General features: G+C 41.7%; 2 protein-coding genes across 2 annotated transcripts; both read left to right on the forward strand.

The window, feature by feature from the left end:
- Positions 1-149: 149 nt before the first annotated feature.
- LOC139643960 (protein phosphatase 1 regulatory subunit 15B-like) lies at positions 150-9,009 on the forward strand. Its single transcript, XM_071519284.1, has 2 exons — positions 150-2,969; positions 6,526-9,009. The coding sequence occupies exons 1-2, from the start codon at positions 936-938 to the stop codon at positions 6,736-6,738; spliced, it is 2,247 nt and encodes a 748-aa protein (XP_071375385.1). The 5' UTR covers positions 150-935; the 3' UTR covers positions 6,739-9,009.
- Positions 9,010-16,470: 7,461 nt separating this feature from the next.
- LOC139643959 (STE20-like serine/threonine-protein kinase) lies at positions 16,471-33,921 on the forward strand. Its single transcript, XM_071519283.1, has 17 exons — positions 16,471-16,720; positions 17,626-17,790; positions 19,297-19,345; positions 19,834-19,983; positions 21,793-21,865; positions 22,139-22,333; positions 22,698-22,866; positions 23,040-25,421; positions 25,733-25,863; positions 26,433-26,556; positions 26,935-27,084; positions 27,733-27,832; positions 28,089-28,213; positions 28,818-29,003; positions 29,988-30,113; positions 33,028-33,141; positions 33,218-33,921. Exons 1-17 carry the CDS (start codon positions 16,562-16,564, stop codon positions 33,350-33,352), a joined length of 4,533 nt encoding a protein of 1,510 aa, XP_071375384.1. The 5' UTR covers positions 16,471-16,561; the 3' UTR covers positions 33,353-33,921.
- The last annotated feature ends 18,579 nt before the right edge of the window (positions 33,922-52,500 follow it).

A 52,500-nucleotide genomic window follows, 5' to 3' on the forward strand; every position in this document is an offset into this window, starting at 1 on the left:
CACTTTCATTATGTAACAAGCCTATGTGCGCCATATGGTTTACACGCTTCCTTCGCAGCAGTAACACAATCGACTCTCCCTGGCGTGTCATTTACACAACCGTCAACTCTTCTGCGACGGTCCCTAAACTTTCTGATGAAATCCTCAACTGAAGCGCAACCCCATACGAGGAAACGACACGACTGAGAAAATTCGCTTTGAGAGGGAAAGCAAGACAATCTTAACACTTGGAAGTCAGTTTCAGTAACATAACGAGGGCAACGTTAACGACAGCTGTTTTCGGATCTATCGCTGTTTTGTTGAATCTATTATCGCTCTCGTGTTCAGTTACTTATGCTAAGCTAACCTACTAGCGTCACCGGCTACCATTGGAAGTGAAGGGAACCTCCAGCCGCCACCGGCGTTTTCACCGACATAAAAGAAACAAAATGGCTTGTCTTTCATCGTCTGGCCTGGATTTTTCCTTACACGACGATTCAAGAGTGCTTTCCCTGTCTTTCCATACCACTGCTGTTCCTGTTTTTACGAGGCTCACTACAAGAAAGAAGTGTAACCACCACCACCCTCAGCAAAATGTCCCCGCTCTGAACGCCGCGACAGGCGCCTTTAACATGGACAATGATAGTCACTGGATTCCCTCTAGCAGAGCTAACTGGTATGTCTGCTGCTCAGTTTAAAAACATGGATAACTGAAATAAACAGACATTCCCATGTGAAAATGGACAGTGCTTGGAACTGCTCCTAGAATTAACCTAGACTGTACTCTTTGCAGCCTTGTTCTGCAATTTGACAGCTGTCAAATTAGCACTAGCTAGCTTGCTAACCGCAAATTGCATAGCACTAACGATTGAGTAAGCTATGTTGGTCACTTAAATTCATATATAAATATATATATTATTTTTTTCGCATTGTTTGTTTTGGACGAAGTGTGCAAAATGTTCAGGAATATGAGTGGCGAGGGACATTTTTCCGGAGGGCAAAGCCCATCCTCTCCGACCGGTCATGGAGTGGCCGCTCCCGGACTTGACAACCAGGAAAACTCGTGGATTAGCCTGCTCTCCGTGGTGTCGAGGCCTGCACTGTCATTCCTCCAAAAATACCTACCGGGGCGACCTCGGAACTCTGCCTTGTCTGATAATGTAGCCGGCTGGGTTAGTAGAGATTTAAAGCATAATTTTGTTGACGAAGAACGCGCATTTTTAGGGCAGCTGGACGACATGCTGCCTCTAACGCAGCATCCAGCGCCTCGTCTGGCCTACCTGGGGTGCCAGCATGACGGAGCCGCCGGCCTCATGGAGCCGAGGAGTGGGAGCACTTTGCATTGGCTGACCACAGACTCCCTCCGCGAAATAGGGATTCAAGACGCGGATGAAGTGGACGTGACCATTAGTCAACAAACCCAGATTGGGTATTTCTCGACCGCCAGGAGCTTTTTCAGTCACGTTTTAGTGAGTCCGGCGTCAACTCAGGAAATGAAACACGCCGGAGCAGGGAAGGACTGGCCGACGGAGGCGGCGAGTTCCCCGGTGAAGAGTGTCGGTAGGACCTGGTGGGGCGGCTTTTGGGCGAGCGAGGAAAGCTCTCAGAGCCTGTCATCAAATTTATCTTGGGGTAAAGAGGGGACGGTGACAGGCCAGCATTGTCCGCAGCAACCGGCGGCTGGTACAAAAGCCACCGTTGCCAAAACAACCGAGCTGTTTGTACAGAGCAGCAGCAGGGAATCGATGCCAGGAGAAAACGCTGGACAGTCCGGCCACAAAGAGGAGCCTGCTGACAATGGAGGCCTTCAAACAGCCCAACCAGAGTCTCTCCAGCGATCAGATGGATCCACACCAGACCACCAGCCCGTCATCAGCATCAGTAGCCATCTAATTAGTTCAGGAGCTGCCACCGCCTGCAGTGAGGTGGCGCTTCTGACCCCAGACCAGGACAATGGTTACTCGAGTCTGGAAGAGGAACACTCTCATATCTGCCACCTTTTCATGGTGAAAGCCCACTGTGAAGGGGAGCCACAGCAGGTAGCTGAATCGAAGGGAGGCCGTGCCACCATGAAGGCAGAAACGGAGGGCGAGCTTTCTGAGGAGGGGGACTCTACGCCAGTTAAAGGTATGGAGGTAGAGGAGAGACAGGAAGTGATGGAGGGCTCTGACGTCAGTAGTTCAGAGGATGAGGGAGAAGAAGAAACACCCACTCAGGAGGGTCCATCTGTGGCCGCTACAGTGGTCACCACTCCCCAGTGCCAGAATAAGGCCATCGCCTACATCATGGGCAGCCCCTGCAGCGACGAAGATGACGACGATAGCCAGTCAGACGGAGAGTCCAGTGAGGATGACGATGGCTTTGACAGCGAGGGCTCCTCAGAGCTGTCCGACTCGGGTGATGAAGATGACGACGACAGTGAAGGCTCTGACTCGGACAACGAGGCCGATTCTGAGACAGAACGCCTGTGGAGCTCCCTGTGCCAAAGCCGGGACCCGTACAACCCCCGAAACTTCACCGCACGCCTCCACACGTCTACCGCCCCGAGGACCATCCCGGCAGCAGCCTCAGCCTCCCCCCAGTCCACCCCGGCCTCCTCCCCCGACCAGGCCCCGTCGCCCCTCTCCTGCTCCCCGGCCTCCCCGCCACAGAGCTATGACACCTGGGACGACTCGACCTCAGCCAGCGAGGTGGACGAAGCGGAGAGCCTTCGCCTGTGGACGTCTTTCAGTTCCTCCTCGGATCCCTACAGCCCCTTCAACTTCCAGGCCCCCCTCAGGACTCGAGCGCCCGCCGAGGCGGGGCCCGGGGCCAGGGCTAGGGGCCGGGGCAAGAAAACCTCCCCCCGCCATACCGCAGCCGTATCACCGCCCCAATATAGGAAGGAGGAGGCGGAGGAGAGGCTGGACAGTGGCTTCTCTGAACCCTTGGCCAGCACTGTGGCATCCTCTACCACCTCCACCACCCTGGGCTGTGTCACAGTGAAAAAGGTCAATATGCTCTTTGTTTTCCTTTCTTTCTTTTTTCTCTGTCCCTCTTCTCTCATACATTAGATTGTCTTTCTCCCTCTAATCAGCAGTCACCGTGTGTGTGGTTAATTTTGACGACTTGTGCCAGGCAATGTTGGGTAGTAACATGTTACAGTAATAGTATTGGTTTTCGCAATATCAAGTGGCGTACAGTTGTCTATCATAAAGTCAAAAAAATCAACATTCAGTGTAAAAGGTCTTAAAAATGTCAGTTTATTTAATTTGGGAACTTGGTCTTATATTTAACTCTAACTGGCATCAGACAGGCTCTTAAAAATTCTTATAAAACAGTTAGTTCCGGTCAAGTAATTTGATTGGACAGGAGGCATTCCATGAGACAGGGAAGTTTTACTATATGTATCAATCCGCTTTCTAAAGCTGTTCTAATATAAACAGTTTGTGTTGCTTGGCAACACTTGGTAGTGAAATCCTGAGGGAACTGCTTTTGTTGGCGGAGACGAACAAAAGGCAACAATCATAATCTTTTGTCTCAAATTACCATTACATGATAAATAGCTTTTATAGAATTGTTGTATAAAAGCAATATTCATGATCTTGATAAAAGCTGTTTATCAAGTAATGGTAATGTATTCAATTGTAATGTACTGGTAATATGCAATATGAAAACGTGATAATTGTAATATCATTTATAAACAGAGCTTCAAGTTTTCTCTGAGCATGAAAAACCTTCACAGGCTGTGTGCTGCACAGATATAATGATATAATGGCTACAGAGTTCTATTCATTTAAAACACAATTGGCAATTTTGAAAGTCTAACTGAAAAAAGTAATACAATGAGTGGTGTAATGAATTACTGCTCCCAGGGCATGTTAGAGTTATTTGAATAGCTTATGACTTAGAGGCCAACACTTGGTAGACTAGTCAAACCAGGTCATGATGGCTCCTACTGAAACTTTGATGCAAACCATCTTAGACTGAGAGGTTGTGCTTCCTTGTTACTTTATTTAGAACATCTTATTTTACTACTGGTTGACACAGGCAGGAAAGGCTCCAAATGACTAGTGATATGACTCAGATACACCGTACAGGGCCTCCTGTGCTCTCTTCTAAAGGTCAGTCCCCTTTGGGCTGATGAACTATGCACTTTCACGCAGACCAACACACACACATACTGAGCCAGCAGCTTGTTTGGGGACATTTGTCATTGTAGTCTTCTGTATGCTAAACTATAACACTAGACTGGAACTGGAACTGCTGGTCAACAGCAATTTTTGTTGCACTTTATATAAAGGTAGATCTATCAAAATAGATCTGCTGTATCCAAGTCACATGCTAGCACTTAAATTGTAAAAAAAAACATGTGATTTCATTTGTGGCTGCCATTTCTTGGAATCCATGAGTTCCTTTTTACCACAGTTATATCACCAAGAAGCTGTCAATAAGTAGCTAACTGAGGAGGCAGTGACTCATTTCTCCTATGTTCAGATATAATTAAGGGATACATCTCATTAATTATTAGTAACATTTGTGGTCGTCTAGAAATGCGTCCTCTGATCAGTGTTTCCAGTTTAGAAATTCCATCTCGACTATGGGGGAGTTATTTTTTGTTTGCAGGAAGAAGTGATGTAAATCCAGTGCAACACATCCCTCCCTCCTGGCCCGGGATGGTCTGGTGGAGGCTTCCTATTGAGGCTCTTAAGGAGAGCGGAGTGCTTTTTAAAGGCTGCATTTATACACTTCATGTCATACCAGATGGCATCATCCACAGCCAAGACCCTAATTCATTAGCATTGAAACAGCCACACTAGAAAAAATACTCTCTTGTCGTATTCGATTGTGTAGACTTCACAGTCTCCCTTGGTGGCTTTATAATGTACTCATGTCTGTTTACTGTTAGAAGATTGATGGTTCCTACCCAGGTCTGGAAATGTGTGGGGAAAAATGGTTATTTCTAGGTCTGGATAAATTTGTAAATTGCACCAAAAAAAAGTGTGGAAAAGTATGAAAAAATATTGTACTGTCCCAATATACATGCGACTACATATTTTCGGTAGTTTTAGATCCATGTCACCTCACATATTCTGATATTTGTTGCTGTGAAGAATAATCTGTATCTGTAGAGTGATATGGGATAGTTGGTAGGGGCAAGATGACTTTCTGCATAAATCATATTGAACACCAAAATCCTGCCAACCTTCAACTGTGCCCTTCTCTGTTCGGCCATAAACTGTGACCTGGCGTTTTACCTAGCAACTGCAGTAATAGAAGTGGGTTGAGATGAGGGAGGGAGGCGGAGAGAGAGGAGAAAATCTAATATCTGATGGCCTCTTTCTCCTAACAGTGTTGGGATTTTAATACCGCAGTCATTTTAGAATAATAAAGTTCTGATTGTATACTCTAGAATGATGATAGTCTGAGCAGCTTAAGTTGCCTTAAGCTCGGAGTCTGTGTAGAGATGTGACTTTCATATAGGGCTAATAATTACTGCTTTGATGCTGTGCTCCACTTTTGCTACATTTCTCTCTAAGGGGACTTGCTTATTAAGAACTTGGATGTTCTCTCATCCTGGTTATTTCATGGTTTCTCCAATTAATTCTAATTCTGCTTCTGTGGTATCAGTAGTCTTTTATAAAAGCAAAGTTTGCATAGAGAGTAAATGGAACTGACATACAATGTAAGAGAGCACAGCAACGATTACAGTCACATTGGTATTATAATAACAGCTGCCATTTAGTGGACGCCATTATCCAAAGTGTATACACTTTTCACACGGGTGGCCACAGTGGGACTCAAACCCTTAACCCTGGCTGTGTTAGTGCAGGATTAAACTCCTCTGGCTCAGCTGGCCTGATCCTTCTGCACTGATCTAGCCTCTTTAACTTTAACTAGCTTCTTTCATTACCCCACAGTGATAATTAACATTTCATCAGGCTAATCTCAGAAAATGTGTTGCCGCTGGATAGTATATGGGAGGTGCAGCTTTTTCTGATCAGACTAAACTATTTACTATTTAAGTTTGTAAAACTGAAAGTGAAACATCAGCCTACAAATCAACAGGATTCCATAGTTGTTGTCACATTATTCAGATAAATACAGGACAGGGTTTATACAACTTGCTGAACAGACTTTGTTTTCATTGCATCAGCTTAAATACACACAATTGTCCCTAAACATTTAATTTCCCGGTGTCCTTTTTCTTATACTGCTCTTTTATCATTTTAACTTTAACTTTAACTTTCATTTGCTTTGTACAGTCAGAAATAATCTGTTTTTGCCTGCTCTTTGTTAATTTATTTTGATTAAATTCAAGTCCATGTAGCATTATTCAATATATCTTAGAGTTGACTTTCTGAAACACGCAAATACCCTGATACAGGACTTCTGAGCCTTTTTCACTTCTACTACCCAAACTTTGTAAATGCAAATTCTTTGTAAACCCTGTTGAAGACCCGTTTTGGCTCTCAACTTCTAGCGCAGGTCTGGACAAGCACGGCCGCCGCTAAATGATCCAACGGACACTCTTTAACTCGAGACCTTTCCCCCTCCCCTGTCCAGGTTCGTTTCTGCGAGGAGGTGGAGGAGTTCTTCGCCAGTTGTGGCGAGGAGGAGGAGGACCGGCGCGGTCCCTGGGAGGAGCTGGCCAGGGATCGATGCCGCTTCCTCCGCCGGTGCCAGGAGGTGGAGCAGAGCATCGCCTACTGCCTGCAGCCCCGGCACCGCAGCCTGGTTTACCAGAGTCGGACCGTGTGGTACAGTCAGGAAGCTTGAGGACAAAAAACGATGACCGATCTGACAGCCGCACGGTTCGGCGCATCACATACTCACAAGATGCAAGCCTACACTTATGAATTCAAACAGTGACATCTCGTCAGAAATTTTGTTTATCGTAGCTTATTGCACACATTCATATAGATATATATACACACACCAGGTTGGAGGAGTCTGATAGACTGCTTGAGAGATGCTGAACTCTGTTACAACTCCAACTGGTCTTCTCTTTAGTTTTAATTGTCTTCTTTTTGAGATGTGGTGCAGGGCATGGACCGGCTCCCTGTCTGTCTGTTTTTGGAGCTTTCTGTTTTGGAATTAATGGATTAATTTAACGTGATTCAGGGCAACTGCATAATTGCATAAACATCTAATTAAAAATATTGACTTGTAAGGTATTATTGGTCATTTGAAGGGCTTAACTTGTGGTTACACTGTGACGAAGAACCCCTGTTCAGTTGAGAATAAGTCACAATCATCAAGTTGAGAACTGTGTTGGGGCTAAAGCCAAGGGAGTCCTTTCTATTTTGGAAATCATTTTCTTTCTTCCTTCCATTTATTGTACTTCTGGTGTTCCTCCTTCTGTCACAAGACAGCCAAACACACAAGCACTTCAAGTGTCAGTTGGCCTTTTGGCTGTTTTTCAGTTTCATCAGGTTTAAATCCAGGTGTTTCTAACCTTGCTATGATTCATTATCTCAGTTTAGCTGTCTCCTCACAGCATCACCAGCAGAATGTCAAACTACAGTTTGACCTGTTCAGCTCCTTGACAACTCTGTGGGGAGTCTCTTTTGGGAAGTAAAACCAATCAACTGAAGATCCTTTTTTTTTTTTTTTTTTAAAGAACTTTGAACCCGTGTTGAGGATTCAGGTGTTTTGGAAAACTGATAACACCAGGCTTAGTATTTGGAGTCAAGTTCGGCAGCCAAAACCTCTGTTATATCAGATTTTACCTTCAATGCCAAAGAATGCTCATCTTTTATACAGCTAGTTGAGTGCTTGAACCTAACTAAGTTGAGAGGGAGAGGGGCAGTATCTTTTGTTCAAACTCTAAATCTACCAAACCTTGTTCATAAAGAGCAAGTGTAGAAATTGGGTCGATTCGCATGGATTCAGGTTCCTCTAACTACACAAATACTTGCATAATCACTGATAATCAATAATGACTCTTAAGTATTTTAGGTCTGGTTAATATATTCAATAATGAAAACTGTGGTATTAAAAAAAAAAGAATGCCCTTTCTATACATAGAGCATCCACACCTAACCATAAGGTATTTTTAGTCCAATCCCAACCAGGCCTCTGGCTCACAGTGCTATTTCCAAGGCTGAAGTAAAGGATTATGGATAAGGGTCTTAAGGGAAAGTATTTGCATGACCCTGACTAAGTCCTTTTCCTCCTGTTTCCTGAACCCAGTGGCCATGAGTATCAGTATCTAATTGGGTGTGAAGTTGGCACTTGGTCTTTTTAATACACATCAAGAGAAAGAAATGGGGAAATGAGGTTTTAGATGAATGGGAGATGTCCCAGTTGTCTAACAGAAATTGAGACTTTGGGCTAAGAAAGGCTCTAAGGATCGCAATGTCTGTCGTTGGGTCTGTCGCTCTGTTCATCTAGCTCTCCCAGCTCTCAGTCAGGAGACCCATGTTCGATTCCCAGCAGGGACGCTTCCACAAAATGAAATGTTGCGGGGCTGTTGGACTCTTAGTCTTGTTTAAATGGAAGTCCTTCACGCCTGCACAGTGCTGTGTAACTGGACTCTTCTCTCCTTCACGTGACTCGAGGGTCAACTTCAGTGGGACTATAAGAGAAACAAAGGGGACACAGGACTTTGTGAGCCCAGTCTCAGAATAAAAGATATCCAAGATGCACTTGGATCTAAGGAGGAACAAAAAAGGACGTACCTTGGTGTTATCTTAGTCAGTACAATTTAACAAAATCCATTTTATTTTTGTAATACATTGTTTGGCGGGTTAGTTGTTCTGCGCAACCGTTTCCTCACAACAAAATTTAATGACTATTCTGTTGAAATAAAATCAATATTTAATGACGACTGATGTTTTTTTGCCCTTCATTTTGGCAGAATGTTTTTTCATGAAACCCACTAAGCTGATACATCATCTGAGGCCAGGATGACCAAAGCCCTATCCAGTCCAGTGGTTCTCAACGTGGGGTCCGTGGACCACCAGGGGTCCTTGACGGGGTTCCAGGAGGTCCCCAGCCAAATTGATGAATGGTTAAACTTCAGCCTTATTTCATTTACAAGAAGTTAACACAATTAGAGAATGTAGTAGAGTTGCTATTTTGATCATAGTTTCACTGTTATCTCTCTACCTACAATACAGATAGTCATGGGATTCTGGACAAAATCATATCTAACAATAAAAATATTCACAGATTTGGGTCCAAAAGACAAAATCTCATCAAATGGGAGTCCGTGGCCCCAATGTGGACTAAATTACGGGGTCTGTGATATGAAAAAGGTTGAGAATCACTGATTTAGTCCCTCTAATCAAGACAGGGATTGGACTGAGACTCACTATTTCACTACTTTATTTGATATACTTTATATTGTCCAAATTCATAAATGCTTTAGGTCAAGTTCACTACAGTTTGCCTTTAATCTTTAAGAGGAAAGCCCATGGTTAGTAATCAGAAGTTGTTGCTTCAGACCCAGATAACCAACAACTCTACACACCACGTGCATTAATGTCTTTCCTTGAACATTAAATTCATATTCAACCCACATTAAGTCTTGAAAAGAACCCCAGGAAGTACTCAGTGGCCGCTCTGTTGGATGAATGCAGGAATTTACACTGCAGCACACTACAACATTGATTATCCATATCCTTTCTAAAGGGTAGAATGGCTATAGAGGAGATTTAAGGTAGCAATTACATAAAGTCACATGCATTTCAAGAGCTTGTTGTCATCAAAATAAAAGTTAGATGCTATTTCCCTCCTTGTAACACCTTGAGGCATATCTAATCAAATCAGCACTCTTGAATTGTCAGTTGCTTGGTACTCCTCAAGATGGCTGCCGCAGAATGTTTGATAATGTTGTTATGGATTTCAGCATGAGACCCAGGCAACATCTTCAACCAGCTCCTGTGGTCTTTGATTGTAATGAAATCCTACAGACTCTCTGCCCTCCATGACACATACTTGCCTATTCCTGACTTAGCTGAACATCCTGATGGCAGCCATGCTGAATAGTCCAACTTTCTGTGACTCATGCACTGTCCACGATGCTCATGTCCATGACTACAACATCAAATGGCAGCACAATCCGTCCGGCCGGCTGGTCCGGTGGTGAAATCTGCATTAGGCCCAAGTCTATCTCCTAGGAGAGCAGACATCCCTTTTGACCCCAAAGAATTTCAGTTTGCCTTCCCCAAAAACATTTAACCCCTGAGAAGCCTCTGTCAGATGTGTCTACAATTCCATTTGATTATTATCTTTGGGTCTCTTTGTCATTTTGAGATATTGCATCATAAATTCAAAATGGCGGAGGGGAGAGGAGATGCACCAAGTACCTCAGGAATATCTGTTAAATCCTTTTATTCTCAGAAAACCAGACAGGTAAAAAAAATATTTTTCAACTAAATAAGATGTTAGAAATACTTTTATCCAGATTTTAATAATGTTTTTTTTCTGTGACTGAAAATACACCTGTCCACTGGACACCATGCATCAACAGTATTAAAAGTGATTCAGTGGAACTCAATATAGGTCCGAAAAAACATGTTTTTAAAAAAATTCTGATTTTGATATTGAGTTCCATTGAATCAATTTATACCGTTGATGCATGGTGTCCACTGCGGTGGGAAGATACCTAACTCCTTCACAATAAAATATATTGGAGAAAATAAAGTTATTGGCATGATGTTTCACTTGTTTAAAAGTAAAAACACACATTAAAAAAAAATATTACTTTGTGATTGAATAATTCATGCATGAAAGTTTTTCTCCTTCTCTTCTGGATGAGAAGCCAGTTTTCAGAAACCAACTTCAACCTTGTCGTTCCTTTCTCAACACAGAGAAAAGTTCTCGTTACGACAACAAAAGATCTCGTCATTACACGGAAATCTGGAGCATTGTTTTTTTTCAAGATGAATGCATTAACACTGTGGCCTCACAGCAAGAAGGGTGAGGGTTCGATTCCCAGCTCCAGCCCTTTCTGTGTGGAGTTTGCATGTTGACGTGGGTTTCCTCCAGGCACTCCCACATTCCAAAGACCTTGGAGACTCTAAATTGCCCATACATCTGAATGTGTGTTTATCTGTGCTTCAGTAAAAGTATTTGCACTAACTTAAGGTTTTGATGTTTCTTTCGCTATCAGAGGTGGACAGAGAAATATTTTATTCATGTCAGAGTCTAGAAAATCAGTCAAGTGAAGGTAAAGGTCACTAGTCTGTCTCCAGTGAATCTGATTCAGCCACTAGGTGGCAGCAAATAACCATCACTGTTTCTGCAAACTCTTTACCATCGTTCACATTGGAGATACACACACACACACGCACACACACAAGCATAGATACACACCTGTGAACTTAGTGGCATAGTGGCAAACGCATGGAATTTTCAAAGAACAAAATTCTTAACAAAATTTGATACTCCTTAATTACACACAGCATGAAAAATACAAATAACTGTGTCAAATGAGGTAGTACATCATACAGAAGAGTTATCCTAGCATCAGAACATTGGAATTGTTCCTTGCTAAATTTTAGTCCTTGCTGCATTTTGATATAAAATGGTCAATATCAAATCATAACCAAAACATAATTCTTATTGCAAATTCATCAAAACAGAGTATGCAGTGGAGTGTCAGACTTTAAGACACAAAAAATCATAAAAAAAGACACAAAAAGGAGTGTGTCCAAACCACAAAATTGATGCAAAATGAGATGAAACACTTGTGTGTGATTGTACCTTAGCATTGACTTACTGTATATTTTATTCCCTGCTGGTGGAAATAACAAGATGTCCCAGTCAACTTGCTGTGTTAAACAAGGCTTCAGCATTTTCCTCCCATTTATTCCTTCTAAAATCTATAGTGATGTCTGAAATCCTGTCTTCATGTAGTTTGAACATCTGACCTACTAAAACTTGCGTAGTCTATACATAACTGTATTATTTGGAATATGAATGTTGATGGACTTGATGGACAAGATGGACTTGCCTTAACAAAGTGGTTGTAAATGTTATACATCACTTAAAGTCTGCTTAAAACACACAGATTGGAAAATGTCACCCATTTGAAAGCTTTAAATGGAATTACATGGTTCTATGTCTGAGGAATGATCAGGATTCTTGATGGTTTTTTTGCAGGAGGGAGACCATCAGCCTTCACCCCCCATCCCAAATGAACCTTGATTCTGCCTAGCTACATTTTCTGGGTACCCAGATTGTAACTACTTAGAAAAAATGTATTTTGAAGAGGATCCATTGAGACTTAAGGGACAAGGACACAGGGAAAAAGTGACACTAGACTACTGTGGAAAATCCCCTCCCACTTCAACCTTCCTCTACCTGCCTCACTGCTTCCTGGATGGGCGGAGTCTCAGAATCAATATAGGCAGCCAGCTCATCTGTGGCAAACGTTTGAGAACAAAGAAGCCGGCTGACCTCATGTGGATGCCTCATCCCTCCAACAGTTTGATCTGTGTATATGATATCGAGGGCTTGGAGCCAAAGGGGCGTAAGTGCGGTCTCAATGAGATCTTTTCAGTGCCAAAATGACACAACTGAAATCATGACCCATTGGTTTTATTTAAACAACAACTGAAAGCTGTAACAGTAAAAGTAGGGTTTTGTTTGATGCCAAAAGGGGCGTAACTGCACTTACGCCCTTTTGACACCAAGCAAAACCCCACTTTTGACACTGAACAAGCATTGTGGGTAGAGGATTCTAACAGCACTTAGGTCAGCTCAAAATGCATGCTGACATAAGTAATGCTAGCATGGCAGCATGATCTCATCATTTTTAGTATCCTATTCATATCCTAATTAATATTCTAGGTCAATATTAGATGAATGTAAATATGTTAATATTCCCAAAAAATACTTAGGCTTATAGATTCAAAATGTTATTTTATAATGTTAGGAGTGTGAACTGGTCAAGATGAGCTCTGATAGTCAGACTGCTGGTAGCTGAAGTTCTCCCTCAGTGTTATGAGGAGTTTTACAGGTCTGTGAATGAGTCCCAGGACACCAATAAGTGATGTGTCCTGGGACACATACAAACATGTATTATACTAGCAAAAGAAAAAAAAAGCAGTAGTTTAGAATCAAAAGTAGTTTCTTATGTCTATAGAGGTTTATTAAAAAGGTTTATTAAAAGTTTTTAACAGAAAAAACGTATCAATCAATTTGATATGTTCCATGTAGTCTACAATTTTAAAGGCCTTCGTGAAAGTTGCTGAGCATTACTTCAAGATAAAGATATTCATTCTGATCTTGTTTTATATTTCAGTGTTGATTGAAGTGTAATTGCTAGATTTGTATTAAAATGAATGTGCTTTACAATTGTTTACTTACATACACCCATATTCTGCATGGCTGTATTGGGACAATGTTTGTGCCAAAAAGGCGTATTTCACTCTTTTGCCATTTTTAAAAAAGTTAACAAATATAATTCAACTTAAACTGTAGCAGTATTGTTTTTATAGTAATGCTCAATCTGATAACACAAAAAGTTAAAATATTGTGCTTAGTATGTGGTAATGGCAGCTGATCCAAGTTTGATCAAAATTTGTTTTGGCTCTCCTGTAAAATCTACTATAACGCACTTACGCCCCTTTGGCTCCAAGCCCTCGATATGTAAGTTTCCTTTGGTTTGAAATGCATTTATAGCAGCTTTAGTAGTTTATGATTTATTTGCTGTACTGATACCAGTAGTGGTAAAGTTATTTCTTCATTCCTAGGTTTACATAGTAATTGTGTTTGAAGTTAAATTACCTTTGTTGGATTGTTAATTATTGAAATTAGGAATTATGATGTCTAGATTAATATCCTTTATCCGTTTTTCTTCTGTTATCAGATAAACCAGTCTAAGCTATCCCATAATAAAAGACTGGACTGGAACTCCTGCCTTTGCTCATCTGTCCTAACAGACAAGCCATTGAGTTGTTGATATTCCTGGAACCAGACTATCCTTAGGAGATCAGTATTCCTTCAAGCTAAATGTTCTTATCTAACTACTGTTTTTCCATAATCCAGTCACCCCATTTATCTGATTAAATGGTAACACATTGTGCAAAAGACGCCCATTCATATGGTCTGGCTTAGCTGAGATTGTAGGAAAAACCCCATTCACTGGCAAACTCTCATTACATAGACTATCCCAGCCGAGATTGGCCAGGGAATCCCATCCACTGGCCAACACAACAAGCCAAGTGCTAAATCATTAAGGCACTAACCCAGGTCGCTGAAAATCAACCCAGACCAAAACGGATCTGGCCCAAATCCACATCACATGCTGTAACTAGGCCAGCACTGAGCCACATCCTGCTGGACCGGACTTGGGCCAAATCTGGACCAGAACTGGCCAGAGTGGCTTATTTTCTTCATTGTGTGTGTGTGTGTGTGTGTGTGTGTGTGTTGGGGGGGATACAAACGCTGGCTCAGGTAAGGAAAAACCAAGTAGGGGGGTGAGGGAGGCAGGATATGAACCACATCAGATCAACATAATATAGATATGTTTGACTTGGGGACAAATCACATTGGGTCTATGCAATATAGATATGCTTGACCTAAACAATTTAATTACATCCAATAAACATGGTAAGATACAGTTGGATGAATCTAATTGTTTTACGTGGAAATATTCTGACAAATATTTTATAAGAAAATTAAAAAAACCTGTGTAAATACTTTGTTGAACATTAACAGATGATATCTAAATGCTCGACATATTATTTGTTCACATTAATTACGAATAATGATGACTTCACATTCTCCTTAGGAAGTTACATGTACACTACATTAGGTAATGTTTTACAAATTGTGTATTAGCAAAACTATTCTTGACTTATGAATCAAAAACAAAGATTTAACTAATGTCATTACTAATGATGTAATAATTTGTCACATAATAATAATAATACATTATTAAGACAAATCATTGATAATAATGGATTGATCATTAACTCCACATTAACTCATCATTAATTAATTGTTTATTAAGGGCTTATAAACATTCAGAGTAGAGTTTAGAGTAGGCTGTGGGCTCATTACAGGCAAGAAAAATCATATCTTGCCATTGTGAGTTATTTCCACAATGAAAAGAATATCTACATCTGTAAACTACAACGATCCCTACTGCAGGGAATTAGTAGAGCTGGTGAGGTGGGGATACTGATACTTAATATCTCAAGAACTAATTAGCTGGTTGTTGATTTTAGGAAGAAAGTAGGCCACCATCTTCCTCTCTCCATCAATGGTCAAGTTGTAGAGAGGGTCTCCTCCTTCCGGTTCCTTGGGACCACTATCCACGAATCCCTATCATGGGATCTTAACACCAGTCTCATAATCAGTAAAGCCCACCAGCGACTCTACTTCCTGCGGCAGCTGAAGAAGTTCGGGGTCGGTCAGAAAGCCATGACTCACTTCTATAGATCTGTAATTGAGAGTGTGCTCACTTTTTTCATTCTTGTCCGGTATGGCCACACAACCACTCAGGACAAGACTAAGCTTGAAAAGGTGATAGGCAGAGCATCTAAAATTTCCTCACTTGCATCCAGAATAATCAGGAAGGCTAAAAATATCACCACAGATCCCTCTCATCCGGCATATTAGGTCTTTAATCTCCTCCCATCAGGTAGAAGATACAGGAGCATGAAGTGTAGAACATCTCGCTTCAGGGATAGCACCTACCTCCAAGCCATCAGGCATCTGAACTTGCACTGATTATCTCTAAATGCACTTAACCTAACACTTTAACACGGTATGCACTTTACTACATGCTGGATAACATGCTGTTTTCTGACTGTGCCGTAAATGTAAAATTCTGTGTGTTTTATACTGTTGTTTTTACTGTGTGTATATTGTGTGCTGCTATTGCATTGTTGTTGTAGGAGAGTGAACCAAGACAAATTCCTATCAACTATGTTGACATGGCAATAAATTATTGAATCTTGAATCTTGAACGATGCAATATGTTATCGACTAATTCTATTCATATATACTGAACACTTCTGTTTTTGCTCCCATCTTTCATGAGTTGAAATAAAAGATCTAAGACTTTTTCTATGCACACAAAAATTTCTCTCAAATTTTGTTCACAAATTTGCACATTTTCGAGTGGCCTTTTATTGTGACCAGCCCAAGGCACACCTGTGCAATAATCATGCTGTTTAATCAGCATCTTGATATGCCACACCTGTCAGGTGGATGGATTATCTTGGCAAAGGAGAAGTGCTCACTAACACGGATTTAAACAAATTTGTGCACAGAATTTTAGAGAAATAAGCCTTTTGTGTGCATAGAAAAAGTCATGAAATAAGCAAAAACAAAAGTGTCGCGTTTATATTTTTGTTCAGTATAGAACCTGTTGAGTGACAATGTCATCCTGATTGTAGTTGTTCTGTGTAGGATGTGGTAACAGCAGCAGTTTCCTGTGTTAGTCGTCAGAGAGGTCAAACGCCTCCTTCAGCACCTCTGTCTCCTCCCACCATGCCACTGTGCTGCTGCTGTGGGACTCTTCACGTCTTAAATCCTTCACCCGCTGCCTGGTGGGTGTCAGAGAGAGAGCCGCCGGTATTTCCTGAGGTTTCAAAAAAAAAAAGTCCCGCCAGACCCCGCCGGTCGGGAGAGCCGGATGGCGGACATGGCCTCCCTCCTGATGCGCATCTTCCACCGAGGAGCGGAGAAGAAGAAGCCGAAGCACTATGAGAACCTCCGGAGGGACGTGGACCCGCAGGAGAGCTGGGAGGCCAAGGGAGAGCTGGGAGACGGGGCCTTTGGGAAAGTCTACAAGGTGGGTGGATATGGCAATACAGTTCTGCTTAGACACTGAGCTGAATACTCACTGTCTGTCCTCATAGATAGTCATAATATACAATAACACTCTTCTCATAGGCAGGACTGGTACCATATAGTCTGCACTTTTTTCACTCCTCCCTCTGAACTTCATGACTGTTGACCTTAAAAATGATCTTGAAACCAACACTCGACTCCCTTAAAACACACAATACACCCAAAGCTCAAAATAGAACTACAAAAATTTTAAGGAAGACAAGGTTTTTAATATACATCTGATGAATTGGAGGCTTCATGACGCTAAAATTTAAATTAAATCCAGCTGTGTTATTATCAAACTTTGACACCCGTATGTGGTTTTTGTGATTTCCTGTCAAACCAAAAGGTAGAAACGATGACTTCCTGCTGTCTCTGGAACTCTGCCCGTCTGTCTGCGAGCAAACCTGTTCAGCAAAAATATGTTGAACTACAGTTGTGTCTGCAAACTGACTGATCATAGCGAAACCATTTGCATCCAAATTTCTAGAAGATTGCTAGAATAGAAATGTCCTGTGTTGTAGGGAGTAACCTAACATGATTGTTTTTTGATGTTTCATGTCTGAACCAACTCTGTCTCACTCAAAATACATTTTTGCTTCAAGGGTTAGGGTTAGGATTTTATTTATTTTTGCTTTTTTCCCTTGAAAGACTCACATCAGTACTTTGAAATGTAGAAAATTAATGTGAGATTAGGACCATTATCAGTGTAAAGTTGCAGCACTTCAATTTGTGAAACTGCATTAGGTAACAAAAAGTCAAAAGAAACCTGTTCATCTTCTTTGCATAACCTATTTTCATAGATCTAATTTGAGTGCAGCATATCTAGCATAATGCTTTCTGAAACTGAAGATACGTTGTGTTCAGGTGCAGAATAAGAGCAGCGGCATCCTGGCTGCCGCTAAAGTGATGGAGGTGCACAACGAGGAGCAACTGAAAGACTACGTCACCGAGATCAACATCCTCACCGCCTGTCGACACAGCAACATTCTCACACTGCTGGATGCCACCTACTTCAATGGCTGGCTATGGGTGAGACCTCCTACTGTCAATCACACTGACATAAAAGTATACCTTAACAAGCACAGATCCTGTACAGACCCACGACATGTGTGTTCTATGCACTGAAGCACTGCGACAGTTAAATGACCTAACTCCACTAACGTTACTTAAATACCACAAGATGACATCACCTACCGTTAACGTTTGTAGGGCAGCGGAGATGAGTTGCTGTCTGTAAATCCCTGTTACTACCTGTGGAATATTAAGTTTCACTTTTGTTTTCACACCAGGAGACTCTGTTGACTGAGTTCAGTCTGCCGGTCTGCTGTCTGTACATCTCCAAATTACAGACATGATGTGATGCTACATCAGGTGCATTAGAGATCGATTTAGAGCCATTTCTACACACTGACCAACTTTTGATTTTTTGCCTCTGTATGGGAAACACTGCATCTCACAGTCAAACACGCCCTCTAGAGGCCATCTGATGAAGCGCAGCATCTCACTAAGCGTTGACTGACTGACTGACTGCCTGACCTGAATTTGCCTTGTGATGCAAATAAATAAATAAAAATAAATGTTGAGAGTAAATGTTAAAAATCGAATTACATACAACATGCACTACAAAATGATTAGGGAAATAAACTAGACACAGACTGAAATAAGTGGGCTATAGGTCTAAATGTCTAATGGTTTAGTGGTGGTGGAAAACTACTCAAATCCATTACTAAGTAGGAGTAAGTACGTAATAAGTAAAAGTAGCAATACCATAATGGAAAAATAAGTAATTAGCATTAGCATTTTACTGCTAAAAAGTATTAGCAGTAAAATGTACCTAAGTACTATCAATAGTAAAAGTAGTCATTTCGAAGGACGGAGTGTTAAATTATTGATGCATTAACCTGTAAGAAGTATTTTAATGTTGTAGGCGGTCTAGGTGGCACTAGGTCTAACTACTCCACACATAAAAATCTAACAATGCAACATATTTTATGAGCTTCGTATGTTTTGCATGTAAAACCTTATTCTGCTATTCTGCAGAGTAACTTGTAACTCCAGTCAGATAAATGTAGTGGAGTAAAAAGTTCAATATTTCCCTCTGAAATGTAGTGGAGTAAAAGTGTAAAGAGTATGCAGGTTTTCATTCCAACCAATAACTCCACTAGGGCTCTGTCTCATTTGGAAGGTGGCTTCTAGGAACCTTCCTAACAAGGTTTCTTGTTTGACTGTATGTAGCAGAGAAATAAAGTTAGCGTCACTATTTCAATGTCAAACCACTGCCTGTTTCTAGTCGTGTCTCCTCCACCGAATCCTTTGCTAGCGGGGAAATGGATTTCTGTCCCTTTCAGAGGATGGAGCATATTTGTTATTTTCATTGTGTTTTCTATTCCAATTATTTCTTGCCCATGCCCAAGTTTTACTCCAATGTATGCTTTTTGAGGATTGAAACAAATCAAAACTCAGTGTCCTTACAGTCAGTCTTCCATCAACAGCCATCTTTCACCGTAAATCACTCTGTTCTTTTGTGTTTTGTAGATCATGCTGGAGTTCTGTCCAGGAGGAGCGCTGGATGACATCATGCTGGGTACGTCCAACCTGGACCTGATCTGGAACACTAAGACTCTCTGTGTGTTTTTGAATAACTAGATTTCAGCCAGGAAACTTGCGTATTGGATAAATGTTTTATTGAACAAGAATGGCAGTACATTTTAGGTTTTGGCGATGAATGGATCTGCTTTTATGTACTCCTTGTCCACATACTGAGTGCACTACCTTCCTACCTAATAGGATACAGCAAAGAAAAACCTATTATATATAAGATAGCAAATGGGGATATTAAACATAATGCTAAAATGTGTTAAGTGAAAACATATGAATATATTTTAAAATATATAAAATATATAATATGATATGAAAATACACCCAAAATGAAATATATTCAGTATGAATATAAATATATGAATATAATATAAATATAACAGAATGAAGTTGCATGAGTTGCGTGAGTGAAGGTAATCACTGAAAAGTACATAAATAATGTATTTCTGTGTGTGTGTGTGTACATGTGTGCAGAGCTGGAGCGCGCTCTGTCTGAGCAGCAGATCAGTGAGGTCTGTTTCCAGACTCTGCAGGCCCTGTCCTACCTCCACCACAACCACATCATCCATAGAGACCTGAAGGCTGGAAACATCCTCCTCACCATGGATGCACGCATCAAACTAGGTACTACACACACACACACACACACACACACACGCGCGCGCGCACCGACACACACACAACCTGCAGGTATAGTTTGGTCTTAAATTCCTTTTTCTAGTCTTTACCCATCTAGCATGTGTGCTGCTTTTACCAACATATAATTGTCCCCCACTAAAGGGGGGACTATGGATCGGTCTCCGTCCGTCCGTCCATCTGTCCATCCGTCCGTCCGTCCGTTTGTTCATTCATTAGTAACACTGTAATGTTGACTTTGTGCCGCTAGGGGGCAGCATTGACAATGAATGGGGACTCAGTGGTAAAGCAGGTCATACAGTTAAAGTTATCATACAATGTGGGGGACAATGAATGGGGACTCTGTGGTAAAGCAATACAGTTAAAGTTATCATAGGTAACATAGTAGTCAACACGCTACACACTTGGAGACATCAGACTGGTGTTGAAGTGAGAGTCAATGGAGAATTTTTGGGCAAACCTCTAACCACAAGACACTGTAGTTATTGTCCAGTTGTTGGACTGTTGTTCTGTTATTGCATCATCACTGCACTACCACTGTGCCGTCAGTGTTGACTACTTATATCATATTACCACTTACCTACTGTGCAATACCATATATCACTTATCATTTAGCATTTATATTATTCATAACACTCACGCTCCTGGTGTTGTATGTTATATTGTATATTGTATTATAAATTGTATTGTAGTGTACATTGTGTAATGTATGGATTGTATTTATTGCGTATTGTAGTTCTTATATTTTGTACTGTATTGAGTAAAAACAGGACAATACCAGTTACTACATTTCAAGATATAACTTGTAAGCCTAATTCTGAGGAGAGTAGGCAACAGAAATATATGGTCAATCTGTCCTTTCATTGTCCCATACCAAAATGCTTATACAATTTCACAAATATTTCAAGTACACTCAGCAATCACTGACTGACCCAAGGGTGGAACTACATCACTGGTGGGGGACAACATGTTTACTATTTGCTTGTTACACTTACGCACACTCATCTGCTTTGACAAATAGGAACAGTGGTGGCAAATGGAGGCTAAACACTAAGAACCACAAAATTACAGGCACAGATGGACACTAAACACCATAAATTTGCATGGACAGACAGACACTAAACTACAAAACTACAGACTCCAAAATTGCCGCAGAATTGAACCAACACCCCTCTGACACAGTGTCATTAAAAACTGTGCTGAATTTGTCAGAAACTTCTTGTATCGGGGGCCATGCAGAAAGATGCATAACCTGGTGTAAGAGGCAGAAAACCTGGGCCCTCATTTATCAACACTGCGTAAAAAAGTGTCCTAAATTCTTTATTATGAATAAAATTTAGAATGTTCGCACGTACAAGAAAATTGGTATTTATCACCTGTAAGTAATCTGCCTTGATAAAGACTGCACTTTCTAAACCACCATGATGCTCGTGCACAGCCACTCATTAACATAAATATATGCCCTTTATTGACGATATATGGTAAGAACCTTCCCTTTAAATGCTGGCAAAAGTCACTTACGTCTCATTAAAACTTAGCATGGCTCAGACACAAAAAGAAGTATTTTTCTGAAGCAGAAATTGAAGTTTTATTAACTGAGGTTGAGGTGAACCACTTCAGAATTAAAAAACAAGCAAAGAAATATAGCCTGGGAGAATATGAGAGCTGCTGTAACTAGGGTTGCCAACTATCCTGTATCTACCTGAAAAAATTAAGACGTCCCATACCTACCTGAAGAAAATGCCTACAAACCTGACAAAACTGAACTTCCAAAAATTTTTCCTTGGTAATTTCTAGCGGATTTTGGGGTTTCTGCCAAAAACACAAACACCCTGGAGAAGAGAGCCACATTCATTGGAACCCCATACTGGTGTGTGTAACTCCTCTTTCAATTTATGTGTAAACATGTATCAACCATGACATGAATTTGTGGAGAACAAATCGTTTATTTTCTCTGTTATGCTTTATTAGTACCAGCAAGGTGATTTTGTATTCACTAGTTACTCCATTGTAATGAGATGCAATTACATCAAACGCTTATAATGAGAATATAATGATTAATCCTAAACTATCTTGATTCTGTTGTCTGTATCTGTCTGTCAACCTGTCTGTCTATCTGTCCGGTCTTGTGATATCTGTCCAGGATGGCTCCTGAGGTGATCCAGTGTGAAACATCTAAAGATACCTTATATGGTCCCAAGGCTGACATCTGGTCCCTGGGGGTCACGCTAATAGAATTGGCTGAGATGGAGCCTCCACACCACTCACTAAACCCCATGAGGGTTCTGCTGAAGATCACCAAGAGCCCTCCACCTACCCTCAGCAACCCACGCCAATGGTCAGGGCACACTAAACATTTTGATCAAAGTAAACTCAACTTGAACAACATGTATATGAAGTTTTGTGTCAATCGGACATACGGTTACTGATACGAGTCCATAGGCCGTTGGAGCCCACGTGCCAAATATGGTTGCTCTATGACTTATGGTTTCTGAGCAGAAAGAAAGAAAGAAAGAAAGAAAGAAAGAAAGAAAGAAAGAAAGAAAGGAAGGAAGAAAGGAAGAAAGAAAGAGTAATCAATTACAATAGGATTCCCAGCACTAGATGCCTAAATACAATTTCTTTGGTTAGTAGCATCTCTGCACAACCCTAATAGCTTGGGACTAGGTAGTGATTCCACTGTCTGCTGCATTGCCCCCCAGGTCCTCCCATTTCCAAGACTTCCTCCGTCGGGTGCTGCAGAAGAAACCAGAGGCTCGTTGGGGAGCTCAACAGCTTCTTGCCCACCCATTTCCCTGTGCAGGCCAATTCAGTCAAACGCTCAGAGAACTCATTGCGGAGGCCAAAGCAGAAGTCATCGAGGAAACCTCAGTATGGTTTGATGTTCAAATTTAAGCTACAAAAGTTCAAACAGCTTGAATTTATATACAACATAATTCAGTTCTGTTCAAAAAACTACTACACATTCTCTCAGCATTTCAGAGCTTCTTGGTATATTTTCAAGCCTCATGCAACACTTTCCCTCCTCTCCATCCCTCTTACAGTACCTGATAGACTTCCATGGTCCCTTGGATGGTGCGATCTTTGTTGAGAGTCCAGAGAGGATGGAGTCCTCTCCGAGCAAAGAGAAAGCAGAAAGCCCAAAGGTCAAACCCACTATAGACAGTCAGACAGGTATCTCCAACTCAGACCAAGACCTTCCTGATACAGCGCAGAAACACAAGAAGATGGAGGCACTGCGGAGGAGGAGCAGCAACACCGATAAGAGCAAACAGAAAGCCAGACGTCTGTCTGTTCCTTTCCTCTCCTTTCTCACCACCACTTCTCAGCGCTTCAAGTTTGGGCCCTCAGAAGATGGACAGCCTGATCCAGCCAATAACAGTCAGAGCCTGAATGATCCCATTGGCGAGTCAAATGGACAGGCGCTAGCAGATGAAGTGCCAGAGCTGGAAGTATGTATAAAGCCAGATAGATGCAGCTTGGATGGAGGAATCAAACTCAGCTCCTCTGTGTCTGAAACAGATAACCACGAAGGGAGTAAGGAAGCAGAGATCGGAGGCCAGAGAAAAGAGGATATGGTTGAAAAAGACTGTGAGGTTGGAAATCTTAAGGACGATTTGGAAAGTCGTCCCCTCAAACAAGAAAATCCACTCAAACAAGAAAATCCACTTGCAGCAAAAGTAGCTAAACTGGCATGTGTGAACTTTGCTGAAGAAGACACGGATAACAGTACAAGTGACACACCAGTTACTGAGGTGGTTTGTTCTCGCCAAACTACAACATTCCGTGTGGCTGAGGGCCTGGGCCTGGCTACCCCTCCTCAGGCCCACGCTCACAGTCTATTGGTCTTGGCCTTGGCTCTAGAGTTTCCTCAAAAAATCACCAGCACCAGAGTGGAGAGAGAGCACTCCCAAACAGAGTACCTCTCCCTGTCCGCTCGAATGTTAACAGATAGGAACCCCCCAGTTACTGAGGTGGTTTGTTCTCTCCAAACTACAACACACCATGTGGCTGAGGGCCTGGACCTGGCTACCCCTCCTCAGGCCCACGCTCACAGTCTATTGGTCTTGGCCTTGGCTCTAGAGTTTCCTCGAAAGATCACCAGCACCAGAGAGGAGAGAGATCTCTCCCAAACCGAGTACCTCTCCCTGTCCGCTCGAATGTTAACAGATAGGAGCCCCATAAAAACTTTAGCTGCCAGTGCAGTGTTCTGTCAGGAGAGAGACCTGAGAATCAATACACGGACTACTGAAGTGGCTGAGAAGAACAGACAGGAACAGAGTGAAGAGGAGGAGTTGGATGAGAACCAACCTACTGAAAGAAAGACTGAGAGAACAGTGAGGCATGAAGAACATGGAGTCCTAAAAGAGATGGCTGTGTTAGACAAGGACTTACAAACCCAGAGGTCCACGTCTGATGTCAACGACGTGCAGGACACTCTTCATTCAGGACAAACAGATACGATACAGATGGCATCAAACCAAAAAAATGACTTTTGTCCTATATCTAACACAAAAACTGCAGGCGATGAGAGTAGATTAAATACAACAACTGAGAAAACAGAAATGCAAGAAAAAAATCCTGACACAAAAACAGTTGAACATTTAGTTGGAGAAGAAAACGACACAGCAGAGGAATGCAATGCTCAAGGACATACGCAGTATAAAGAGGATGCTTTATTTGATGAGGACAATTTGACAGAGTCATCGGAGTCAGAGCCATCTCCTTCAGCTCAGACAATACAAACAGAGATAACAAACCTGCCTAAGACAGCACTAACAGAGGTGACAAACCCAGATAACACAGCATCAACAGAGATGGCAAATTCAGCTAATGCAGAATCGCCAGAGGTGACACACTCGGCTACAACAGTATCGAGAGATATCACAAACTCAGCTACGACAGTATCAGGAGATATCACAAACTCAGCTACAACAGTATCGAGAGAGATGTTAAACTCAGATACGACAGTATCGAGAGATATCACAAACTCAGCTACAACAGTATCAGGAGATATCACGAACTCAGCTACGACAGTATCGAGAGAGATGTCAAACTCAGATACGACAGTATCGGGAGATATCACAAACTCAGCTACGACAGTATCAACAGAGGTGACAAACCCAGCTAACACAGCATCAACAGAGATGGCAAATTCAGCTAATACAGTATCGCCAGAGGTGACACACTCAGCTACGACAGTATCAAGAGATATCACAAACTCAGCTACAACAGTATCAGGAGATATCACAAACTCGGCTACGACAGTATCAGGAGATATCACAAACTCGGCTACGACAGTATCAGGAGATATCACAAACTCAGCTACGACAGTATCGAGAGAGATGTCAAACTCAGAGACGACAAACTCAGCTACAACAATATCAACAGAGATGACAAACTCAGCTAAGACAGCATTAACAGAGGTGACCAACTAAGATCAGATTGCACCAACAGGTGTTTATCATCCAGGGGTGATAAACACAGTAGTGGCACCAATTTGCAGATTGTAAATCAGAGACAACATTCAGAGACAGATCAAAATGGCATATCAGACAATTCCCTGGTCTGTATATCAATGCAATGATAGCAGTTGCAGTTTAGTTTTGTATCTAAAATGTGGTGCCATGTTTAGAGTTTTGTCAGAGTAAAGGAGAATTCATTCAGAGTGATGTGTACGATGAGCTGCATCAGGAATAAGGGGGTCTAAGTCTGTAATAATGGTCTTGTATTCCAGGGTTTTGCCCCTTCCAGGAAGACGATTAAGAAGACCCGGAAGTTTCTGCTGGACGGCCGGGAGGTCACCATTACCACGTCCAAGTTAGTCAGTCAGAACGACAAAACAGAACAACGGATCCGATCCCACAGGTCTGCCAGAAAGCCCGCAGGCTTTCTTTACATCAGTGTTTTATGTATAAAGTGTATCAGAGGGGATTCTCCATTCATTTGTTGTATCACACCTGCTGTCGTGAAAAACCTCGTAATTTTCATGTGTTAACTTCAACTGAAGGAATAGACAGTCCTCTATGAGTTGATGGCTTTCAAAACACATTGGATAAACTTTGACATACATGGTATACATGGCATATTTTTACTGCTTTGACGTTTCCTTGGTCACTCAGCTCTATATGGAATGCATGGACATCTGCTGACTTGTTGACTGTATTGCTCACAGTTTGAATGTAGGATTAGTTCTTGAAAAGTCAACATTTTGCAGATGCAAGGTTTTCACCTGACAATGGCAATACGGATGAGTGCTACAATCAAACATCATAAGAAGTACATAGCAACTAGAATGGGGTGGTAGTATGTAGTTGTCTCTTTTTAAGTCTTTTGCTCCAGTTTTATTCAGCAGACTGAGATTGTATGGCTTGCACCAGTCCCATCGTGCGTGTGTGTGTGTGTGTGTGTGTGTGCGCATGTGTGTGTGCATGCAGGCGTGAGGACCTGCAGGCTCTGAAGCTGCTGCAGAGGGAGGAGCAGAGGGAGTACAGCCTGCTGGAGCGTCGCCTCCACCAGCAGAGAGATACACTGTTCAGACAAACCCACCAGGAGCTGACAGTCAGTCCCTCCTCTGCTTTCACCAGTCACCTTACTATAGCGCACTTCACCACATTTCCACTAGGGGTCAGCCAATATGGGTTTCTGAAGGCTGATGCTGATACATTTGGATTGAGGCTATATATGATATTTCATGTCGATATTCAATACCTTTCAATTTGAAAAACTATTACCCAGTTTGATTTGGGTACTATATCCAAATGAAAGTTAAACAGGTCTGATTTAATGGGTTGGGTTAGCAGAATAGGCTTCAATTACTAGATTGATTTATATTGGCTATATTGACAGCTCACACCACTTTGACTTAATTTGTGTGTGTGATCTGTGCGTGTGTGTGTGTGTGTGTGTGTGTGTGTGTGTGTGTTGCTGTGCTGTCAGAGCAAGAAGCAGTACTATGTGGTGGAGCTGGAGAAGCTGGAGAAGCAGTTCGACCAGCAGAGTAGATGGCTGGAGGCTGAGCATACCAGCTGGCTGACAGAGTTCAACCGCAAGATGAAGAACCAGCAGGACAAAGCTCCTGCAATGAAGGTTCGCACACACACACACACACACACACACACACACACACACACACACACACACACACACAGGTGAAGACTGATATACTGGGTTCCGATAAAGGGCTTTAAATAAACTTCACGTATCAGTCAGTCAGTGTGGTCCACCTCTGATATAATGAAGGTTCTCACCCTGACTACAGCTGCCCAATACGTTTTCATTGTTATTATTATTATTTTTGGGTATGGGTATATCAAATTAAACATTGGAAATCAACACAAAATATTAGCTATTGGCCAAGAACATAGACAAGTCCATCATGCTCAGCTGGAATCAGATTTGTTTTGACTACTGCCAAAATCTCTAACCTGGTTGGATGACAGGTTGCCAAAACTGTCCAATAAAAAAAGCTACTTGTTGGTCATGTGACTTTTTTTTTTTTTTTTTTTTTAAATCCCATGTTTTGCTCGAAGTTGGGCTGTGTGAACCTAAACAAACGAAAAACAAACTGGAGGTGGGATCATACCCTTAGGCCCTGACCTTTGGCTTTCTTATTTTTGGTCGCTCATCATTTTTGGAGATCCATGAACTGAAGCTCATTCTACTGATGCACTGTCAGTGTCAGTCTCTCTGAATAAGAGAGTCATAGAGCTGTTTGTTTGTTTGTTTGTGTTGCAGCAGCTGAATGACACGTTACAGAAAGGAGTTCACCAGCACAAGAGGAGAGTCGCCTCCCTGGACTGGGAATACACCACCAAGTCCCAGCAGCTGCACAGATGTACACACACACACACACACACACACACACACACATTGGATGAAAATTAGTTGTAGACATCAAATTGCAGAAGCACACAGTTTAAATTGAATTTATAACCAAAATGAAAAGAGCAAAAATGAAAAGATCTAAACCAAGCTTCAGCCAGAATTACATCATTTCTTTGCTCTGCTGTAAAGTAAATCTCATTTATACTCCTGTGGCTCCAGGTACTGGATTTGATGTAAAGTACTGTATGTCTGTCCCCCTCTTTCAGCCAGGGAATGTGTGATCTGGGAGATGGAGCAGCGCCACCTACAGGAGAAGTATCATTTGTTCAAACAGCAAGTCAAAGAGCAGTTCTCCCTGCAGAGACAGCAGCTCACCAAACGCCACAACAAAGTAAGAGACACCACCTTTAAAACAATTAACAGACAATTCCCCCATCATGAGACAATGAGAATGAATTTAAGACGTTCAAAACCCTCATTTTCCTCAATTATTTCAGCTCTCTCCCTTTTCCTCTCCTCTGGTCAGTCAGGGTGTCGGGTTTAGGCTTGAACAGAACTTGACCAATTAGTCCAATAGTCCTCTGTGTCTTTTTCTTCTCCTTTTTTCTCTCCCATATGACTCTCTTCCTTTCTCCTCCCATCTCCTGTCTCCTCATTTTCCTCAATTATTTCAACTCTCCCTTTTCCTCTCCTCTGGTCAGTCAGGGTGTCGGGTTTAGGCTTGAACAGAAGTTGACCAATAGTCTAATAGTCCTCTGTGTATATTTCTTCTCCTTTTTTCTTCTCTGCTCCTCTCCCATATGACTCTATTCCTTTCTCCTCCCATCTCCTCTCTCCTCATTTTCCTCAATTATTTCAGCTCTCTCTCCCTTTTCCTCTCCTCTGGTCGGTCTGGCGGGGAGAGACCGTCTGCTCACCAGAATGTCTCAGGTTTGATCACAGCAACATTCACTGTTAATCCGCTAAATGGGAAATCTAATGCTCTTGTCTGGCAGGACACGGAGCGAACCGCCCATTTCCACAGGGTTCTTCTGGCGGAGGAGAAGAACCAGCATGTCCAAGCGAGCAGTCAGCTCCAGAGAACCCAGCGCTCCCAGTCCAAAGCCGGGCTTTCCCAGTTCAAGTTGGAGCTAAAGACACTGGGGCTGACTGGTCCTGAGCAAAGGCAGCGCCTCGCACTGGTCAGTGAGTCAAACTTCAGCATGTTGTTATGTCACTATGTTCGGCTGGGGGACACACTGGAAGACTTACAAAGTGGATAAGAAGTGATTTTGAAAACACATTTGGGACAGTCTGCTCGTTCTCCTGATATGATGGATATGACGGAGTTTGATTGAATGGGAATCCCTTAACTGCAATTGACTCTTTACCGTATTAATATTATTAGCATTATTAATTGTAGTTGTAATAGTGGTAGTAGCAGTTAGTAGTAGTGGTATCCTGGGTTTCAATGGAGAGTGTTTATGTCCCATGATGGTCTAAATCAGTGATTCTCAACCTTTTTTATATCAAGGACCCTAATTTAGTCCACATTAGAGCTACGGACCCCCATTTGATGAGATTTTGTCTCTCAGACCCAAATCTGAGAATATTTTTATTATTCGATATGATTTTGTCCAGAATCCCATGACTATCTGTATTGTAGGTAGAGAGATAACAGTGTAGCTATGATCAAAATAGTCATTCTTCTGCATTGTCTAATTGTGTTCACTTCTTGTAAATGAAATAATGGTGAAATTTAACAATTCATCAGTTTGCTGGGGACCAACCTGGAACCCACTCAAGGACCCCTGGTGGTCCCCGGACCCCACGTTGAGAACCACTGGTCTAAATGCTGTTTCAGAGGCTTTTCCACTCTGATAAGAATACAATTCTGGAGGAAACACTTTTGGAATTTTGTGGCATGGGATTGGATAGAAAATATTGAATAGCGACAAAAAGAAATTGCTTCTGAAGCCCATATCGGTTGAACCATACTTTCAAATGTTAGCCATTCCTAAGGAGTTCAGATGAGGCTCTAGATTCTGTTCTTTTGTATTGATATGTGTGATTCATTGCATTAATGTATGTGATTGCTTCAGACAACCATTTGTGGGAACAATACAATTAGAAACATTACTATCTACATTGTTATTTAGTAACAATGTGTTTCCCTGTGCTGATAGTTTGTGACAGAGGAAGAGGGCCGACAGCGACTGGAAAGGCAACATCTCCAGCAACATGAGGAGCAGCAATTATCAGAGATCCAACAGCAGTTTGACGCCAACATGGCTGACCTCCACCAGATACAGGTATTATCACATGGTAACAGACATACTACATGTAGCATCAAGCAAGCAAGCTGTCCAACAAACACCAATTATGTTCGCCATATCAAATAAGTAAATAAATTTAACCAGTCAGACACGGTCTTCGTCGTGCCTTGCCTTCTGTCTCGTGTTTAAGACGTCTCGTTTTGAGCCAACTGAAGGAACTTCACAGGCAGAAGATGTTATTTTGGATGCTAAAATAATAAAAACCCAGATATAGAACTTGAAATGGCAACACCACCTCTATCCAGACCAGCCGTCGGAGCTCTCGTGTGGCAAATAAAGTCTGCTTCTACTGCTTCTAGAAGGTTGCCTCAAAGGAAAGAACCATGCTTGCGTCCAACTTGAATAACTTCGACCCAACAGCCTTCATAATATTCAAACTTCACTCGGTCATGTGAATGCCCACGTTCAAGCCCTAAAAAACGATCTTTATCCTGTCCCTGCTCCATCTCCAGCATCTACGGCTCCTTCCACCCCAGGGCCTCCCCTTCCAGTGGTGGAAAGTAACTAAGTACATTTACTCAAGTACTGTACTTAAGTACAATTTTGAGATACTTGTACTTTACTTGAGTATTTCCATTTGATGCTACTTTATATTTCCTCTCCACTACATTTCAGAGGGAAATATTGTACTTTCTACTCCACTACATTTATTTGACAGCTCTAGTTACTTTTCAGATGGAGATTTGACACGATGGATAATATAACAAGCTTTTAAAATATAACACATTGTTAAAGATTAAACCAGTGGTTTCCAACCTTTTTGGCTTTTGATGTCATACAAAAAGCAGTGTGTAGTCGGGGTCACATTTCAGATGTCTATGAGTTGTTAACAGCTCCACCAAATAGTGATTTTTCCCTCTAAACCTCACATGGTTTCATTTCAATAAATGTTCAAATGATCCAGTATTTCAGTAAAAATCAAAGATTAGAGAAAAAGTCCAAAAACTGAAAACAGATTTGTGTATCAGAACAGATTTATCTGGTGACCCTTTGGAGGGGCCTGACCCCTAGGTTGGGAACCACTGGACTAAACTAGCTAACTGTATATAAAGTAGTAGCTCCACCTCCAGCAGCTACAACAGTAACATGCTGCTTACACACTGATGCTTCAGTATTAATAATCTAATGATGTCATATATAATAAAATATCAGTCAGAGGGACCAAACCACTACTTTTACTTTAATACTTTAACTAAATTTTGCTGCTAATACTTATGTACTTTTACTTCAGTAGGATTTTTCATGCAGGACTTTTACTTGTAATGGAGTATTTTTACATTGCTGTATTGGTACTTTTACTGAAGTAAAGGATCAGACTACTTCTTCCACCACTGTCACCTTCTCAAAGAATTTTGTTGCATGCACATGACGTCACGTTACTACTAAGAACTCACTTAACTAAATATGAATCATTATAGGTGGTTGGTTAGGCTCAATTTTCAATTCAAGATATTTCTGTTCGAGTGTGTATTTTGGTATATGTATGAAAATGCTGACATGCTGCTGGCTGTCACCTCAGTGAAAAGCACATGTGTTGAGATTGCAGCATGCGGTTGCCATACATAGGCTAGGTACATTTAGTGGCATAGAATACTTCCCTTAAGTCAAGATACTGCAAGTGTATATCTTGTGTTGCAACATATTGTTTCTACACACAGGGGTCATTCCATGTCAAATCACATGCCATGACACCCACCATCTCAGCTTTGAAAGGGTTCCTGTTGTTAGAGACCAGTAAGAGTGTGATCATACCAGGTTCTAACCACCAGATGGCGGTGCTGTTCAGTGAAAAAGAGAAGAAGAAACACAAATGTTTTCAACGTTAACTTAAAGCTTTACCTTCAAACATGTAGAGCAGTGGTTCTCAACGTGGGGTCCGGGGACCACCAGGGGTCCTTGAGGGGGTCCCCAGCAAATTGATGAATCGTTAAACTTCATTTACAAGAAGTTAACACAATTAGAGAATGTAGAAGAATGACTGTTTTGATCATAGTTTCACTGTTCTATCTCTACCTACAATACAGATAGTCATGGAATTCTGGACAAAATCATATCTAGCAATAAAAATATTCTCAGATTTGGGTCCAATAGACAAAATCTCAGTGGTGGACTGTACAAATGGGCTCTAATGTGGACTAAATTAGGGGTCCTTGATATGAAAAAGGTTGAGAATCACTGATGTAGATTTTAGAGGTAATGTTGTTGTAATGTTAGAGAATGTGTTTGTCGCCCGTCAATGCAACATTTTGTACAAAATTGAAAGGAAAACACATCATTAGTGGGGCATCAAGGATTCATGTGGCATGCCATTTTTTCACTTTTGCAGGGTTCACACAGGCCACGAGAATCCTTGAAACTTTATGGATTTGAGAAAAATAAAATAAGTCCTTAAAAGTTTTTTTTTTTTTTTTAAATGAATAGATTGCTTTGAAAGTACTTGATTTTTTTTTCATTTACACTATACACAATAAATTACATACATTTATTGTAAACCAATAAAAATGTTGAGCTCATGATGCTGAAAGCCGGTCTTTAACTGATGGTTCATGAATACAATGCCACTGACAACAGAACTGATTTCAAAATAAAAGCCCCAGTGCTGGGCCATGACAAAACAGGCAAACATATAATAAACCCAAAGAACGTCCTCAGTAAAGAAGGCAATATGAAAACAATGTATAGGTAATTTACACTACATCATACACTATACTCTGCTACAAACCTTCTTGTGTTGTAGCCCCAGATCTTGTCATATTCCCATACTCTACTACAAAACCATGTGAATAAAATCCCAAATAAAATGGGAATGAAATCAACTACATTACACTGTTTTCCTAATGAAAAAAAAAGAAAAATGCTCTGTGTGTGTGTGTGTGTGTGTGTGTGTCAGAATGAGAAACTCCAGCTGCTGGTGGACATGGAGAAGCAGAAAATCCGCGGCCTAGAAGATGAGCACACTTTGGAGCTAAATGAATGGAGAGACAAGCTGGCCCGCAGGAAAGAGGTAGAAGAGTTTTCCATCGTTAGTCCTTCTCCCTGTTGCCTTTTACATGCTGAACTGAAAGGTGTTTGCACTGCAGGCGTTGGAGGAGGACCTGGCCCGACGAAGAAGAGAGAAGGAAGAAATCCACCAACAAAGAAGTGGGCCGGACTGCAGAGACGCTGCCCGATCATCACGCTTCTCCCAGTTTTTCCGGACCGACAAAAAACACTGACAGCCAGAGCCACATACTTCAGAATAGGGTTAAACTGATATATTGGGCCGATATTGAAGTGTTTTAAGAATTGGAATCTGGTCCAGTCTGATATGATGGATATGATGCAGTTTGATTGATTACATATTTATTGTAGAATTGATCAATACTACACTGAGTCCTTAACCTCATTTGATTCTAATGACACATTAAGATCAGATTCCACACAATCCTGCATGAAAATGTTAGTCCTCATTAAAAATATCAATATTGTTATCAGCCTCCTCTATTGCTCTTTGTAGGGAAATCCTCTTTTCTCTTGCCCCTCCACAAGGAGGTCATATATATATACTATACACTCTGCATTATTAAATATTTGGACAGCAATAGGAATCACTGCCTGAAGATCAAAATGATTTTTACATTATTGCAATAATCAGCATCTTTTTAAACATGTATAAAAGCATTATTCAAAGTGTAGGTGGAGTCTTTGTATATGAGATGAACACATGAAATGGACACTGGAAATGAATCACAGCCTGTACATGGAAACATTAAAGCAGTGGTTCTCAACGTGGGGTCCGGGGACCACCAGGGGTCCTTGATGGGGTTCCAGGGGGTCCCCAGCAAATTGATGAATTGTTAAACTTCAGCATTATTTCATTTACAAGAAATAATTTACAAGAAAAAAACACAGTTAGAGAATGTAGAAGAATGACTATTTTGATCATAGTTTCACTGATTTCTCTCCACCTACATACAGATCATCATCACGATTCTCACAAAATCATATCTAACAATAAAAATATTCTCAGATTTGGATCTGAGAGACAAAATCTCATCAAATGGGGGTCTGTGGCTCTAATATGGACTAAATTAGGGGTCCATGATATGAAAAAGGTTGAGAATCACTGCATTAAAGAACATTCATTTCACAGCTTGTATATGGAAAACACTTAAGAACAGTAACACAAAACCGTTCACAGCACAGACATACTGGCACACACAAAACTACCAAAAAAATAGTCTGCTATTGGGGTAATTTGTTAAGAGCTGTGATGGCAGAGGACACAAAGCTCCTGCTGAAATGTACTTTTTACTTTGGTATTCCAATTGGGAAATGTGTAGAGCACCCTCAGGAGATTATATATACCAATCAGTTTCAATAGGACTAACAGAGCAGGAGTTATGGCCTTTGAAACATTTTAGTTTTAATTCTAACGCCACCACTAGGCTAATTTGGGTAAAATTTGCTGTGAAGCATTTGCACACCAGTCTCTATAACTGTTGCAAAGTGCATGTAAAAACCTGATCCAGCTGTTTTGTTTGTTTGTTTGTTTGTTTTTTTCAAATTATGCAAATCAGCAAAAAATCTATTTAGGCAGACCTTAGTGGTCCAATTGGCAAATTTGGGACACTCAAGAGAATATGTTGAAACACAGGTGAAGTTTGTCCATATAACACACAGGGAGGCTGCCAGCACAACTCCATAGCAGCCTTCTCCAAAACAACTGAAGTCAGTGGGGACCAGTTCTTCAGAGTTCCAAAAAGACCTACAGTATATTTACACCATCATTTAGTGCAAATCATAACTACAGCTGATTGATTTGCAACAAATAATGGTGTATAGGTCTTTCTATTCACAGTGTGATTGTTTGTCTGTTTTTGTTTTGGAACTCTAAAGAACAGGTCCCCATTGACTTCAGTTGTTTTGGAGAAGGCTGCTACCAAGTTGTGCTGGCAACCTCCCTGTGTGTTATATGGACAAATTTCACCTGTGTTTCATTTGGCATGAGGGTGAGGAGATGATGACAGAATTTTCATTTTTGGGTGAACTATTCCTTTAACAGCACACATACAAGAATGCTTACTAAGGTTCATTTTACGGCAACCGACACCCACACTGTCCTCCAACATGGTCAACATGACACAGCTGTTTCACTGAATCCAGTTTTATTTCTGTCTTGGTTTGAGACAGTGGAAGATATTCGTGTCTTTCAGTAACTGTCAGTGTGTTGACTTTGCACAGGGCACTTTAGGACTTTGGGGTTGCTCAGATGGAAAGCCCAGTTTGATCTGCTTCTGAAAAACCGGGCTGAAAACACTAGCAACATGCTTCACTATGTACAACCACATCACAATGAAGAACTTTGCTTTTGAGTCTTAAATATGGTTGCTGTTTCTCTTTGCAGTACTTTTCTAGTGAGTAATGTCCCAGTTGTGCAGATGTGTACTCCGCCACTGATTAGAATTACAAAATTACACTGGAGCCTCAACATCTGTTTACTTGTCACTGATTGGCCCGATTGGTTCCTGCATCATTCGTTTACTATAGACTTATTTGGGGATCAAATTGGTCATAAATTTTATTTGAATTGGCATTACAAAGGTCTTTGTTTTTCGCTCAGAAAAAAAAAAAAAAAAGAAGAGACCTTTTTTCAGTCATAATTGTGTTCATTCAGATATGGATCAAAATATTATGATATCGAACCTTGAACCCAGCATCAAATCAAACCATTGGTTGAATGAATCCTTATATACCTGTTTGTTATTATTATTATGAGGTTCAATGGAGCGTTTTGGTTTAAAGAATAAAATTATGGGAAAAACACTTTCAAAACTACTAAAAAATACTTTCAAAAGCCATATTGGTCTAAAATTAGTTAACTTCCTTTTAACATCTATGGGATGGATGGGATTTGAAGATTTTTAGGGTCGGCCTGCTGATGTTTTTCACGTCGTAACAGACCAGTGAGAAACAGCAGGGGCAGTGGGGATTTTCCTAAACCCTCCAGTTGTCATATCAGACTTGTGTCATTAGGGGGCACTGCTGCTCCATGGATCTACTAATTGGGTGGCGGCTCCTGAGCAAGCGCTCCTCTTGGTAAAGCTTGATGATGATAATGAAGAGCTCTTTGCTGTCATTCGGATTCCATTTTGTGCCTCTGCACAGTTGGATTCCATTTTGTGACACTTTTGCCCTGCGACAAGACATATGAAGGAAATAAGGTCAATGTGTCTGAACTGAATGAGGAGGATGCGAGAAGAGAGCGTGACTCTAACACTGCATACAGTCCTCTCTATTGTAAGCCACAGCTCTTGAGATTTTTGAGAGACGGCTATCCATGAATTGATTTATTTCCATTTTCCTTTTTTTTCCACATTTACCATTCAGTACATGTACCTATCTTCCCTGAGATAGTCAGAAACGAAAGACTATAGTATAGGGTATGCGCAAACCAACCGATCATTGCATTTTGATGTGACTGCTGGACAAATTCCCCAGTTAACCGCATTGCACTTTCCATCTGTGTGACATTCAGAGGCATTACATCACAGAGCATTAAAGACGCCGCTGGACTGGCTATGGGGCAAGTCATGTTAATGTATGAATGGGCAAGAGCCTATGTGTTCACCATGGATGACTAGCCTTTCTCATAGTTCACACCGCTTACATAACAGTACTCTTAAACAGAGGCAAGCAGATGTGTTTGCATGTTTCCCAAGTTGATTTGTTCAGTCAGCAGATGATCTATTTTTAACATTTATTCTACCACAGATTGCTCAGCACCAATCAATCTGTTTACCTGTACTGGCTTCTTAAAGTGAAATCTGCAGTTGTTGTCCTGTATACCACACACACACACACACACTGAAACATTATGTAGTACCATTTTAATTACTAAATTGCTAAAAATGTCTCTCTGGTTTAATTGTTGCTTGGCTTTTTCTTTTTTTCCCTTCTTCCCTTTGAAGTCCAGCGAAGAAGTTTCTGTGCGAGGCAACCACAGATCCTCCCACTATTGCATTGTGAAACCAAACTGCATCATCTGAAGTGGTGCTAGAACACAAAACCTTCAGCCGCAAAACAACAGCATTGAAAGAAGGAGCCGGTGGTAATATAAATAATAATGTAATAATAATAGTAATATAATATCCTGTGTTTTTCTGTTTTTACTGAATGTTGTCGCCTAAACTTCTAGATCCCACTGGATTCCTAATCTTCAATTTTAATGCTACAACAGAAGAATTCAAATTGTCCTCTATATACACATCTATGATCAAACATGTTTAACAAAAACATTATTCAAATTTGATTATATTTGAGAGGTTAAATTTTAAGTTATTGCATTCTCAAAAAATCCATTCAATCCATCCAATTTGTTAGTCCATATAACACAGAAGAACTGGTCCCCACTGACTTCAGTTGTTTTGGAGAAGGCTGCTATGGAGTTGTGCTGGCAACCTCCCTGTGTGTTATATGGACAAACTTCACCTGTGTTTCAACTGGCATCAGGGTGAGTAGATGATGACAGAATTTTCAGTTTCAGTTTTGGGTGAACTATTCCTTTAACAACACATGAGGAAGCCAAATAATTTCACAGAATAAAGTTGCTCAATGAAGGCAATAGCCACAAAAACTCTACGCTATGTCTATGTTGTCATTCAGCAACAGTAAGAACAGTAAAAATCCAGCACATTTGGTATGCTGCCAAATATCATTCAAGCAAAATGCACAATCACACACTAGCAAATGACCACTTTTGTGGACCGGCCAAATTTGAAAGGCTAAAGGGCTTATCAATCACAGTCGTGCTGATATACAGTATAACAGCACTCCCTCTCATGTGCTATTGCTTAAATGTGCTACTCTGCATCTTCTACCAATGTTTTCTATTTAACCCCCTTGACTTTGTCCACAATTTAAAAAAAATTGAATTCAAAAGGGTTTAAATTAGGATTGTTTTGCCACTAAGAAACACACAATAACCCATACTGTCAAAGTGGATGATAAAGGGATATTCCACACAAATAGCAGCAGTGTAGCCTATTGTGAACCCATCAATGAAGACACAACGAGACGTGGTCATAGCTAATTAAAATCTCTTTATTACAACCACATGTACGTCATCATATTCCAAAAAGCTTGTCATTCTGAAAAGTAGAGTTGCACAGATAGATGGTGATGGTGTTGCAGGCTGGATGGAGGGACTTGTAGGTGAGGGATGTAGGAAAGCAAGCAGAGGTGCACGAGGCTTAAGTTCCGAGTCCCCCACCAGCAAGCATCTCTTCTCCTGTGTGCTTTCAATTTCACATAACATGGGGAAAGGGGGGCTATTTTCAGCACTCTTAATCCTTGCGTATCGCAGGAGAAGAGATTGAGGGAGGGGGCGGGTGGAAGGAATAAATCCTCTCTTCTTTATCCATTATTCAGTCTGTTTGAGTCACGCCGAGTGTGACGTGGCACAGACACCTCCAGCAAGGAGTGAGGGTTTGTTTCCACATGCTCTCTCTCTCTCTCTCTCTCTCTCTCTTATTCTCTCTTTCTCTCTCTCTGTGACTTTCTAGTTTGCTCCACCTCTTCAATCAGCAGGCGGGTACAACTCGTCCTTGCTTGCAAGTGTACGTGTGATAATCACATACATACAGTGTTGGAGAGTTTTAACATAGAGAACACACTCAGTACAATAAGGGTGAGCGTCTGTCAGTGACATCCTGTGTTACCAGGTGCTACTGATAATTATGGATGCCACAATGCACAAAGCTGTTTACACTTCAGAGCGAACTGAACCATTTTCCATTAATGGTGACAATATTGTGAGTGTTAATAGTACTAATACTACAATGTTATTCTTTGTGCTGTACATACAGCCCGCATAACACTGGCATAAACCTTCATAATCCTATCATAAGCCATTGGAGGCATTTGATCTCATTAACATGGCCTGTTATCTATTTTGAACCTTGCCTGCGCCTTTTGACAAAATCAATATGTACATGTCATGATGACACAAAACAACAGTAAAATTAGATAGCCATTTTTAACAAACCATAATATTCACATTTCTTGTTCACTCTTTCAAAACAGCAAATAAAAGTGGATACCATTTTTTCTTTATAAATCATAAAAGCAAATTCTTTGTTTACATTGTTTTTGTAACCATCACAAGAAAAATATTCAAATATGTCCAACACAACTACAATAAACTGATTTTTTTCTCCATAAAATCACTATGATAGTTTATAAACAAAACAACACGCTGTCGTTCTATCTACAGTCATTCCACTGGCCTGGGTCCCTTCTACATAAAGTCAGGGAAAACTATCAGCTATTTGCATCAAAGATGATGTGCAAAAAGTTTGGTCTTTTCTTAGGTCCCTTGTCTGGAAAAAAATCAAATATCTACATATCCTTTGCTTTTGCCATTGTAGTCTAGGATTCGTTTTATGATGTGTACTTGTGGTGACTGATCATTTTAGTGCATCCATTTGATTTGATTTGTGTTACTGCATTAGATGGAAACCTGACTGCTAGCTCACGTACCCCGTCATGTATTAGAACTAGCTTGAGGTATTATTGCACATTATCCCTAACTGCAGACCTGGAATCAGTAGATTCCAGATTTACAAGTACTGACATTATCTTATGCTTTTAGCGGAATGTAAACAACCCTGACTTGTGATCAGTATTGAGGTGTCAATTTTAACCATAAAATCCACTCCACAGACCAACTCAGCTGATCGTTATAGACCTCAATGTCAGTAAACATGCATAAGCTAATACCTGGATAGGCATTGGTAGATCTGTAAACATCCTGCCAACAGTAGGGTGATGAGCAGGGATAGGCAACCATGTGCCACGAATGACCAAGAATCTGCAGGTTTTCATTCCATCAAAACACAGATTGCACTGGTCAATGCAGCTTCAATCACAGGAGGAAATAATCAGTGACATGAGCTGCTGTAGCAATTGGTTGGAATGATAATCTGATAGCCTGCAGACTCTTGGACCTCCATGGCTCCATGGTTGCCCATTCCTGGTCAAGAGGGTTTGGCTAGTGTTGCGCAAGTAAGTAAATCAGGTCACATTTTTTTCATTCATCATTTTAGTTGCAAAAACCCCATGAAGTAACCCCACTCATTGATATTTTGATTGTAAACAGAGGTTCTATAAAAACTGCCCAGGATTTGGTATCGGATCCTAGTTGTCATTGTACACAGTGCTACACTTGCCGTACTCTGTGGCATTGATGTAAAAGCACTCCTTGTATGTGATCAATAGCTAGTACACAGCCAGGTACATTACGCAGTGCAGTATTGCTCTTGGAAATCTCATGGTTCTGCTTGAGGCATTCAGTCCAAACCCTAGTTTTTTTTTGTAATGTCATCAAAGATTTTGTGAAATAAATGTAGCATGAACCAAAATACAGCACCTACATGATGCACACACACTCCCTCACCCACATGAAAATTCATTCGACCTTAGACTCATTAATTTGTTATAGTCATTACAAGCATCATGCACTGACACGCACACTTTGTCAGGGGTGCTGTACAGTGGTGGCACACCCATACATAAAGCTATTTGCTGAGGTGATGTTATACAGGGATGACAGTTGTGAGGCTCCCTCTCTCGCTCACATTCATAAACAGCATACATACAGTCATAGACGTAGACCCTGTCACCGCAGTTAGACAGTGGTGACAGTCAGCAGGGAGCTGGGACAGAGCATGTCCTCCCCGCTTCCCAGTCTGGTCCCATGAGTCAGCAGCTCCTCCACCGTTGTCCAGTCATCCAACAGCTTCCTGTTCCTCAGACGACTCAACTTCCTCTGGCTCAGCTCCAAGACAGTGTTGCACCGCCCTTCTGCAAAAGATCCATGTCCTCTGCTATCCATAACCCCTCTATCTCCCACAGAGGCTCCTCCTCCTGCAATCATGCCTCCCCTGTTGAATCCATCTCGTGTTGGGCCTCCTCCTCTGGCCTGCTGTTGCTGCTGCCTCTGCTCACGGGCCAAAAGGAAGTGTTCCCTCCTTTCTGTGCGGCTCCAGTACCGACCCATCAGCATGTCAGTGTTGGTTTCCTCGTCAGTGCTCATCCCACTGCGTTCGTCCGCTAGCCGTGATGCCCGGTCTCTCAGGAGCTGGTTCCTTGAGATCCGTGAGTTGGGATTGGGACTAGGTTGCAGACTAGGATTGGTATTAAGGTTTGGATTAGCATTCTGGTGTCCTTTCGTAGCATCCCATCCAGGTGTAGATCCAACCCCAGCACCAATGTGACCTTCTAGGGTGCTGTAGAGACCTCCACCACCTCCACTGCCCTGGGACTGACGGTTGGCCGGCTTAGGCCATGTCTCATTGATGTCACCCTGCTGGAGAGGTTGGCCCACGGTGTGGAAGCACTGCTGCTCCCTTGCTCTGCACCTCTCCAGCTCTCGCTGCCTCTCTCTATCCATCACCCTCTCCTCGTGCATTTGTTGTTCTCTCTCTAGCTCTTTTTCCCTTTGCAATTGTCTTTCTTGTTCAATTTCCCTCTCTATCTCCCTGTCCCTTTCCGCGACCAATGGCTCGGTCATCAAGCTCCTCTCTTGCGATTGCTGCCAGTCATGGTGAGCTAACTGGTTATTATGGTTAGCATTGTTGTCATAGCATGGCTCATGGGACATGAGGGCACCTCCCCGGAGGTGCCCCAGAGAGGTGGAGTGTTGCTGGGGTGAGAGGACCAGGCCAGCTGGATGTGAGAGCACTACACCTGGCTCTAGTTCCCCTTCCTCTGGCAGGCCCAGTTCCTGGCCGCTACGTGGCACTACAGCTCCACAGTGGTGCAGCGTCGCACAATAGGAGGGGGAGGCCGGGTGGCTGGCCCGGCGACGGTACTCCTGGGGCGGCGGGCGGTGGTGCAGCGTCCGGCTTCTCCTCAGCATCCCCACCAAGCCAGAGCCCTGGTGGTGCTGTTGCATGGGCACTAGAGGCCTGCGGTGGCTGGAGGGAGTGCTGCAGGTGGAGAGGACAGGGGCACCCATCTGAGTGAGCGCAGCGTGGGTGTGGGAAGGGTTGAAGAGAGCTCCACTGCTTGAGCTGTGACGGTTCAGACAGGGCCGATCGGCTTTACGAAACTGGACTGACGACACCCTGGAAATACAGACAATGAAGTAAAAAAAAAAAACAGCAGTGAAACATACAATATACAATGAGTATATGGATAGAAATATAGAAATCAGGTCTGAAAAGTGTCATTCATCATTATTTAATCTTCTAACTACATTTGATCTGTAATTCTGAAATTGCAGTAGTTCTGTAAACTGCTACCTGAAGAGGCCACGGGGTGGAAGGCCCATGGCTGGACTGGTGCCCTCCACCATCCCAGTCTGAGGGCACTGGTGCTGTGGCTGCATGGTCAACGCCTCAGGGATGGCCTCCAGCAGCTCACGGTGGCTCTTAGGGCAGCTGTCACGTCGCTCCCGCCTCTCGCACGGCTCACCCTGATGGTGCAGCCTGGCATTGTACAGGCGCATTCGCTTCTCCAGCAACCTCTGGAAGCGCCTGAACTCTCCGGTGCTCACGCTGTAGAAGCCTGAGTCGCTAAGCTCCGAAGAAATGAAGGACTCGGAGGAAGGGGAGCCGCCGCCTCCAAAGCCTGGTCCCCCGCAACCTCCTGGAACTAGGCCCCCGTGTGGATGGCAGTCCTCCAGGCCTCCCTCCTCGGTCTCCAGCCCAGAGAGGTCTCCCTGGTGGAGGGAGCCATCAGTCCAGCCCAAGCCGCTGTCCAGCTCATGGTGTAGGGGCAGGTAGCCCAGGGGCTTCTCTAGCATGAAGTCCTCATCCTCTGTCTGCCAGCAGAGGACAGTTATTTACAAACCCAAGTACATTTACACAAATACACAAACACAATTGCACATTTGTACCAGGTGTACACCTCCACACTACAGACACAGTCACAGATACCTGGCTGTGGAAGCTGCTGGGCTCTTCGAGGTTGGCATTGCAGCAGCCAATCAGGCAGTCCTGTTCCTTGGACCCACGATTGGCCAGCTCTGGATCCTGAGAGATAAATGATGTGAGAGAAAGAAAATGAGAGAGAGCGCGAAGCCTCTGTCACTCTACCACTCTTTTTTTTTTTTAAGATTTATTTCAGGCATTTTATGCTTTATTTGACAGAGATAGTGAGAGAGAGACAGGAAGGTATGGGAAAGAGAGAGAGAGGGGAGGATATGCAGCAAATGACCGTGGGCCAGGTTGGAACCCAGGTCGCTGCGGGAAGGACTGAGTCTTATGTGCTACTTGGTGAGCCACTGGGGCACCCCCACTCTACCACTCTTGACATTACCTTCATCAGTTATTATTCATTAATTATAATTGGATGGTTTTCTATGCAGAACCTGAAACCATGAGATTCATTATCCCTATTCTTTACATGTTTTAGGTGATGGGATTGTTGATATGTCACTAATAGCAAGTATTATGCTTGGTTAAACCGGAGTGCTTTTATCTGTAGGCACAAGAGACCAGAAAGGACTTTGAGACCACATAGACACACAGAGTACAATATGTCTGAGTGCTGTCGGTTCACAGCGATAGCAGCTGTGGTAAATTGGTGCTGTAAAACACAGCGAACGGCAAGCAGAGTGAAGAAACAGCAAAGGCGTGTGTTTTCTTTTCTCCCTCTCTCTCTCCCTCTCTCTCTCTCTTTTTCCTTCCTCCAGCTCAGCATCCCTCCATTCTCAAGGGATTTGAATAGAAGAAGGCAGCTCTCTGTTCAGCCAGCCAGACATGTGAGGGTCTGCGCACACGTGTCTTCTGATTAAATTTATGCAGTGTGTTATGTGTTGTGGTTGCATGTAATACACATTTTGAAACTGACCATGCCTGCGTGTCCTCCCCAAGTCTCCAAGCAATAACTCCAGTCAGGCTAACCAGTGGATAGAGCTGTTCCATTTCAAAAAATGCATGATTTTGCTGCCCTGGTTTACCGGAGATATTCAGGAATCCAAGGCAAAAGAATATCCCTTTCTCCCACTTATGATACTGAAAGACAGCTAATTTACTGCAGATCTCTTGTTCTTGACAATACTTTGGTGATTGATGTGATTATCCTGATTATTCCATGACTTTAGTAACCTAAGTTACAGTAATATCTGATACCTAGCTAGGTGCCGTGGGACTAGACAGCATCTGGACTTGTCTATGTATTTGTTTGCCTAAGAACAAGTAGAGTGAGGCAGTCCTCTTCTTATTTGTGAGGCCCCTCCTTTGTGCCAAAGTCAGTACTGCGCAATTTGTGGGGAATTGTACCCATGGGACACACAGAATAAACACATAGGAAGCATCAACACATCTGATAAACCAATTTTAACATTCTACTGCCATTACACAATCAATTTTCTAAAAATCTAAATTTGCAAATCCTGGGCAATTCCTTCCCATGTTTAGTAATTTTGCCCTTTTGAAAATATCAATGATAAGAAAAACTCCTATGGTACACACATTCAGTGGGGCAGCAAATGCTGGAGCTTATATTGTTTTCATGAATTAATGTCAAGTGTGTTGGAAAATGAAAATATAGTCAAATAGCATTGTAACACCTACCTATCTGCCTAGCCAGGGCAGGGTCACTCTATAAACAGCCAATCCGGTGCAGCAGTTTGACTAATTTTGAGTTGCAGTGGGGTTGATGATGCATGCAAATGTGGTCTCTCTCAACTTGTCCATCTACCTTCCCCATGTCAGTACCGAATCTTTTTAGGCATAGCCGGTCATTTTGTCCTGCCAAATAGTGGCACAGGAGGATGTTGCCAGTCATTGTGATGAACAGGCAATAGTTTGGTTCACTGCTTGTAATTGACAGCTGCTGTCGAAAAGGCACAGCGATCTGGTTGTCACACTGGGGAGACTGATTGTACAGGACTATTTTTGGAGATATATAACAAGGGGAAACTCACAGAGAAGGAATCTTCTCAGTGTAAGACGCATGATTCGATAACACCTTAATGGACGCTGACAATGGCCAATGGCCTTTCGCAGGTGTTTCGCATTTAGGGTTGCAAAAAAAAATCTGCCATGATTGATAATGTGTATTTTTATCTGATTTCAGTGATATAAAAGCATCATATTATACTACATCAACACTCGTAACATTGTATCCATCTTCAATATGAAATGCATTTGTGGCCTACACCTGGAAATCAGCAACAGTGGCAAAACCTGTGGAAATGGGGTTGTAATGTGCTTCATCTGGTGTGCGAAAGTGTATGTACGTGTATGTGTGTGTCTTAGTGTCACCTGGTAGCCAATGTCCACCGTGTCCCTTGGAGCAGTGGGAAGGTACTCATACCTTCCACTATCACGGTGATCTTGTGGGAGAGAGAGATGGCTGTAGTAGTGTCTGTGAGAGAGAGACCGAGAGGAAGCAAGAGAAACGTTAATTTGCACATTTTTAGGACAATAGAGCTAATTTATCAGAATCCCTTTACTACCCTGTAAATAAACACATTGAGCAGAATGTGCAATCTAACCATATTTTTTGTTGATAATGCAAATTTGTTGGAATTTGCTTATTGCTACACACAGTTATTGATTTCACTTGCAAATCAGATGGAACATGTTGGAGTATTTTTTATGTGTTTTATATGAAGCATTGGGCTGGCATTTGAATATATCTCAATCAAACGTTTTCACTGTTCTGAACTAGAACCATCTAACAAAGACAGTTCTGCCCCTGGAAACAGAAATGCTCCAACAATCCCATGCAATGCTTTCTGCCCAAATAAGTGAATGTTACTGAGGAATACATACAATTCTAGCTAGTGAGTGGATATTTCCTATCTACAACATATCATAAGCACAGTTCTATGAGCTAAGGACTGTGCTAGTCACTCAGTTAAAATATGAATTTCAAAGTAATCCTGTACAATGGGTAGGGTGTGCTCTACACACCCCCTTGATACCAGGTGCACCATGCCAATTTCTCTATATTTACAGAGGCCAACAGGAAAATAATGCCAGCTCATAAAACCTAACCTTGGTTTTATTTCACTTTAGGGACTATTCTAATCACTGTTTGGGAGGCAATACCAGAGTGTAATGGTTGCTGTCCAACACCATTTGCCAAAGCAGAACCTGAGAAGGTTAAAGGCAACAGGCCCTATTCACCGGTTAATGCTGGAGAATAGAGGAGCGCCAAACAAAATTTTACCAACTCTGTATGTGGCAAAGACATTCATGTGGTAGAATCTGCCAAAGGTTCTCAGAGATGCCCAGCTGGTAGCAGAACAGATACCAGCTGATGGGACTCTTTAGAAGAGCCCAGGAAGTTCTGACTGCTCAGACTAGTAGTGTGCCACCATTGATGGTAAGGGTGGGGCATTTCACTATTTAATATGATGCTGAGAGGGTTGCCTTGCACACCATTTCCAAAACACACGAAGTGCTGGTTGGTGCAATGTATCGCCTATGTCCGCTCCACATATGCTTCTAGGACTGCTACAGGGCATATAGCATGCATGCTGTCCTCTGCAGTCCCACAAGAGGCTGTTAGAACACCTGGTTCACACGACATGGAGAAAAAACTTCAGCAGAAAGGGAAGCAACTTTCAGACTCCCTTTGCTGTGAAAGGGCGACTGCCCAAAGTGCTTCCAGGTCCCTGATCAAGTAAATATCATAGTAGCATATACCTCGATTGTGGATGCAGCACAACCAACATCATACCAGGGTTGTAGAAAAAGGAGGACAGAGTTGATGCCACATAACTGCTTCATACAACTGCCATCTCTTGTCATATGTAGACATATGTCCATTAAACTCTTTGACACTGTCTTATTCGTCCTTCCAGTCAACTAGAGTCACCTACCCTCAACCCATCTGATGTAAGAAACAAACTATGGCTCATTTGCCTCCAACAAAAAAACTTTTACACAAACACCATCACAAAAAAAGTTGGTCAATGTATCGAAACTGATCGAAATCGATCTCTAATGCGCCTGATGTGCACATCACGTGATGTTTTCTCATTTGGCAAAGCACAGATCAGCAGACCAGCAGCATTGAACTCAATCCACCAGAGCCTCCTGTTGTGAAAACGAAACTTCCTAAACCAAACCACAATTTGCTCCGAACTCGCATATGTTAGTAACAGTATTTAGAAACAGTAACTTGATAACACGTTTTCAGCTGCCCTACAAACTTGAAGGATAGGTAACGTTATTACCTTGTTATTACCTTGTTATTACCTTGGTAATTAAGTAACTTCAGTAGAATAAGAAAATGTAACCAATACCCAGGTTGCAATGCTTTATTGCATCACATTGAATTGAACTGAATTGAATCACCTTATCAGAAACTCTAGATGGAGGAACCACATATACAGAAAAGTAACAATGTGCAAGGACACACATTGTTGTCAGTGCATATGTATGTTCTTTGCAGCAGTCATCCTAGCGTGTGTGTGTGTGTGTGTGTGTGTGTGTGTTAGAGTACCTGTCCTGGTAGGAGGGGCTGGCGGTGGTATGCCCCGCTCCCATTGATGGGTGTGGCAGGTTGAGGTGCTGCAGGCTGAGGGGGAGGGGCTCCCAGGACCTGTCTGTCTGGGTGCTGCAGTCCTGAAGGCCACACCCCCTCTGACCCTTTATCTGCATGGTGATTGGATGTTCATAGGCTGCCAGGATTTGCAGCGCATCCCGCTGGCTCAGGTGGGACAGACTCTGCCCTCTCAACTGAGACATACAGAGAGATGCAAAGGGAAGAATATGATGACTAGAGGTAGACTGAAATTAGAGCCCCTCAGACTGAATTGATTCAAATGACAAGACACAAGTATAAATATGTTATTATTATTAGTTTTTGTGTTTTATGGTCTAAATGCTGTGCCTGAAGCTTTTCCACCATGACAAGAATAACATTCTGGGCACAGAATACTCAATATTTATGTAATGTTTTGGCATGAAAATGGTGAAATGTAAAAATTCTGAATATCAGCTACCAGCAGCTTCAATCCAAAAATATTAGCACCAGACTTCAAAAACCCATATCTGTCGAACCTTAGTTTGATTATTACTTTAGTATTGGAGGCTGGTCCATAGAGGCAGGGGAAGATGCTCCTCCTGCATTTTTTTCTTTTCCCTTAAAGACAAATACCCACTATTGAAATGTGAAAATCAAAGTGGCTCAACAGTGACCCCCCAAGGCAAAAGGGACAGTGTAGTGTAATGCAGGTTAAACCCTGCTGTCCTCCATTAGGGCAGGCATTCCATACTTTGGTTTATGCAGAAAAAGTGAGGATCAAGACCGATGAACGACCAACTCTGCAAGTACAGCTTACAATGAAAAATGCTAGATCAGGTCGTCAGGAAATTTCCACCGTGAATAAGGTGGTATGAGAGCCATATGCTTGGCTAATAGGCAGTCCCACCACCCTGATTGTATTGCTGGCCATGTCTTCTGATGGGGAATTTGGACCGGGCGACTAAAAGGCACAATAAGTGCATTGATCTGATCTTTGCTAATAGCAGACTGATATGTCATTTATTCTCTAAAATGCACTAGTCACTAAACAGCTAGCTTACTAGCTACTAGTACTTTAATCACTAGTCACTATTCTGCAGGTACTAGTTGCTAAATAGATACTAGTTTTAATTGAATAGGTACTAGTGAGTGTACTAGAATAAACACACTCATTTTTAGTGACTAATAAATGACAAAATGGCCTGCCATTGACGTTTAGGCTGGGTGCATATCTACAAGTTGATAGATGTTGCAGAGAACAAATGAACTGACGCTGTTAAAAATTAAGCAGTAAAAACTGCTTTTCAGTGAAGCCAGTGAATTTTTCAGTGAAGGCACAGAAGTAGAGTCAGGTGGCCAATGTAACATCTCATGGAGTGGTGGGCTGCTTTTCCTTCTGTCCTCACCATTCTAACCATTTGCAAAACCAGCACCAGTCTTTCATTTTTTAATTAACCATACACACTGGTTACACCTATGCAGTAATGTTTTCACTTCAGAATATCAGGATTTTACAGCTTCAGGAAAAACACATTTCAGCTGACTTTAGTTCTTCATTCTAATCATTTGTGTTTGCTAAATCTATTTTTTTTTTTAATATAATTTATTGTCTGATAGAGGTGCTTCATAATAAATGGATGCATGCATTCATGTACAGTAATCTTAAGTGAAACACATGAAAAGTGTAAATTCAGAGGAAAAAGCTTGTGTCTAAATTACATTTTTTTCTAGTAGATATTTCACTGCAGAAACTCACATGTGCAGCACAACATAGAATGTAAGGCTTTATATAAGAAATGATGGTATTGATAGTTCATAGTTGTCCATTTCTACGCTTTTTGTAGCATTACAAATCAATTATCAATGATTTCTACAGCCATTTTATCCAAAGATTTTTTGTTTTTGGTATTACCCTGGTAAAAAATGTTCCCAAGATCCTGTAGGATCTTGAAATATCCTACAACAATCCTGTTTAGACTGGGAACACACTAGAAGACAAAATCCTAACCAATTTTGACAACACATTGCATCACACATAACAATGGATTTCACAGATTGTTTTGTCTCTTAAGCTGGGGACACATAAAAAGATTTTTCCAATCATAAACGAGAGTGAAAAGATTGAGCAGCACACATTTAACAACTAGAATTCCAGTCTCTTGTGCTGCTCACACACAACGGCTGTCTTTGAGGAGCACAAATCAAAAGTATACAAAAGACTGAGAATAAGCGGCCGCAGTTCTTTCGCGAGAATGGGATTTTTTCGTGGTACAGGTGGAAGGTGTTTCCACGATATTTTGATACCAAAAATAAACATGCAGCCCATAGAGCTTGCAGCAATTGTGGTTAGTGCTGCAATTTGCATGGAAAAAAGACTGAGAACACATTCAGGTTTCATTTTCTTTCCTGGCTCAGCCATTGTGCATGTTGGACCTTGTGTTTTCTCTTATGTATTTTTCCCTCTTGCTCTGTATGTCGCAATCTCCGTTTTCATTGGCTATTGAAAATTAGCGTTAAAATTTGCGTCTTTGATGAGCACACACCTCAGGTTCATGCAAAGACTAGCCCTGATAAAATCAAACATATTTTATCTAATCGATTGGGATCATAGGAGAGTGATTTGAGTCTTTCACCTCCACACACATTACAGGTGCGACTAAACACCGCGACTACCCTGGACTACCCTGGACTACCCTGGACTACCGCTGACTCTGCCCAATCTCAAATCGTTGCCAAATCGGGCTTCAAGAACGTGTAATGTGTCCCAGCCTTTAATCGTAGGTATACTAGACAGCACAAGCACAAGGTATCACACACTTAATGATTATCCTGTTGACTCCTGAAACGTCAGTGACATCAGGACCTCTAATCTTGTAGAACTCCAGCAATCCAATGTGAATCAATATGTATAAATATGCACATTAATGCAACATGCATTATGCACTGCAAAAAAACACAAAAAACTTCTCTGACACTTCTCAGCTGGAGCTGGAGGTAAGTAGGCTTCACCACAAGGTAGATAGGCTTGTAACTTAGATGCATTGTAGGATAGGAGTTCCCTAATTAATTATCATTAATATAAGTTTTTAATATAACTCTTCTGCCTCACCTCACTAAACTCTGCTGTCGTTGGCTATTGGCAGTCTCCACTTTAGGATTGAATCTGTGATCCCCACACACCTCAGGACCTGTCCAGACATCAGGTCGTAAATATCAAACATGAATCTGTAAACTCCTCATACTACCAGATGATCTATGGTGACCAAGCCTCTGATCGGGGATTCCCCTCCTGATTGTTGGGACGTACAAATATGGTGCTTATTGGAACGATTATCCTCTAGACTAGTTTTTTCCCAGCTTTATGGGTAGGACATCTCTAAAATATCCTGTTAAGATTCAGGATCCTAGTGAAATCTTACAAATCTTACAAAGACGTAGGATCCTTGTAAAGATCTTGCTCAGGATTTCAATCTATATATCTAATTTAAGATATGTTGAATTTTCTTTTAAATATCTTGATTAGAGATCTTTCAAGATCTTGATTAAGATCCTCAAAGATCTTAGGGTCTTAAAATATCTATTTAAATGATGTTTAGGATCTTTATAGGATCCTTAAGGGGTCTTTTGTTAAGAGTCTTCAAAGAACTTTCAAGCTCCTTAAAATATCTTAATAGAGCATCTTATTGGCTGGCATAATATCTTCATGAGGATCCTGAAAGATCCTGCGAAAATATTTAACAATCCTGACAGTATCTTTAAAGGTTCTTTAGGGATCCTCATGGACCTTTCAAAATCTTGGTTAGGATCTTTAAGGATAATGCTCAGGATGCTTTAACGTATTTTAGGATTAAAGGATTTGCCAGACCTTCATAATGAGAAAACCTAAGATGATGGTGTAAGTATCAAGCACATACTATTAATAATTATGGATAATTATGGATAATTATGGATGGGGCACCACCAGCAGCAAAACAGCCCCAAAGCATCAATGATCCCACCACCATATTTTACTGTGGGGATCAGCTGCTTTTCCTTGTATGCAGTTGTCTTTTGTCACCAAACGTGCCGATGGTACGGAGCCTGGGAGTGGACATCGGGAGAAAAATTATTTATGTTGTGGCCACGATTTACTGTAACGTGCACGATATACAGTTCGAGCTCTCGTTTTCTTTTTTCGTGCACACGAGATACAATTCGTTCCCTCGAAATAGTGATATAGTGCTCTGGATATATAATACATGCGCTCTTCACAATCTTATGAAGAGTCAGTGCACATATTGGTGATTATGTTTAAAAACAGACAATGGATATTAACATACCAAATCCTTACTAGGCCTATCTACAATACCTAAAAGGTTCCTTTTAAGTTGCATTTTTTCCTAAACTGCACAGTTTAATGAAATTGAGGGAACGAATTGTATCTCGTGCGCATGTTACAGTAAATCGTGGACTCGATATAACTTTTTTTCTCTCCCAATGGCCATCCGTACGATGGTGTGCATGGCCAAAAAGTTCAATCGGACCACAACACACTATTCTGTCTTGCTAAAATCTGCTCTTGCCTACCTTGTGTTTTTCGCTATGCTTGTCCTATGTAATTTTGTTCACCATTGATTGTGTTTAGTTAGATCTAGCTAGACACATTCTCTGTAAAGTCCTCTGACACATGCTTGTGATAAAGGGCTATATAAATAAACTTGACTTGACTTGACTTCCAATTGTAGTGCCAATGATGCTTGGCAAAGTTCAGCCTCTTCAATTTATGGGTTGCACTCATAAACAACATGCTCTTCCAAAGAGCTTGTTGACATGGAGGTGTTGATTTTGAAATTTGATAACGCCAAGGTTCCACTAAACTGTTACAGTTCTGAAACTGTAATCCTTGGGTTCT

Source organism: Centroberyx affinis, unplaced genomic scaffold (assembly GCF_046629955.1).
Source record: "Centroberyx affinis isolate AG114_WGS23_722 - 3 ecotype Tasmania unplaced genomic scaffold, CSIRO-AGI_Caff_v1 ptg000680l_1, whole genome shotgun sequence".
NCBI lineage: Eukaryota > Metazoa > Chordata > Actinopteri > Beryciformes > Berycidae > Centroberyx > Centroberyx affinis.

Bases quoted from the DNA above. Each gene is read 5' to 3' on its own strand.
- LOC139643959 (XM_071519283.1), top strand. From the start codon at position 16,562: ATGGCGGACATGGCCTCCCTCCTGATGCGCATCTTCCACCGAGGAGCG. The intron at 29,004-29,987 runs GTCAGTGAGTCA...CTGTGCTGATAG, and splicing joins AAAGGCAGCGCCTCGCACTG to TTTGTGACAGAGGAAGAGGG. The intron at 30,114-33,027 runs GTATTATCACAT...TGTGTGTGTCAG, and splicing joins CTGACCTCCACCAGATACAG to AATGAGAAACTCCAGCTGCT.
- LOC139643960 (XM_071519284.1), top strand. From the start codon at position 936: ATGTTCAGGAATATGAGTGGCGAGGGACATTTTTCCGGAGGGCAAAGC. The intron at 2,970-6,525 runs GTCAATATGCTC...TCCCCTGTCCAG, and splicing joins GCTGTGTCACAGTGAAAAAG to GTTCGTTTCTGCGAGGAGGT.